The sequence below is a fragment of the Carcharodon carcharias genome, chromosome 17 (genome assembly GCF_017639515.1).
Source record: "Carcharodon carcharias isolate sCarCar2 chromosome 17, sCarCar2.pri, whole genome shotgun sequence".
Taxonomy (NCBI): domain Eukaryota; kingdom Metazoa; phylum Chordata; class Chondrichthyes; order Lamniformes; family Lamnidae; genus Carcharodon; species Carcharodon carcharias.
In genome coordinates, this window is record NC_054483.1 from 16,668,131 (window position 1) to 16,740,219 (window position 72,089).

The following is a 72,089-nucleotide window of genomic DNA, read 5'->3' on the forward strand; positions in this document are numbered from 1 at the left end:
CCTTCAGCTGTTTCTTGAAATATGAACATACAAAATAGGAGCAGGAGTATGCCACTTAATTCTCTCACAAGAGGAAACAACTTCTCCACATCCAACCTGTCAAGACCCCTCAGGATTTAATGGTTTCAATTAAGTCACCTCTTCACAGAATACAGAACCACACATTGCAGAGGAGGCCCTTCAGCCTATCGAGTCTGCACCGACACATGAGAAACACCTGACCTACCTACCTAATCCCATTTACCAGCCAGCACTTGGCCCATAGCCTTGAATGTTATGATGTGCCAAATTCTCATCCAGGTACTTTTTAAAGGATGTGAGGCAACCCGCCTCCACCACCCTCCTAGGCAGTGCATTCCAGACCATAACCACTTTCTGGGTAAAAAAGTTTTTCCTCACATCCCCCTAAACTTCCTTGAACTTATGTCCTCTCGTGGCTGACTCTTCAACTAAGGGGAACAGCTGCTTCCTACCACCATGTCCATGCCCCTCATAATCTTGTACACCTCGATCAGGTCGCCCCTCAGTCTTCTCTGCTCCAAGGAAAACAACCCAAGTCTATCCAACCTCTCTTCATAACTTAAATGTTTCATCCCAGGCAACATCCTAGTGAATCTCCTCTGTGCCCCTCCAGTGCAATCACATCCTTCCTATAATGTGGTGACCAGAACTGTACACAGTACTCCTGTGGCCTCCCCAAGGTTCTATACAACTCCCCTTCAGTATGTGTGTGGGGGGGTAATAGTTTCCCTACCACTGATGTGAGACTCACTGGCCTGTAGTTCCCTGGCTTATCTCTACAACACTTCTTAAATAGCGGAACGACATTAGCTGTTCTCCAGTCCTCTGGCACCTCCCCTGTGGCCAGAGAGGAATTAAAAATTTGGGTCAGCGCCCCTGCAATCCCCTCCCTTGCCTCCCTCAGCAGTAATACCTTGTCACTCCCTATATCAATTTGCTTAAGAACCTCGCAGTCTCTGTCCCCGAGTTCGATACCTTCATCCTCATTCTCTTGGGTGAAGATGGATGTGAAGCATTCATTCAATACTCTAGTGATGTTCTCTGGCTCCACCCATAGATTGCCCCCTTGGTCCCTTATGGGCCTTACTCTTTCCCTGGTTATCCTCTTCCCATTGATATACATATAGAATATATTGGGATTTTCCCTACTTTTACCAGCCAGAGCTTTCTCATATCCCCTCTTTGCTCTCCTAATTGCTTTCTTAAGCTCCACCCTGCACTTTCTGTACCCACTAATGCCTCCACTGATATGCTTCCTTTGTACCTGCTAAAAGCCTCGCTTTTCTTTCTCATTGTAACCTGAATATCTCTGGTCATCCATGGTTTTCTGGGATTGTTACTCCTTCCTGTCACCCTAGAGGGAACATGTTGAGCCTGTACCCTCGCCATTTCCTTTTTGAACACTCCCCACTGCTCCTCTGTAGATTTCCCCACAAGTAGCTGTTCCCAGTCTACCTTGACCATATCCTGCCTTATTTTACTAAAATCCACACTCCCCCAATCCAAAACATTTTATTGCAACATGTCTATTTCTTTGTCCATAACAAACTTAAACTGTACCATGAGAAGAAAAGAGTTGACGTTTCAAGTCCTCATGACCCTTCCACAGAACTGAGGACTCGAAACGTCAACTCTTTTCTTCTCTGCTGATGCTGCCAGACCTGCTGAGTTTTTCCAGGTAATTCTGTTTTTGATTTGAATTTCCAGCATCCGCAGTTTTTTGTTTTTAAACTGTACCATGTTGTGGTCGCTATCACTAAAATGCTCCCCCACCACCACCTCAGCCACCTGTCCGGCTTCATTCCCCAGAATTAGGTACAGCACTGCGCCGTCTCTTGTTGGACCCTCTACATACTGATCTAAAAAGTTCTCCTGTACACATTTCAAGAAATCCACTCCATCTAAGCCCTTAAACTACGTCTATCCCAATTAATGTTGCGAAAGTTGAAATCACTTAATATAATTACACCATTGTTATTGTTTTTACACACCTCCCCAAATTGTGCACATATTTGCTCTTCAATTTCCCCCTGACTATCTAGGGGTCTGTAATAAACACCTAACAATGTGGCTTCCCCTTTTTTATTCCTAAGCTCTACCCACAAAGCTTCATTCGATGACCCCCCCAACAAGATATCATCTCTCCTTACTGCAGTAACTGACTCCTTAACTAATAATGCAATGCCTCCTCCTCTTTTACCCCCTCCCCTGTCTTGTCTGAAGATTCTATATCCCAGAATGTTGAGCTGCCAATCCTGCCCTTCCCTCAACCACATCTCAGTGATGGCTACTATATCACAATTCGACATGTCAATCCTCACCCTTAACTCATCCGTTTTACCTGTAATACTCCTGGCATTAGAGGCCATCCAGCCTTGCCTTACTCCCTTGAAACTTAATGCAGCTGTACTCCCTCTGACTTGATTGTTTTACCGTGTTATGATGTGTCCCTATTCTGCTAACATTCTGTGTCCCCTCCCCTTGCCGAATTAGTTTAAACTCCTCCCTCTTACTCTTCTAAATTCCAGTGAATACAAGCCTAATCTGTCCAGCCTTTCCACATAAGACAGCCCACCCCATTCCTAGTATTAGTCTAGTAAATCTTCTCTGAATTGCTTCTAACGCATTTATATCATTCTTTAAATAAGGAGACCAGTACTGTACGCAATAATCCAGATGTGGTTTCACCAGTGTCCTGTATAACTGAAGCATAACCTCCCTACTTTTGTAATCAATTCCCCTCACAATTAATGATAACATTCTATTAACTTTCCTAATTACCTGCTGTACCTGCATACTAACCTTTTGTGATTTATGCACTAGGACACCCAGATCCCTTTGAATGTCAGAGCTCTGCAGTCTCTCACCATTTAAATAATAAGCTTCTTTTTTATTCTTCCTGCCAAAATGAATGATTTCACATTTGCCCACATTATACTTCATTTGCCATATCTTTGCCCACTCACCTAATCTATCTCACTTTGTAGCCTCCTTATGTCCTCTTCACAATTTCCTTTCCTACCCAACTTTGTGTCGTCAGCAAATTTAGCAACCATTCCTTCGGACCCTTCATCTAAGTCATTTATATAAATTGTAAAAAGTTGAGGCCCCGGCAATGATACCTGTAGCACATCACTCATCACATTCTGTCAACCAGAAAAAGACCCATTTATGCCAACTGTCTTCCTGTTAGCCAGCCAGTCTTCTATCCATGCCAATATGTTACCTCCTACAGCATGAGCATTCATTTTCTGCAACAACCTTTGGTGTAGTTAAACATGATTTCCCTTTAACAAAATCACATTGACTCTGCCTGATTGCCTTGAATTTTTCTAAGTGCCCTCTATAACATCTTTAATAATAGCTTCTAACATTTTCCCTGTGACAGATGTTAGGCTAACTGGCCTGCAGTTTCCTGCTTTCTCTCTCCCTCCCTTTTTGAATAAACATTTTAAACATTTGCTATTTTCCAATCTAATGGAACCTTCCTCAAATCTAGAGAATTTTGGAAAATTAAAACCAATGGATCAACTATCTCAACAGCCACTCCTTTCAAGACCTGAAGGTGAAGTCCATCCAGGCCTGGAGATTTGTCAGCCCGCAGCCCCAACAAATTGCTTAATACCACTTCCCTGGTTATGTAATTTTCCCTAGTTCCTCCCTCTCTTCCATTTCCTGGTTTACAGCTATTGTTGCAAATGCTTCAGCCTTGTCTTTTGCACTGATATGCTGGGCTCCCCCATCATTGAGGATGGGGATATTCATGGAGCCTCCTCCTCCAGTTAGTTGTTTAATTGTCCACCACCATTCACAACTGGATGCGGCAGGACTGCAGAGCTTAGATCTTATCCGTTGGTTGTGGGATCTCTTAGTTCTGTCTCTCGAATGCTACTTTTGCTATTTGGCATACAAGTAATCCTGTGTTGTAGGTTCACTGGGTTGACATCTCATTTTTAGGTATGCCTGGCGCTGCTCATGGCATGTCCTCCTGCACTCTTCATTGATCCCCTGGCTTGATAGTAGTGGTAGAGCGGGGTATATCCTGAGCCATGAGGTTACAGGTTGTGGCTGTATACAATTCTGCTGCTGCTGATGGCCCATAGTGCCTCACAGTTGCCCAGTTTTGAGTTGCTAAATCTGTTCAAAATCACATTTAGTTAGCATGGTGGTAGTGCCACACAGCGCGATGGAAGGTATCCTCAAAGTGAAGACGAGACTTTGTCTCCACAAGGACTGTGCAGTGGTCACTCATACCAACACGGTCATGGACAGATGTATCTGTGACAGATGGGCTGATGAGCACGAGGTCAAGAGGGTTTTTTCCTCTTGGTGCTTTTCTCACCATCTGCCGCAGAACCAGTCTAGCAGCTATGTCCTTTACCACTCAGCAGCTACTGAGCCACTCTTGGTGAGAGACAATGAAGTCCCCCCTAGCCATCCTCAGTGCTTCCTCCAAGTGGTGTTCAACATGAAAGAGTACTGATTCATCAGCTGAGGCGAGGGAGGGCAGGTGGTAGATGGCAACCAGCAGGAAGTTTCCTTGTCCATGTTTGACCTAATGCCGTGAGACTTCATCTGGTCCACACTTGATGTTGCAAATTCCCAGGCCAACTCCATCCAGATTGTTTACCACTGTGCTGCCGCCCTTGGTGGTTCTGTTGGTAGGATAGTGATGGTGGTGTCTGGGACATTGTCTGTAAGGTATGATTCCATTCAGTATGACTATGTCAGGCTGTTGCTTCACTTGTCTGTGGGACAGCTCTCCCAGTTTTAACACAAGCCCCCAGATGTTATTGGTTATGGAATATACAGGAATTTAAAGTGGACTGAGCAATAACTGAGTGAAAATAATACCACTCATCCAAATGCTGAGGCAACCAGATATCCTTAAGGAATCATTCTGGTGCAAGAAAGCAGAAAATCACTGTTTCTAATCAAAGACTAAGTGTTGCTGGTCTAAAAAAAGATAAGTAACATCCATAGTGTAATCCGGGTGTAATCTGCCAAACAATGTAAAATAATCAGGGCATTTTTAGATGTGAGTCAGGCCCAAAACAATTTATGTGTTTTCTGTGAGCTTTTGTACTGGTTCAATATTCAATTCACTTCATTCAAGGCCTGTTCAAAAAGTAGGCCCAGCCCACTCAAAACTGGCAGATTCAGCCAATTGTACGGGTTAGGGATGGCTCTTCTTTGTTGCGCAGGCATATTTTAAAAGTTTTTCATGCCAAAAAATATTTCATTTACTAAGAAATTGATAGAACTATACTGTACACCAATGAAACTTTTAAATGGTTCTGTATATTTTTAAGTCATTTTCAATAAATCTAAATCAAGTTACTTACAGGTGGAAGACTGAACACCCTTATTAAAATGCTTATTTTTGGTGACAGTCATTTTCAACTGTATTAATTCCTTAGTCACCAGGTTACCGTTCTTAAATACATCAAGGAATAATTCGAGGAAAGAAAAATAAACAATTACATTCTATTATGTTGCCCAATCGAACTAGTTCACAGAAAGTCTTAGGTTTGTGATTATGCAAATAAATTTTAGCAGAAACTTGAACTATAACCTAACTGGTGTATTTTGAGTGTAATTTTCCAATTGCGCCCAAAGCGGAAACTCTATTCCCCTATCTTAATGGTTATTTAAGTCTCAACCACAACTAGAGTCCCTAATTTATAGAAAAACAGATAGACTGGTGAGCACTAGGTCAAGTATGTTTTTCCCTCTTGGTGGTTTCCTCACCACCTGTCCTTTCAGTTTCAGCTGCAGTCATAGATAGTAACAATGTGTTGCCAATATAATAGGCACAGAGTTAGCTCCATGTCAACACCGTCAAATAGCCCAATACAAAAATTCCAATATTTTGAAATATATTTGTCCTTAAGACGTGAACGACACTGGCAGGGCACTGCTTTTTTTCCCATTCCTAGTTGCCATCAGGGAATTAGGAGTCAACCCTGTCATGTGGACCTGAAGCCACATGTAGCCAGACTGGGTAGGACAGTGAACGAGTTAGATATCATGTTGGGATCTGAACTCATGTAACATCATCACAGTGCTCAATAGTAGTGTACTGGTCATGGTGTCTGCCCTAAGAGGTCATTCACTTAGAAATATGGCTAAATCAACAGCTAGGACACCAGTTGGAAGCTCTCGCTGTGGGCTGCCAGAGCTACCACTAAACCAGGGATTCTCCCTCCTGTGAAATGGTTGTGTTATCTTGGTTATGCAGAATTAAAATTCATCCAAAAGCATAGCTTCCTCAGCCAAAAATATGGCAATAGTTTGACAAGACTTGCTGTCTTCATTTGTGCTTTCTGAAAGAGACTCAGGATGAATTGTAATGCACAGAAAAAGTAGCCAGTCCTTCAGATGAGCATCCAGAAAGTGAGTCATAGAAACTGCTCTGGGAACAAACAGAAAAGATTTGGATAGGTTTCAGGGAACTTAATTTGGTTAATCTCAGTGTCGGAAAAAATGTTACATATGTGTGTAGAATTTGTTCATGCGATGCACTCATGCAATTGTGCTGTCACCTTCAATTGTTGATTTGCAGGCAGCGACATAGTGGTACGAGCATCAATTTGCAGAAGGCACAATGAAGGAGCCATGAAACAAAAGCAAATGATGCGGATACTGGAAATCTGAAATCAGTAGGTCAGACAGCTGCTGTGGAGAGGGAAACAGAGTTAACGTTTCAGATCAATGATCCTTCATCACAATGGGAAGATGCTGGAAACAAAGAGCAGTACAGGGCCAGCAAAAAGGAGGTGTCGGGCATGACTGGCATCGGGGGGAGGGGAGGTAAAGGCAGGGGAATCACAAAAGGGAATGGTCTGCGATAGGACAGGAGTCAGGAGTGATTAAATAACAAAAGTGTTGATGGTGCAAGGCAAAGAGAATGAAACAAACTTGGTCGGGCCAAGGAGAAGCGTAAATAGTTACAGAACGAGAAGAATGGAATAGTTCTAAAGATCTAAAAACATTAAAAACTCAAGGTCAGGCTGTAAAGGATTATCAATCTGTTCTTCTCAGCACAATGAAGCCAAGGTCAAACTGTCCATCCTTAGATAGCCAGTAAAGTGTTTTCCCAAAATGTTGCCAATCTCACGAATTTTCTACACTAATAATTTCTGCAATTTTATTGACTGACACAAATTATCATAGATATTATGTTCTTGCTCAACAAATGTAAAAAAGACAACTTCAGTTCAAAATCTTTAGCAATAAGTACTTAGTGGTGTTGCAAATATCTAGTTCATGTGTTTTAGAATATATATTTAATATTTTAGAATATAACTTGTAGTTTAAGAGTGAAAGTTTTAAATGTAGAAAATGGTGAGTGCAACATAAACAAGCTGGGAGTTTATTACAATATTAAAATAGAAGGGATAGAGCTATAAAACAGCAGGTAGGGAATGCATGGCCTAATGGAAAACAGAAACTAAAAATGCAAGAAGGAAAGGGGAACTAGAAAGGAAACTGCCCCTCCTGTTTCTAAGGAAACAAAAGCTGAACCTTGGAAACGAAAACTTCTGGGCAATCTAAAACTGGTGTGAGACTATATAAAGGGATGCAGAGCCATCAAAGTAGTAGTTGCAGCTTGGAACTGGTGTGTGCAGTTTGCAGCTCACTGAGAGAAGATAGCCAAAGTAAATAACAGTCAGGTAGACCTGCACTGTAAGCAGAGTTAAAAAACTAACATTATAATTAACCATTTTGAATGTGGGTGAGGCTTAATCTCAGTTTGAACTTTATGAGGGAACAGTAGCTGGATTATTGTATAGTGTGAAATTCATGGAAGAACCTATAATGGTCCCCATAGAGTTTTGTGCCAAAGGAAGCAACAGGCAGATTAGTTTCGAAGTATAGGAAAAGAAACCAGAACAAGGTATGAGGCATCCATAGTCAACAGATGGTAAATTAAAGTTTTATCTACGAGAATAGCTGGAGCTGAGGAGAATTAAACTAGTCCCCGAGGACTCTAGCATACTTATGGGTCATCTCTGCAAAAATATATAACTTTAAGATTGATGTGTTTTGCAAGAGAGTCCTTGGGAGAAGTAAGAAGTAATCCTGAGTGCATTATAAACCATATTGTTTTGTTAATAATGCTTGTTGTGCTTAAGTCTATACAATAAAGTTTGTCTTTTTGTTTAAAAATGAGAAACCTTGCAGCATAGTTCTATTGGTTAAAACACAGTGTTTGGATTTCTCTTTAAATGTTAACAGTCCCTAACTGGATTGTAACATAGGTACTCGACTTGTTAAGTTGGATAAAAGTTGCACAAGTTAACCTTTGGTCGTGTTTTTGTAGTGTTGCATTTAAGATACTAAGTTTTTGTATTTTTTCCCCCAAGTGGAATATAACATCAAATTACACAGGGTACAACCAGAGGACAATCTTTTCAACCTCATCCTTTATTTTGCTGCAATAATGCTACTGAAACAGTTAATAGCTGCAGATTAATTTTTATTTTAAAAACATAAAATTTAATGAATGCAAAAATAAAGATGTTTAGTGCTTTTATTACCATGACATCCAAATACAGTGTTAATATTACATCTTGAATACAGCCACAGTGCTCGTTAGTGAAATCCTGAATACGATAAACATCAATTAACCCGTCACTTTGTGCAAAGGAATATTACAGGATGACTGAGACTTGTCAATAAAAAGTCAAACTTTTGAAACAATGTCACATTACCTGCAATATTCTCAATAGCCCAAAGATCAGTTAAAAGGATTTCAGAGATTTTCACAGGTTCCCAGTACACACCTCATTTCCGCACAATTTTTAGAGCACATTTAGTCTACACAAGGGTCTTTGGATTCATGTGCAAACTCGTTCAAATACAAAATTTATTTTAATCACTGAACTGGCTAAGTGCTCAACTCCCAAACAATGACTAAAGTTCTGGGCCAGTCTAGAGATAGGTGCAGTGAGTAAACAGATTAGATGTACAATTAAATCTCTCACTCTCAAACAGTGCTGTCCCAACTATCCTTCACCAAACTTGATTAGTTTATATTGGTACAACAGCCCTATATAAAATTCCACGCAGCCTTTATACACTTTAATTGTGACAAGCTTGTTGTGTGCTGCTGTTAAGTCCTTGCTTCAATCCACTGGTGACAGTTCTGTACCCAACAGTTCTTCAATTTCATATTACAGAGCTCAAAATCCTCTTAGCAGATACAGCTGAAATTTGGAAGAACAAAATCTGAAACTGCTGAGTGCCTCTGAACATGTCACGCACCTACTATCACGCTGAATAAATTCTTAAAAGTGTTGCTTTTGGTCAGATGGATGTCGCCATATACTAAAATCTCCCAACCACTGAAAAATCCACATGGTCGAGTTTTTCTTAGCCCGCCATGGAGTGCACACTGTCCCTGCAGGGACACATCCTGTTTAAATAAATGCAGAGAGCTTAAGCGCAGCTTGACCAAAGACTAAGCTTGGGAACCTCTAACCGTGCACAGGCATATTGCTGGAATTTAACCAACTAAAAGTTGCTGATTGTCTAGCCAGCATGAATCTACCTGTTAGGATGCTGACTTAAAGGGTTATTTAAAGCAGTTTTACTGTCTATTGGGAAGTGGGGGCTTGGGGAGTAAGGAGGAAGGGCCAATGGTTGTACATGTACCATAAATGCCTCTGGACGTTTCAAAAGAAAACAGTTAATAAAGCATATAGAATATTGAGCTTTATTAATCAGGGAATGAAGTACAAAAGCAAGGAACTTATGACAACCCTGTAAAAAAAAAATTATTTCATCCTCAATTGGAGTAATGTGTCAAATTTTGAACATCACACTTTAGAAAAAAGGTGACGATATTAGATAGGGTGCAGAAAAGATTTGCGAGAACAGCTCCAGGGATGAGGAACTTCAGTTACATGGGTCAATTAGAGAAGTTCAGGCTGTTCTACTTGGAGGGGAGAACATTAAGAGGAGATTCAGCAGAAGTGTTCAAAATCATGAGGTCTAGACAAAGCAGTTAGGGAGAAACTGTTACCCTAGGCGGAAGGATTGAGAACCAGAGGATAGTGAATTAATATGTCACAAAAAAAGCAACAGTGACATGAGAAGAAACGTTTTTATGCAGCTAGTGTTAGGATCTGAATGGAATTCCTGAGAGTGTAATGGAGGCAGATACAAGCTTCAGAAGAAAATTGGATAATTATCATAGGTGAGATGATTTACAGGGTTACGGGAAAAAAAATGGGTAAGTGGGGATGGTGGTGGTGTGGTGGTGGTGGTGGGGGTGCGGTTGCTCTGGCAGAGGGCTGGCATGGATAGAATGGGCCAAATGCATCCTCCGTGCTGTGCTATGGTTCTATGAAAAGAGAATAAAATAATAGCTCTATAGTTAACAAGAAGGATCATTCAAGTCCCCAAACAATAAAGTATTTTTTTTACAATCCACGAGATATTGCATATATTCCTGTTAGAGACTATTTTCTTTTCAGGGACACAGACAATACAAGTCACAGGTTATCTCCTCAACAGTCATCTCTGACAGAGTAGTACATGTCCACATTTAACAGCAATTTCCAGCTTCTTAAAAAAAATCTTCACAAGCGGGAGTTAGTCAAACAAGTCCTATCTGTGTCCCAGTTGGTAATGCATGAGTACTCATGAACCTGTTCTCCCCTGCCTATTTTGTTTGGTCAGTCCTGTATAAGAACTTTCTGCCTGACCAATCCTATCTGGCCTGACAAAGCCTATTTCCCAAAAACATGAGCTTTTCTTTTTTTTAAATACTAACAGGACCATGGTGTATTTCTAACTTTATTTTACATTTTCAAAATCCTCAATTTTTGTTTAATCTCTGGTCAAATAAAAGAAAGATGATATGCAGCAGCACATTCATGGTGGAAATGCCAAATACGACCTGATCCACCAGGGGATTATTTTCAGTTTGACAGGATACTGTGACATCATAACATACCACATCACATCAACACTTATGAGCTCCACAAGAAAATCGAAAACATGTACAATACAACATACCATTTCAAAAGGAACCTGAAAGAGCACATTGCTGCTAGTGTCAGAGGGTAAGCTTTTGCTAAACTGACCTAGAATTATGTCATTATGAAGCAGCAGTCTAAACTCTCCTTCTCAAAGGTTTGAGGGCTGTAAAATACTTTCAGTATGGCTGGCTTGAAGTGACTATTCTTTTTATCAAGGTTTGGTCTCAAATCAAAGTGGTGCATTTAGCCATCACATCTAAGATATAGATATTTCTTTGTCACAACATTCAACTTCCACAGAGTCTAGCCATCTTCATTCTGTGGAATTTCCATTAAGCTGAATGTTAGTAACTAATAGGGATAACAGTCCTAGATAACTGCAACTGAGGAAGGCCAATTATTCACCGTAGGTCATTCATCCGGAATAACCTCAAGTGTCCCATCTCACTGCAACATACACATGTTCTTTTAAATAATTCAAGTGCCTCCATCTCCATTACTATATCGGTTCCACGTGTTGGTCACACTTTGTGCGAAAAAGCATTTCCTTTGCTTATTACTGGTCTGAAGTTGTGTTCCCTTCTTCTATGTTCACAATTAAAAGTAATTTCCAGGATCTACCATTTCCATACTATTTACCACCTTCAACATCCTCAAAATCACCTTTCAAGTTCCTTTGTTCAAGGCTAAAAGGCCCAAATTTCTCCAGCGTTTCCTCATTTCTCAGATCTTCAACACCAAAGTTCAGCCCTGTGATTCTTCTCTGCCGTGACTCCAGCACTATAATGATTTAGCAGCTAGAGGTGGACAAATGACTCAAGGCACAGGTTGACCAGAGTCATCTGATCCCTAATTCTTCTGATTTAATTCAGCTTTTTATAGTCTTTATTTTTTGCTGCTTTACATTGATTGGGCATGTTCAATGTCTACCGACGTTTCTAAATTTCAATCAACTTTAGGACACATCTCTCTTGAATGGATTTTTTTGAATGGAAATGAAGGTATGTAATGTATTCTGGATTTAATCATATTTTAAAAGTCCTAACAACTCACCTAGGAGTCAATCATGAGGCCATTACGATCACACATTAGTTAAATGCATCTCATGCACCCGGTATTTCAGCATTAAGCTGTAAGAACAGTGTACAGCATTAATAATTGCCACATACTGAAATTCCATTACTGACCTCAACAAAAAGAGATAAGTACAGTTGATTTGGGATTAGGTAACTGGAACACCACCATACACTTTGTACAGCCTGTCAAAGGGCAGCCAATTTTTGCGCTCTTGCCCAAGGAATGACATGTGGCATACAGATATCCCAAAGTAACAAAATAGAAACTGTTTACTCAACCATCTCACTCTCTCATGAGCCCTGTACTGCTTACTTCTACATTAGGTATATTCGACAGTGCAATGTATCCACGAGCTCCCAGCAAAGCTGTACCATGCTGCTGATAACTAACATGCAGAATTTGTAACAGTCTTTGTCCCAGCTATGAATACCACAGCCAATCTCTGTTGCTCAACTCAACTATGAGCATTATCAGTGCACCCTGGGAGGGTCAACGTTACTGCTGAGAACTGATCAGTAACTACACAGACCAGTAGGCTTACCACTTGCCTGATCGAACATGAGGTTATCCAAAGTCATTTATTTTGCAATCAATAAGGAATGTTGAAAGAGGGGAACGACAAGACCAATAGTTAAAAATACAAGGCACTGTGAAGGCCCAACAATTTGCTCAGCTAGATACCTTGGGAGTGTGTTTTTAAAAGCAATGTGAAGGGATAAATGCAATAATACAAAATTCTCAAAGATTGGACTGCACACAGGACTACTTCTTTGAAGGTAATGAGCCTGTCATCAGCAGTTAATGATTGGATATTAACTTTATTAAAAGCTTAAAAATTTCCATAGGTTTGAACAAGTTTTCTGATCGCTCAGATTCCTCTTCTCTGGCTGACGCTCTGAAGGTACTGCAGAGTGGTAAATGGTGACAAAGCCCATGAACAGAGACAGGGAATGTATCAGGTACTGTCGAATCATGTCAAGCCATCAGATATCATGTGCCTCCTGCTTATATCATATATCGCATGCAAAAGAGTCAACTAACTTGTGTGGTTAAGCTAAAATCAGGCGGGGAGGGAAACATCTGAAAAGGAAAATCTTTTCATTCAGCAGAATGACAGCAGCCCAAGCCTTTTATCCCCACTCTCCTTAACAAAAATAAGGGCAGAGTGAGAATGAATCTTCAAGCTTCCTCTGTATTGTTACTCACAACACTGATTCAGAAATAAAGCTAATTAGCATCACTTAAAATGTATAGTACAAACTATGTCTAGTACAGGCTGCACTACTATTAAAGGAAACAAATACATTCTCCTCTCCTGAGTAGGGGACTGAATTCCTCCTGAGAGTCTGGCACTACTGTTTTTAAAAGGTAGCAGAAAGTATCTGTATGCTAGCATTATCTGAAGACAGCACTCAAACTACAGTAGCACTGAATATCTTGAGCTAGTAAAACATGCCTACAACATTGACACATTTGCAAGCCACTGTTATTTGGGAAAGCTGAAGATCTACTGATGTTGTAGTGTATGGTTTTATGCCAACATATAATGTCCAGTACTTGTGTAGTGCATGCCATAATAGCGAAACATTGGGTATCACATCCCTGCTACATGGTGATGTTGATTATCTCTCTTTCTTACTTTCCATCACTCACACCAGTTTCAGATTAGCCGCACCTCACCCTCAGGTTCTAGCTCAAGCTCACAGACGCCCATAAAGTTCATCTCTTTGGTGTTTGTGGCAGATGTTTGTTTTGGTGTCATTCCAGCCATAGTGTGATTTGAAGGTGGGGACAGCTTGTCTGCCGGCAAGACTGTTCCATTCTGACGCTCCAACAAGTACGTTTCCAACCTTTTCAGGAGTTGTTTTGGATTCTTTTTGGCAAACATTTCAACCCCTACAAACAGGAAAAATATTTGAAACAGTCAGGTAATAACGGAAGTTGAAATGGAATTTCAGACAGATTTTTGTGTTATATCTAATCTCTCAGGATCCATTTCAATCTTGTTGCATTTTAATTGGGCTTAGCTTGGTACCACCTGTCTGAGGTAACCAGCTTCAATGATTCTCATATTACGTCCCTAGCTTGAGTTCTCACTCGTTTGTTACAAACAGTTCAATGTTTTATAGTCTATGCTTCAGATATCATGTGCAATAATCCATGGGAGCTTGTATGAACACATCAACCGTTAGATGTAAGTATCGCTTTCAGTATTTTAGGTGTTTAACATCGAATCAAGCAACTCTGAGGATTCCCTTAACCCAATAACAATGCAGTGTTCAGTACAAGTTAAAGGGATTTCACAGAAGATTACTTCACTTTCAGTTTCTCACCTTTAAGAACAAATCCTGAATCAGAGATGGTTTTGTGCTGTGTTTTCCAAATCTGATAAAGATGCAGGAATGCTGCCACATAGAAATCATTCAGGACTCCAATCACCTGCTGCCTTCGATTACATTCTCTGCCACAAAATAGACATCACTTACAACACAGCCAGAACTTAACAGGGTTACACTATGTTTTGGAGCACATATTTCCAAAACTTTCATTTTCTCTCATCTCAACTTTGCCTTTGTCTCCACTTCTTCCCCAGTGTACCACTCAAGCAGGCAAACATCCCGTCAACCTATGTAAATGGGGCAGAGACTGCTGCCTGTGTCTCTGGGAGTTGTCTGCCTTGCCACATAGTTTAAGGATGGCCTGGAGGACAGATACCACATGAAATACTTCCATGAGAGTATTCCTCATTCTGTGAGCACAACTATCCATGTACAAATGAACAGTCAATGGGAGATCTCATGAAATGTAATTCAACTGAAACAAAGCTTGAAACATAGTGGGTATCAATCTTTTAAAAAATATTCATTCATGGGACCTGGGCTGTGCTGGTTGGACCAGCATTTATTGCCCATCCCGAGTTGCCCTCAAGAAGATGGTGGTGAGCTGCCTTCTTGAACTGCTGCAGTCCATTTGGTGTAGGTACACCCACAGTGCTGTTAGGAAGGGGGTTCCAGGATTTCGACCCAGCAACAGTGAAGGAACGGCGATATATTTCCAAGTCAGAATGATGAATGACTTAGAGGGGAACTTCCAGGTGGTGATGTTCCCATCTACCTGCTGTCCTTGTCCTTCTAGATGGTAGTGGTCATGGGTTTGGAAGGTGCTGTCCAAGGAGCCTTGCTGAATTCCTGCAGTGCATCTTGTAGATGGCACTACTTTTGCCACTGTGCGTGGAGGGAGTGAATGTTTGTAGATGGGGTGCCAATCAAGCGGGCTACTTTGTCCTGGATGGTGTCAAGCTTCTTGAGTGTTCTGGGAGCTGCACTCATTCAGGCAAGTGGGGAGTACTCCATCACACTCCTGACTTGTGCCTTGTAGATAGTGGACAGGCTTTGGAGAGTCAGGAGGTGAGTTACTTGTCACAGGATTCCTAGCCTCTGACTTGTTCTTGTAGCCACAGTATTTATATGGCTAGTCCAGTTCAGTTTCTGGTCAATGGTAACCCCCAGGATGTTGATGGTGGGGGATTCTGTGATGGTAATGCCATTGAAGGTCAGGGGGGCCGATGGTTAGATTCTCTCTTGATAGAGATGGTCATTGCCTGGCACTTGTGTGGCATGAATGTTACTCGCCACTCGTAGGCCAAGCCTGGATATTGTCCAGGTCTTGCTGCATTTGCATATGGGCTGCTTCAGTATCTGAGGAGTCACAAATAATGCTGAACATAGTGCAATCATCAGCGAACATCCCCACTTCTGACCTTATGATGGAAGGAAGGTCATTGATAAAGCAGCTGAGGATGGTTGGGCCGAGGACACTATCCTGAGGAACTCCTGCAGCGATGTCCCGGAACTGAAATGATTGATTTCCAACAACCACAACCATCTTCCTTTGTGCTAGGTATGAATCCAACCAGTGGAGGGTTTCCCCTTGATTCCCATTGACTCCAGTTTTGCTAGGGCCCCATGATGCTACATTCAGATGTGGCCTTGAAGTCAAGGGCAATCGCTCTCACCTCACCTAGGGAGTTCAGCTCTTTTGTCCATGTTTGAACCAAGGCTGTAATGAGGTCAGGAGCTGAGTGGCCCTGGTGGAACCCAAACTGGGCGTTAGTGAGCAGGTTATTGCTAAGCAAATGCTGCTCAATAGCAATGTTGATGACACCTTCCATTACTTTACTGATGATCGAGAATAGACTGATGGGTGGTAATTGGCTGGGTTAGATTTGTCCTGTTTTTTGTGTACAGGACATTCCTGGCTTTTCCACTGGTAATGCCAGTATTGTAGCTGTACTGGAACAGCTTGGCTAGGGGTGTTGCAAGTTCTGGAGCACAAGTCTTCAGTGCTATTGCTGGAATATTGTCAGGGCCCATAGCCTTAGCACTATCCAGTGCTTTCAATCGTTTCTTGATATCACGTGGAGTGAATCGAATTGGTTGAAGCCTGGCATCTGTGGTGCTTGGGACCTCTGGAAGAGGCTGAGATGGATCATCCACTCAACACTTCTGGTTGAAAATTGTAGCAAATGCATCAGTCTTGTCTTTTGCAATGACGTGCTGGGTCCCCCATCATTGAGAATGGGGATACTTATGAAGCCTCCTCCTCCAGTGAGTTGTTTAATTGTCCACCACCATTCACAACTAGATGTGGCAGGACTGCAGAGCTTCGATCTGATCCGTTGGTTGTGGGATCGCTTTGCTCAGTCTATCACTTGCTGCTTATGCTACTTGGCATGCAAGTAGTCCTGTGTTATAGCTTCACTGGATTGACACCTCATTTTTAAGTATGCTGTTCCTGGCATGCCCTCCTGCACGCCACTGAACCAAAGTTGGTCCCCTGGCTTGATAGTAATGATACAGTGGAGGGTATGACGGGCCATGAGGTTGCAGATTGTGTTCGAGTATAATTCTGCTGCTGCTGATGGCCCACAGCACTTCATGGATGCCCAGTCTTGAGTTGCTATATTTGTTCGAAATCTATCCCATTTAGCATGGTGGTAGTGCCACACAACACAATGGAGTGTATCCTCAATGTTAAGGTGTGACTGCGTCTCTACAACGACTGCGTGGTCACGCCTACCAATACTGTCATGGACAGACGCAACTGCGGCACACAGGTTGGTGAGGATGAGGTCAAGTATGCTTTTTCCTCTTGTTAATTCACAGACCCATTCTTGCAGCTATGTCCTTTAGGACTCGGCCAGCTCGGTCAGTAGTGGTGCTACCTAGCCAATCTTGGTGATGGACATTGAAGTCCTCCGCTCAAAGTACATTCTATGCCCTTGCCACCCTCAGTGCTTCCTCCAAAAGGTGTTCAACATGGAAGAGCACTGATTCATAAGCTAAAGGAGGGTGGTACGTGGTAATCAGCAGGTGGTTTTCTTGCCCATGATTGACCTGATGGCATGAGACTTCATGGGGTCTAGAGTCGATGCTGAGGGCTCCCACGGCCACTCCCTGCGGACCGTATACCACTGTGCCACCACATCTGCTGGGTTTGTCCTGCCGGTGCGACAGGGCATACCCAAGGATGGTGATGGTAGAGTCTGGGATATTATCTGTAAGATATGATTCCATAAGGATGACTATGTCAGGCTGTTGACTAGTCTGTGAGACAGCTCTCCCAATTTTGGCACAAGCCCCCAGATGTTAGTAAGGAGGACTTTGCAGGGTCGACAGGGCTGAGTTTGCCATTGCCTATGTCAATGCGGGATGGTCCATCCGGTTTCATTCCTTTTTTGAGACTTTGTAGCGGTTTAATACAACTAAGTGGCTTGCTAGGCCATTTCAGAGGGCATTTAAGAGCCATATGTAATCCAGACCAGGGAAGGATGGCAGATTTCCTTTCTAAAAAGGCATGGGTAAACCAGATGGGTTTTTACAACAATCGACAATGGTTTCAGATTTTTATTGAATTCATTTTTATTGAATGGCAAGATTCAAAGCCGGATTCCAGAGTATTACCCTGGATCTCTGGATTACTAGTCCAGCCACAATGCCACTACGGCATCACTTCCCCTTTGACTAATAGGAAGATGTGCTCCCATTGGTATATTTTTCAGGAAGATGAGGAAGCATTTCATCTTACTCCCAAAATGATTAATTTTCTTCTGTTCTAAATGCATCTCATTTGACAGGAATAAATTGACATCAGTCACTCATATTCTATGTCACCTACTTGGATAAACATTCTTCCCTCAATGCCTGGATTGTGATTCTGGTGATGTTAATGGACATAAGACAGAAAGGAAAATTCTGCAACAAAAGAAGAAAATATGGTCAAAGGGAAAGCAAACACCATGCAGAGGAGACTGTCTCAGCAAACAGCAAAATCAGTTTAACACTCACACCAAAATAATGTTCAATTTGGGATTAAATGTCAGTGCTTCAGAAGGTTAGTAAATATATTTTAATCTTAGAGGGATGTGTAATTTTAAAAAAGATGTTGGAAATACATAACAAGTTCATCAGCACTTGAAAGAAATCTAAGAAGTGCATGCAGGCTACTTGTCAAAAAAAGCATGTTTGTTTCTTTTCCAAATGCTGATAGAAACATTGCATTTTTCAAGAATGTTCTACTATTCATACAGTTTTCCAGCATTACATTTGCCTTAATTGTATATCACATATGTGTGTGTGCATGCGTATTGCTATAAGATTGAATGTAGTTTATTTATTCACTTAAATGCACAACCTAAACTCGTCGAAAATATTTACATTTAGGATTTTTACATTTTTTGTTCACATCAGTCCTGTGTATGATCAACGAATCATGACATCAAAACAACATCACTTTTCAAAATGGGAAAATTGCTATGTAATATTGTCTTTTAGAAACTGGAATTAAAACTATCTTTTTCTGTTCCTGAAAATGCACCTCCTTCTGGGGTTCAGCTCCACAAACAGACAGCATCCTCCAGGTACCTTATCCATGTGATCATTCTTCATGTCAGCCCAGGTACTGAATGTGTGCAGCACATATGAGCAGAGCGGAGAGTCACAGCTAAGCTCAGTTGTCTCTTCACCCCTATGGTCATAAATACACATCGCAGCATGGATAATGAACAGAAATGGGAGTTCTGGCTCAATTTCCTCCTCCCCAGTCTGGGTCACTGAGACCTTCTGCCCAGACTGATATCAGCTAATTCTCCACAGAGCAGGAAGAGAATCTTGGGTCTATTGCTAAGTACAGCTCAGTATCAAAATGGGAAGCAAAAATACTTTGCAGGAGTTCTTAAAAATCAGAGTACCTGACACATTAAAAATTTAATGCTGATGTAAATGATTGCTAAGGATATATAGAATAACATACAATATCCACTGAAGGTAAAGATTATAATCAACAATTCCAATTGGTACAGTTTTTGCACATTGAATATAAAACACATCTGGTACAAGTTTACATATGAAACTAAACTACTTATGTGCAAAAGCAGTTTCCATTCTCTAAATATACCACAGTCTACCCACGAGTCATCATGCTGTACCAAACGAATAATACAACCAAGTAAACCAATCAACCTGGGAGGCAGGCGAGAGATACATTCAATGTTGTTACCCCACAATATTGCAGTTTGGGATGAACAACCCTTGATTCCTCTCCCTCCCGAGCACAACGGCATAAAGAAAGATTATAAACTTAAGTGTGGAAACCCACAGTCACTAATCCTGGTGCAGCATTCCAAAGCTCCATTGCATCAAACATAACATGAAATGGTTTAACTTAATTTACTTGCAAATTGAAACAACTTTTTTCAACTCTGTTCACATAGTTTCGCTAATAAATTCCATTTATTCAGCTTATCTCAAAATACAGAAGCAAGTTCTTGCAGGCCTTACTCACAATAGACTGTCATGCCTAGTATGTTATGGACTTTCAATCAATTCTTATATTTCAAAACTGAACACAAAAAGGCTGAAAAAGATAGCCACCTGAGGGCCACCTTACTTCTTTTGTGAAATGAAACCACTCCTTTGTCTCAAGATGGGTCAAAAGGAATATTCCAGATTGATGCTGAATCAATGCCCTTTCCCAAAAATAATCCAAAAGGGCATTATCAAATTGAATGTGCCATTCAAACACAAAGACCCTGGCTGTCTCAAACTCTCAAGTTGTTAAACCCTAAACACAGGGTGTGTAATGGATATAACCACCCACCTTATTTGGTTAAGGGCTTGAACTTGTAAAAATTCATATGATAGGACAGTCATGTTTTCTGTCTGCTTTTAAAAGCAGCAACCTCTTTGCAGACAGAGTTCCACCAAAAGCCTTTAGCTGTAAGTCATCAAGTAGCAAAGGTAATGAACAGCAAAATAGCTTGAAGGCAAGAGATCTCAACAGAGAGTAGGATTCCCTCAACTCATTCCAGTTAAAATTCACTGAGAACCAACCTCCTAGAAATGTGACTACAAGAAACTTCAAACCTTACTAAGAATCCTTCACTTTACAAGACTTCATTTCTTTAAAGCATCAACTTCATCGAAGAAACTACAGGCCTGCCATGAAAGAGAATGAGATTATTGTAAGCTGTAATAGTACATTATCTTCATCTGTATCTAATCTTTGTGTGAGACGAAAGAGTGAAATGTTGCATTATTTTCGAGGTAAGCGAGTAACAATAAATAACCTTTTTCATTTTTAAACTCACAAAAGCTTGCTGTTGAAATTATTTAATTTGAGATCCACACTCTGAGGGTAAGAAAACACAGACCTCTTACATACAAACATACAAACACAGGCAGCAATGGGAACACAAAATTCTGTCTGTGACAAGATTCTATCTTTTGAATTTAAAACCAAATTAAGAAGTGGTAGTGTTGACTAACTTGTATTGGATGCTGTGACAATTTGTAAATATCACGAGCCAATGGTAAAGTTTGCAGGTCCATCACCATATACAATGTGTGCATCAGCCCGAGGAATCCTGTCCCTCGTAGGTCAGTCCCTGGATCCGTACCTAGTAACAAACAAAATTCATAGGCAAAAATAGAAGTCAAACTTGTTCATCATTTTGCTCTGCTAGTTCACAAACATATTCTGAGGAAAGCATATTCCTTAGGTTTGTTGTTTGTCAGGCATAATTTGATGAAATCACAGTAGTTTTGTAGAAGCAGTACACATACCAGAATGTGTACTGGTTGTGTAAAACAGTCAGTTTAACACAACCAACTTAACTGCTATAGCACTGTTACACATCCAGACTTAATGCTGCCAGTTCTCACATTCAGCCTCAGTGTGAACACGCTGTTATAACACACTCTTTGCTACATTGTACACATTTAATGCTGCCAACAGAATACATTCACTCTTGGATGAAATTCCCTGTTGAACCTCAGTCTGATAACGCACTGGGAACATCGCAACATGAGTCACCTGTAAAGCAGAATGTTTCTTTGCTCTTACCTTGAAATCCTAATTGTTCCCAATGTGACCCATATCGTGCACAGTCAAACTTTGCCCCAGTCAGTTTCTTGTAAATTGTCTGCAAAACTCGAATGTGAACTTTCTGATCGTTGTCCAAGGAGCCTGCGCCAAAAAAAGTACCAGCATCTTGTACAATTTAAGCTAGTGATTTTTGTTCATTAGAAGTCTGTTTTACAAACCTATCAGTAATGGTTTCAAACCCACAATACTTTGTGTGACAAATGATCCTGTGAACAAAAATACTTTTTTTTATTGGAGTCTGAGATTCTTAAACTTTCTTGTAATATCAGCCACCCTGTCAATTCACCCTGCATACCTAGTTATATCTACTAATTCTATGCTGGATGCCCACAGAGCTAGCTCACTGAAGTGTCTCAGAAGATGTTCATACAGCTCATTACTATGAAGCACAAACTAAACTTAAAGACTTGCATTTAAATTGTGTTTTTTATGAACACCAGACATCTCAAAATGCATTACAGTCATTGAAGTACTTTTTGAAGTATTGTCACTTTTGTAATGTAGGATGTTTCAGCCACTGTGCACATAGCAAACTCTCACAAACAGCAATGTGATAATGATCAGATAATCTGATTTTATGATGTTGATTATGGGGTACACATTGGCCAGGACACCAGGAGTAACTCCCCTGCTCTTTAAAATAGTGCCATGGGATCTTTTACATGTACCCAAGCATCCAGATGGAGCTTTGGTTTAACAACTCATCTGAAAGGTGGCACGCCCAACAGTGGAGTACTCCCTCAGTACTGTACTGGAGGGTCAGCCTTGGCTTTGGTGCCCAAGTTCTGGAGTGGGACTTGAACCCGGAACCTTGTAACTCAGAGTGTTATCCACTGAGCCATGACTGACACTGAAAAGTAACTGCTTCCAACCTTGCATGGGAAAACATGATAGAAATGGCTTCCAGGTAGAAAAAAAAACATGCTGAGTGCTAGACCGTGAATAAACTGCAAAACACTCAGTGTCTCCCATATGCTTCACAATAAAATGGACAATGTATTAAAGCAAGATGCAGTCTTGCTTCAGCTTAAGTGAACTGCTTGCCATACTCACACTGGCCAATCGCAAATACCAAGTCCCGCTCCTCCTGCAACTCCTTGTGCAACCGCGGAGGGCCGAAGAGAAAATGAGTGATGGCAGAAAACCCTGTCCTCCGCACAGTTGGCTGTATGTTCTTCTGTCAGTGTAAAGAAAAAAGCCAGACCTGGTCAGCTCTGGAATGCTATCGACCAAATCTAGGTCATGTCACATTGGAACATCCTGCCCTTCAGCCCACACACTCTGCTGCCATGAAACATCTGACTTTCAAATCCCAGATGCCTTCACATATGAACGACCTGCCCTTGTGCTTTTAGAAAGCTCTGGTCTTGAGCATCCTCCTGCAAGACTCAGACCTCCTCACATATGAAGCATTCCACCCAAAGACCTCTGAATCTGTCACACATTTGAGCATTCTCCCCAAGAGAAGCGGGAAAATGTCTGGGACTTCAGTCTTACATTTAACGATATAGCATTAGCCAAAACCTTTTGCATGACATGAGGTTTGAGGTTAAAATCTGCAAGGAACATTTCAAAATAATTTTCTTAAACGAATCATCAAAACAAACAACTGAGTGTTCTGATCTCAGTTTCCTTCTCTCACACTGTCTTACCCTGTATTCACAGAGATCAGCTGTTTGAAAATGCTGAAGTGCTTCATTAAAGGAGATGACTTGGGTGCATCCAGTTACATCATTTGGACCTAGAAGGAAGCAACACATATGAATAAGTGGCACTAATGTACAGATGATCTTTCACATAAGACATTTCAAACTCTCCACCAGGTTGTGTAACTTCAAGGTTTCAAAATATATTCACACAGCTGTGATTGCAGCATGTTCAGTTCACTGCAGAACATTTTGTGGGACTGACAAGGTAACCAGGGTAACTTACTCAAGCAGCATTGAGCCATTCATTTCTCAGACCAGTCTTCTGATGATGAATTTTGGTAGGTTCCAGCACTGAGTTGATAGGATGTAGGGGCATGTTGCCAACTGTACTGGGACATTCTTCTGAGTTCTCCATGTCATTTTAACTGGGGTTTACTGCTGAGCACCCATGGTGTATTTCCAAATGTGCTTGGCATGTTGCTATGGTATTTTGCTTTGGCGATCTAAGCAATTGTGGAGTCAGAATGTTGAATGTTATTAACATACAACATAAGAAAGCCATAAGGCTATGCAGAGAAATCCTTACCTTCCTGTTCTTCCAATGGAAAATCTGAAAGAGAAGAAAATCACTCAGCCAGTCAGAGTAGAAGCGAATACACAGAACTTTGCTCATTCAATTAGCATATTGAATTTTCCCATTTATTAACTTTTGTTCGTTCACACCATCTCCCATTCATTATGTGAGAGCAAGGGAACCTAAGAGTATAAGAAATAGGAGCATGAAGATACCATTTGACACCTCAAGCTTGCTCTGCCATTCAGTGCGATCATGGCTAATCTTCTGCCTCAACTCCACTTTCCCTCCCATTCCCCATATCCCTTGATTCTCTGAGACACCAAAAATCTGTTTACCTCAGTCTTAAGTATATTCAACTATGAAGCCCAACCCTCTGGATAACGAATTCTATAAATTTGCAACTCTTTGGGTAAATAGGTTTCTTCTCATCTCAGTCCTAAATTATTGATTTTTTTTTTTGAAAATATACTTTATTCATAAAATATCTGAAAGAACGTTACAAAACATTTCAAAATGACCATCACAAAAAGTGCAATCAGATTCAACTTTTCCACATAGATCATGAGGTGCTTCGATACAATCAATAAATAATAGACATTTCAACATGATCATTACAGACAGACAGTGCAATGGTATTCAAATTATCTACATAGATATATCGAATTATCTGCACAGATCATGTTGCACTCTGAGGTGCTTCAATACAATTGTGACACATGTAGTTTTTACTGTATACTGAGAGGTCTATATAGTTCCCAGCCCCTAAGTGCACTGTGGCAGAAAGGTCTTACACAGTGACCTTTCCCCATTGCACCTTTGCGGCGGCTGCCCCAAGCTTTAGTGCATCCCTCAGCATGTAGTCCTGGACCTTGGAATGTGCCAGTCTGCAACACTCAGTCGGGGACAACTCTTTGCACTGGAAGACCAACAAGTTTCAGGCAGACCAAAGAGCGTCTTTCACCGAGTTGATGATCCTCCAGCTGCAGTTGATGTTTGTCTCAGTGATGTTTGTCCCAGTCCCTGGGAACAACCCGTAGAGCACAGAGTCCTGTGTCAGAGAACTGCTTGGATGAACCTCAACAAAAACGACTGCATCTCTCTGCAGACTTTCTTTACGAAGGCACATTCCACAAGGAGGTGAACAACGGTCTCTTTCCCACCACAGCCCCCTCGAGGGCAGCGTGTGGAGGGGGTGAGACTCCTAGCATGTTAGAAGGATCTGACAGGGTGGGCCTTTCTCACCACTAGCCAAGCTATGTCTTGGTGCTTGTTGGAAAGTTCTGGCAATGAGGCATTCTGCCAAATGACTTTGACAGTCTGCCATGGGAGCCATCTGACAGGACCCACCATCTCATTTTCCCGCTGGGCCTCAAGAACATTATGTGCCGGCCACTGCCTGATTGACTTGTAATTATAAAAGTGTTTCTCTGCATAAATTCTTCCACGAGGGATAGGTGGTACAGCACGGTCCAACTACTTGGAGCATTCCGCGGCAGCACGGCCAGACCCATCCTTCAAAACAGCGGGGAACCTCAGCACGTAGTGACACTTGGTGTTTGCGTACCAAGGGTCTTTGCACAGCTTGATGCAGCCACACACAAGGGTGGCCATCAGGATAAGGGTAATGTTGGGCATGTTTTTTCCCCGCTTTATCCAGAGGCTTGTACATCGTGTCCCTACGAACACGACCCATTTTCGAGCTCCAGATAAAGCGAAAGATAGCTTGGGTGATCGCCACCATGCAGGAGTGAGGAATAAGCCAGACCTGCACCAAGTACGGCAACACAGAAAGTGCCTCAAACCTGATGACCAAATTCTTACCCGCAATGGACAGAGAGCGTTGCTCCCACTTGCCCAGTTTTGTTTCCACCATAGCCACTCGCTCCTTCCAGTTTCTAACGCATGCCCTGGTCCCTCCAAACCATATCCCCAGCACCTTCAAGCAGTCTGACCTGACAGTGAAGGGGACAAAGGATTGCTCAGCCCAGTTCCCAAAGAACTTGAGCCCTTATTCTGAGCTGTATCCCCATGTTCGAGATTCCCCAGTGGGGAACAAACCCCTTTCAATGATTGCCCTATCATGCCCCTTCAGAGTCTCCTATGTTTGAATGAGATCAACTCTTCTTCTTCTAAACTGCAGAGAGCACAGGTCCAATTTACTCAGTCTCTCATCATAGGAGAACACTCTCAGCCCAAGAACCAATCAAGTGAAGCTTCACTGTACTACTTCCAATGCAAGTAAATGAATTAAAGATGGAGACCAAAGCTGCACACTGTACTGCAGGTGTGGTCTCACCAAAGCCCTGTACAATTATAGCATGACTTCCCTAATCTTGTACTCCAATCCTCATGCTATAAAGGCCAACATGCCATTTGCTTTCCTAATTGATTGCAGTACCTGCATGCTGACTTTGTGTTAATTGTATGAGTACACCCAAGTCTCGCTGAACAGCAACATTTAGAAGTTTGCATCTTGTCAAAAAATGTTCTGCTTTTCTGTTCTGACTATCAAAGTGAATAACCTCACATTTCCCCACATTTTACTTCATCTGCCACTTTGTTATCCATTCACTTAACCTGTCTGTATCTCTTGCAGAATCTGCAAATTAATAGTAAGGTCACACAATTAAGAGCATTTTCTCTACCTTTCCAGAGACAGCCAGAACAGAAAAATGGCACAGCTCATCAGGCCAGCAATGCAACAGGGCCTTGATCTCCACTCCACTGAGGTTCTCAGCCCCATTGTTCCCATTTAAAGAGAAAAACGGGATAGGAAGTTTCCATCAGGCCAGCCACATAAGCATCTTGGTAGCCTGCTATTAACAGTGTTATTAGTCACCTTTACTACCTGCCCTCTCCATTAAAGGTGTCGTACATGCAACAATCAATGAGGGACAAGAAATCTGTGGAACTGAAAAAAGAGGCAACATCCATTTTCCCATGTCACTGATGGGGAACTTCCTCCTGGAGGGGTGGGTGGGGAATGACGAGGTTCAGCAAACGACAGCAAATTCTCACTACCCAGATAAGATAGGGCTTGACAGGGCAGATACTGAAAAGTTGTTTCCCCTGGTTGAAGAATGTAGAATATGGGGACACAGTCTCAGGATAAAGGTTTGATCATTTTGGACTGTGATGAAGAGGAACCACTTAACCACTTCATTCAAAGGGTTGTGAAACCAGGATATCTGTAACCATAGTCAACACTATGATCTTTTGTGTGGACATAACTGGAGAGCCAGTGAATCACTTGTAATTCCAAATCTTTCAATGAAGTCCAATATTTTCTTTGTTTGTATATCTGCCTGAATGCATTCTGCAAAGTTCCCATCTTTTCTGGGCTGGCTGTTTGTTTTTCTGTGAAATTACTTCCATCCTGTAGACCATATGTGAGCTTTCTCTATTATGAACATTTGCAAAGCAGAGAACTGAAATATTAACTCCAGTGGTACTAAAAGATCATCAGGTTGGTTAAGCAGAAACAACCTGCATATAGACATACAAAAAAAGAGGCAAGTTTCATTGAAACAAATGTTGGGCAGTTCTTAAAAGTGGAATAAGGCCACTGTAATACTGGACTGATGAGGTGACAACTTCACTGGCTCTGCAACCATGTGTAAATATGATACCACTGCAAAGCTGACTTAATTAAGTAGTTAGTAAAGTGAACAGAAAAATATTTTGTTAATGACTTGGGTTTATAGTCAATAAAAAGAGCAGCCCTACCAAGAATTTCCTGTTCGTTGAAGAATAATTCAGAGAGTGACCCTACCCTAATTTTTCCACAGCACACTGTACTGTGTAGAATGACCTCATTTAGAAAAAGACGGGAAATGAACTGGAGTTATTCATGCCTAACTCCCACAATCCTAAAGCTGAGCTGAAACGTAGAATGCTGATGGCTGTGGCTTCACCCCTCCCCAGTGAATTCTCTCAGGTTTATAAATAACTAAACATTTTTTTCTGCTGAACTGTAATTAGGAGCATGATTGAATCTGAATTTTTCAGTTCATCTATACTCACTGCAAGTTACATAAGATCATGCGAAATAGGAGCAGAAGGCCACTGGCCCCTCCAGCCTGCTCCGCCATTCGACAAGATCAATGTTGTTCTGATTGTGATTTTAATTCCACTTTCATGCCTGCCCACACAGACCACCACTCCCCCACCCCCATAACCCTTGACTTGTCAATCACAAATCTATCTAACTTAGCCTTGAACATATTAAATGACACAGCCTCAACTGCTAGTTGGAAAAGAGAATTCCAAAGACTATTCTCTGAGAGAATAAAATTCCTTCTTAATTGGGAGATGCCTTATTTTTAAACTATGCCCACCAGTTCTCAATTCCACCATGATGGAAAACATCCTCCTAGCATTTACCTTGTCAAGCCCCCTCAGAATTATTTATTTCAATAAGATCACTTCTCATTCTTCTAAATTCTAATGAGTATAGGTTGAACCTGCTCAACCTTTCCTCCTAAGACTACTGCTTCATCCCAGGAATCAGCCTAGTGAACCTTCTCTGAACTGTTTCCAATGGAGTTATATCCCTCTTAAGTAAGGAGACTAAAACTGTACAGAGTACTCCAAGTGTGGTCTCACCAATGCCCTCTACTTTTAAGCTCCATGCCATAAGACCATAAGGCCATTCAGCCCATCGAGTCTGCTCTGCCATTCAATGAGATCATGGCTGATCTGATAATCCTCAACTTTACTTTCCTGCCTTTTCCCTATATCCCTATATTCCCTTACTGATTAAAAATATGTTTATCTCAGCCTTCAATGTTCTTAATGACCCAGCCTCTACAGCCCTATGCGGTAAAGAATTCCACAGGTTGACTACGCTCTGAGAGAAGAAATTCCTCCTCATCTCTAAATGGGCGTCCCTTACTCTGAGATTATGCCCTCTGGGCCTAGACTCTCCCACAAGGGGAAACAATCTAACAGCAGCTACCCTGTCAAGCCCCTTAAGAATCTTATATATTTCAATCAGGTCACTTCTCGTTCTTCTAAACTTCAATGAATAAAGGCCCAACCTACTCAACCTCTCCTCATTAGAAAATCCCTCCATACCCAGGATCAAACTAGTGAGCCTTCTCTGGACTGCCTCCAATGCCAGTGTATTTTTCCTTAGATAAGGGGGCCAAAAGTGTTTACAGTATTCTAGATGTGGTCTAAGTAGTGCCTTGTATAGTTTAGCAAGGATTCCCTATTTTTATACTCCATTCACTTTGAAATAAAGACAAACATTCCATTTGCCTTCCCGATTGCCTGCTGAACTTGTATGCTAGCTTTTTGGGATTCATGCACCGAGGACCCCCAAATCCCTCTGTGCTGCAACTTTCTGCAGTCTTTCTCCATTTAAATAATAATCAGCTCCTCTATTCTTCCTGCCAAAGTGCATAACCTCACATTATATTCCATCTGCCAAGTTTTTGCCCACTCGTTTAACCTGTCTATATCCATCTGTAGACTCTTTGTGTCATCCTCATCCCTTGCCTTCCCAACTATTTTTGTGTCATGTGCAAACTTGGCAATAGTACATTCACTTCTCTCATCCAAGTCATTAATATATATTGTAAATAACTGTGGTCCCAGCACTGATTCCTGTGGCACTTCACTAGTTACAGGTTGCCATCCTGAAAATGCCCCCACTTATCCCAACTCTCTTGTCTTCTATTAGTTAGCCAATCCTATACCCATGCTAATATACTACTCCAAACACCATGGGCTCTTAGCTTTTTAAGTAGTCTTTTTTACAGTACTTTATTGAACGCCTTTTGGAAATCCAAATATATTACATCTACTGGATCCCCCTTTATCTATTCTGCTTGCTACCTCCTTAAAAGAATTCTAATAAGTTTGTTAGGCATGATTTCCCCTTCATGAAGCCATGTTGATTCTGCTTGATTATATTATGCATTTCTAAATACTCTGATATTATATCCTTTATAATAGACTCCAACATTTTCCCAATGACAGATGTTAGGCTAACTGGCCTGTAGTTACCTGTTTTTTGTTGCCCTCCTTGTTCGAATAAGGGTGTTACATTGGCAGTTTTCCAATCCCTGGGACTTTTCCAGAATCTGAGGATTCTTGGAAGATTACTACCAGTGCATCCACTATCTGTGTAGCTACTTCTTTTAATATCCTAGGATGCAACCCATCAGGTCCAGGGGACTTACTGGTCTTTAGCCCCATTCGTTCCCCTAGTACCTTTTCTCTAGTGATAGAGATTGTATTTATTTCTTCCCTCCCCCTTTTGCCCCTTGATTATTTAGCATTTTTGGAATGCTGTTGGTGTCTTCTACTGTGAAGGCTGATGCAAAGCATTTAATCAATTCCTCTTCCATTTCCTGGTTCCCATTCTTATTTCCCCAGCCTCATTCTCTAAGGGGGCTATGTTCACTTTGGCCTCTCTCTTCCTTTTCATATATCTAAAGAAGCTCTTACTGTCTGTTTTTATACTACTTGCTAGTTTACCCTCAAAGTTTATTTTCTCCCTCTTTATTACATTTTTTTAGTCATCATTTGTTGGTTTTTAAAACTTTCCCAATCCTCTGGCTTACCACTGATCTTTGCCACATTGTTTGTTTTTCCTTTCAACTTGATACTTTCCTTAACTTACTTGGTTAACCATGGTTGGTTTATCCCCTTCCTAGAATCCTTCTTCCTCACTGGGATATATCTTTGTTATGAGTCATGAACTACTTTCTTAAACATCTTTGGCAGATAATGTGAAGGTAAACCTAAAGGGTTTCTACAAGTAAATTAAGAGTAAAAGGATAGTAAGGGACACAATTGGTCCCCTTGAAGATCAGAATGGTCATCTATGTGTGGAGCCTCACGAGATGGGGGAGATCTTAAACAGTTTTTTTTGCATCAAATTTACTCAGGAAACTGGCAAAGTGTATAAGGAAGGAAGGGAAACAAGCAGTAGTTTCATGGAACATATAGAGATTAAAGAGGAGGTGCTTGCTGCCTTATAGTGAATAAAGGTAGATAAATCCCTCTGGCCTGACATGATATTCCCTCGGACCTTGAGGGAGACTAGTGTAGAAATTGCAGGGACCCTGGCAGAAATATTTAAAATGTCCTTAGCCACGGGTGAGGTGCCGGAGGATTGGCGGGTAGCTCATGTTGTTCCGTTGTTTAAAAAAGGCTCCAAAAGTAAACCAGGTAATTACAGGCCAGTGAGCCTGATGTCAGGAGTAGGTAAGTTATTGGAAGGTGCTCTGAGAGATCGAATATATAATTATTTGGATAGCCAAGGGCTGATTAAGGATAGTCAGCATGGCTTTGTGCGTGGTAGGTCTGTTTAACGAACCTTGTAGAGTTTTTCAAGGAGGTTACCAAGAAAGTAGATGAAGGAAAGGCTGTGGATGTTGTCTACATAGACTTTAGTAAGGCCTTTGACAAGATCCCACATGGGAGGTTAGTTCAGAAGGTTCAGACACTTGGTATCCATGGAGAGGTTGTAAACTGGATTCGAAATTGGCTGTGTGGGAGAAGACAGAGAGTGGTAGTGTATGATTGTTTCTCAGACTGGAGGTCTGTGACTAGTGGTGTGCCTCAGGGATCTGTGCTGGGACCATTGTTGTTTGTTGTCTATACCAATGATTTGGATGATAATGTGGTGAATTGGATCAGCAAGTTTGCTGATGACACTAAGATTGGAGGCTTTGTGGACAGCGAGGAAGGCTTTCAAAGCTTGCAGAGAGATCTGGACCAACTGGAGAAATGGGCCAGAAAATGGCAGATGGAATTTAATGCGGAAAAGTGTGAGGTGTTACATTTTGGAAGGTCAGACCAAGGTAGGACATACACAGTAAATGGTAGGGCACTGAGGAGTGCCGAGGAACAAAGGGATCTGGGAGTTCAGATACATAGTTCCCTGAAAGTGGCATCACAGGCAGACAAGGTTGTAAAGAAATCTTTTGGCATACTGGCCTTCATAAATCAAAGTATTGAGTATAGGAGTTGGGATGTTGTGGTGAGGTTGTATAAGACATTGGTGAGGCCAACTTTGGAGTATTGTGTGCAGTTCTGGTCGCCTAACTACAGGAAGGATATCAGTAAGATTGAGAGATTGCAGGGAAGATTTACTAGGATGTTGCCGGGTCTTAAGGAGTTGAGTTACAGGGAAAGATTAAACAGGTTAGGACTTTATTCCTTGAAGCGTAGAAGAATGAGGGGAGATATGATCGAAGTTTACAAAATTATGAGGGGTATAGACAGAGTAAATGCGAGTAGGCTCTTTCCACTTAGATTAGGAGAAATAAACATGAGAGGACATGGCTTTAGGGTGAAAGGGGAAAGGTTTAGGGGGAACATTAGGGGGAACTTCTTCACTCAGAGAGTGGTGAGAGTGTGGAATGAGCTACCATCTGACATGGTAAATGCGGGCTCACTCTTAAGTTTTAAGAATAAATTAGAGACATGAATGGGAGAGATCTGGAGGGTTATGGACTGGATACAGGTCAATGGGACTAGCGGAATAATATTTTGGCACTGACTAGAAGGGCCGAATAGCCTGTTTTCTGTGCTGTAGTGTTCTATGGTTCTATCTGCCATTATTTATCAACTGGCTTTTCTGCTAAACTCCTTTCCCAGCCCACTCCAGCCAACTCTGCCTTCATTCCTTTGTAATTACCCTTAATTAAGTTTAGCATAGTTGTTTCTGACCCATGCTTCTCATTCTCTAATTGAATGCTAAATTCTACCATGCTATGGTCACTATTTCCTAGGGATCTTTTATTAAACCTGCCCCTTGTAATAAAGACCAACATTCCATTTGCCTTCCTAATTACTTGCTGTGCTGCATGCTAACATTTTGTGATTCACGTACAGATCCCTCTGTACTGAAGCACTCTGCAGTTTCTCTCCAGGTAAATAATATTCTGCTTTTCCATTTCTCCCGCCAAAATTCACAACCTCACATCTTACCACATTATACTCCATTTGTCAATATTTTCAACCACTCACTTAACTTATCTGTATCCCTCTGCAGACCACCTTTGTATCCTCCCCACAACTTGCTTTCCTATCTATCTTTGTATCATCAGCAAATCTGGTTGCAATACAATTTGTCTCTTCATTCAAGTCATTAATATAGATCGTAAGTATTCAAAGCCTCTGCATTGATTCCTGTGGCACTCCACTAGGCATAGTTTACCAAAGTGAAAATTACGCATTTATTCTGACTCCCCCTCATTGTTAATTAACCAATCTTCTGTCCATGATCATATGTCTTCCCCAACAACATTATCTCTTATCTTTTGTAGTAATCTTTTACATGGCGCCTTATCGAATGCCTTTCCTACTGGCTCCCCTTTAACCACCCTAGTTGTTACAGCCTCAAAGAACTCTAATAAATTTGTCAAAAAATGATATCCCATTGACAAAACCGCGTTGGCTCTGCCTTATTGTGTTGTGGCACAGAAGGAGGCCATTAAGCCCATTGTGTCTGCAATGGATCTCCAAATGAGCATTATGACCTGGTGCAATTTCCCTGCCTTTTCCCTGTACCTCTGCATATTATTTCTATTCAAATAATTATCTAATGCCCTTATGAATGTCTTGATTGAACCTGCCTTATGGTTTTCTAGATGTCCTCCACCACTTCCTTAATAATGAATTCTAGCATTTTTCCCATGGCAGATGTTAGACTAACCAGCCTATAGTTTCCTGCTTTTTGTCTCCCTCCTTTCTTAAATAGTGGTGTTACATTCGCAGTTTTCCAATTGCCGGAACCATTCCAGAATATAGGGAATTTTGGAAGATTACAACCAATGCATCCACTATCTCTGCAGTCACTTCCTTTAAGACCCCAGAATGTAAGCCATCAGCTCCAGGGCACTTGTCAGCCTTTAGCTCATTAGTTTTTCTAGTGCTTTTTCTCTAGTGATTAAGATTGTTTTAAGTATCTCTCTTTCCTTTGTCTCTTTGATTTTCTACTATTCTGGAGATGCTTTTTGTGTCTTCTACTGTGAATACAGATACAAAATACATGTTCAAAGTCTCTGCCATTTCCTTGTTTCTCATTATTAATTCCCCAGTCTCATCCTCTAAGGTACCAATGCTTACTTTTGCCACTCGCTTCCTTTTTATATCCGTCTAAAAGCTTTTACTGTTTTTTTTTTAATATTACTTGCTAGTTTTCCTCTCATACTCCATTTTCTCTCCCTCTATTTCTTTTAGCCATCCTTTGCTGGTTTCTAAAATTTTCCCAATCTTCCACTACTAATCTTTGCAGGATTGTACATATGTTCTTTCAATTTGATACCATCCTTAACTTCCTTAGAAGGATGGTGCATCCTTCTCATAGTGTCTTTCTCTCTCAATGGAATCTATCTTGAGAGTTTTGAAATATCTCCTTAAATGTCTGCCACAGCTTCTCTAATGTCTTAGCTTTTAACTCATTTTCCTATTCCACTCTAGCTAACTGTCATCATACCTTTGTGAAACAAGAACAGAAAATGCTGGAAAAACTCAGCGGGTCTAACAGCATCTGTGGAGAGAAAAACAGAGTTAATGTTTCGAGTCCGTATGACTCTTCTTCAGGGCTAAAGAGAAGTAAAAACGTGATGAAATTTACACTGTTTAAGAGGGGTGGAGCAGGTGAAGCTGGATAGAAGACCAGTGATACGTTGTCAATCTCTCTTTTGCCTTCTATCCAGCTTCGCCTGCTCCACCCCCTGTAAATGGTATAAATTTCATCACGTTTTTACTTCTCTTTAGCTCTGAAAAAGAGTCATATGGACTCGAAACATTAACTTTATTTTTCTTTCCACAGATGCTGTTAGATCTGCTGAGATTTTCCAGCCTTTTCTCTTTTTGTTTCAGATTTCTAGCATCCGCAGTATTTTGCTTTTATTATACTTGTAGATTGCCTTTAAGTTTAAGACACTAGCTTCAGACCCATATTTCTCACCCTCAAACTGAATGAGAAATTCCATCATGTTATGATCACTCTTATCGAAAGGATCCTTTACTATGAGATCATTAATTAATTTTGTATCATTACAAACTACCAGGTCTACAATAGCCTATTCCCTGGATCATTACACATTGTCAGGTCAAGGTTGCTGTTATGACCTGTTCTTTAACATCACACTATTTGAGGGGAGACACCTGTGGCTGTCTGCCAAATCGTCATCTGGTGACATCTGAGATTACAAGTATATGTTGCCTTTATAATGAATCTGTTTCTCTTTAATTTAAATCATAGTTAAACTAATTTATTACAGGATGTCAGATCCAACAGAATCAGGTATTTTTGATCAAACATGATAAGGAGGTAAGCTTTATTGAATGGCCAGTGATGCGGACTGACAGACACAGTGACTATCTACTGTCAAGTTAAAAACAGCGGAAACCCAGAGTATTAATATCTCACCTCTGTGAACTGCTTCCAAAGCCTCCCACTCAGCCTCTGCCTGCAACACCTCCAAAGTCACCTCCACTGAAAAACAAAAAAACATTTTCAGTATGGTTTATTGTGTACAAACTCCTTCCTTTCACAGCCCAAAGTCTTCCCTTTGGATTACATAGATGCAGTTATCTTCCCAATTCAGATTTTACGCATGACCTAACACCAACAGCTTAACTTCAGCAGATTATCTAAAAAAAATTAACTTCTTTGTCTCCTGTTCCCATCTAATAGAACATAATAACCGCACATTAGGTACTTCATACTGCCTTTACCAGGACAAATAATTCTTACCAGTCCACCTACAACCATAATTTCAGATTATCTAAAAATATTAACTTCTTTGTCTCCTGTTACCATCTAATAGAAAAAAATAACTGCACATTATGGTATTTTAAACTGCCTTTGCCCAGATGAATAATTTTTACCAGTCCACCTACAATCATAATTTTTGCTTACCTCAAATTCTTTGATATTCAAAATTTAATTCAGTAATTACAATGAAGATATACAATCATAAGAAAATGGAAGACAGGAAAAGAACAATGGTCCATTCAGCCTAACCCACACAATTCCAATGCCTTATGCATCATAATATATACATCCTGCCCACAATCCATATATGGATCTGGAGTGGTGATAAACCAGATGAAAATCCTTGCCAATTAGGAGGAAACATCTGGAAAATTCCTTTTTGACTCCTTTAGACAATCAAAACTCATCCAGGAGACCCTCTGCTCTCATTAATGCTATACAGTACTTGTCTTTTATTTGAGTTGATTCCACCTCTGCCAGAAACAGGTCCAGCACTCACTTGAAGGAATTAAGTGTATAGCACACAAACCAGCAGCCTGTTCCACAGGTCCAGTCTTTCCTTAGATGTTCCGACATCTAAGCTAGTTCTGGACTTACATAATTTGAGTTCATGACCACTGGTCGTTGCTAACTTATTTACTTGAAACAAACTATCTACACAAACCCAATCTGTTCTCTTTATCTTACAAGCCTTGAAAAAATACCAATAATACTTCTTATCTCTAAAGTGTCAAGTCCCAGTTGTTTTGTAGGGGTATGTTGGCTAGATGGCTAAAGTGTGGTGCAGAATAATGGTGCCAATGGTGCAGGTTCAATCCCTGTACCAGCTGTGGTAGTTCATGCCTCTGTCTTAACCATACTTGACGCAGAGTGGTGTCCCTCAAGTTAGATAACTGCTTGTCTCTCTCTCTCTCTAACAGGCAGAGATGCCCATGGTCCCTCGTGGGTTATGGCAATTATTTTACCCAGTTCTTTTAAGCTATCTTTGCAAGTAAAATACTTTAACTGAGTATTAATCTTATGGCCTTCCTCTTTCCCCCTTACAACATCACCCATCATTTGAGGAGACTAATAACTAGATGTTGTATTTTAAAGGAGACCCAACCAAAGTCTTGTACAAGGACAAGTTAAGATGCTTTGCCTTATAATCAATTATCCTATAAATACACCCTAGTTCCCTATTCTCTCCAACAATCACTTCATGGCAATGGCCACAAACGTTTTGTGATCTTTACTGGAGAACACCCAAATCTCCTTTCTTTCTCTTGAAGGGTGTACATATGTTTCATATTCGCCTTGCCAACTTGCAAACACTGCACTTTTTAAGTTAAACAACATGTCTCAAATTTTGCCATCAATTCACTATCTGCACAACAACTAGCCCATCTCCAATTTGATCATTCCAGCATAGACTCAAGCTTTCACCCCTGCAAAGTGCTGAAAAGATGTAACTTGAGTTGGCACTTGGCTGGAGTGCAGTTTCTGCAGAAATCAATCTTTATAGAAACTAAAACCCATGCCCTGTCCAGGCCCTGGAAACAGAGACTCACCGTCATGTTTATTTTCATCCGCTCCAGCCGTAAGCGATTGTAAAAGGCCATTTTGCTTCAATGTAGAAATCTGTAAAGAAGCCAACATCCATGATAAAACCAAAGCTTTGTAGAGCTCCTAAGGCAAGCGTTTATGGTTGAAATACATACGAATCAAGTATCCAATAAACTCTAATAGTTTCAGTCTTAATCTGCAAGGTTCTTACTACTCACAGGTATAGTTTTCAGCACCGCATTCCCATTGTGAGCATCATCAGTCACATGTGGACGCAGACACATACCCAGCAAACCCTGAAAAGCAGCACAAGAGAGAACTTCATGTGATTGCAGAAACGCTCCACCGCAGGAAGGTGAGGAAGCTGCCGTACCAAACAGCAATATTTCATTCATTCACACTTTTCTCCTATTACTTTCCATTTGACACAAGTGAGCTTGAGAAAGACCTCCCTTATGTCAGGACCACATTTTACAAAGGGTGATGTGGAAACTAATTCACATGGAATTCATGCAGCACAACTCTCATCTTCCATCACAAGCTCAGGGTCAAAGCTCTCTTGTTAAACCTGACAGATAGTCCAGATAAAGAATAAATGTCCTTTTCTTAAATTAAGAAATGTGTTTATCTTTTACAGGAGTACATAAATACAAGGGGGGCAGAAGCTGATAATAAATCCATGCCAATGACTTTTTATCAAGCAGGAAACAGTGAAAATGCTACATCATCTTACACAGAATTTACAGCACATAAGCAAGCCATTCACCATGACTAGTCTATGCAAATATTTATAGGCCACATGAGCCTCCTCCCAACATCCTATTTAACCTAACTCAGTCGGCATAAACTTCTATTCCTTTCTCCCGCGTGCTTGTCTGGCTTCCCCTTAAATGCGTCCATGCTATATGCATTGAATGTGCCATGTGGCAGCAAGTTCTACATTCTCATCAGTCTCTGGGTGAAAGAGTTTCTTCTGGATTCCCTATGGATTTTTGAGTGATTATCATATTTAAGACACCTAGTTTTGGAGTTCTTCGGAATCATATATGCCCACCTAATCAAACCTGTTCAAAATTTTAAAGACCTCTATTTGGTTACTCCCCTCCCTTCTCTTTTCTTGGGAAAATAACTCCAGATTCTTTAGTCTTTCCTGATAGTTAGACCCTCTCAATTCTGGTTTCAAACTTCTACATCTTTTCCACTTCCTTCTTCAGTGCCTCTGTATACATTTTGTAATGTTTTTGTCATTTGCTGGTGTTTAGTTTAAGTATTGACTAATATTTCTGTTCTGAATTTCAAAGGGTTTTAGTCAGTTCAGTTGCTGAATGCCTAACTTACTATGACAGCTGTACCTTCACGATCAGAGAGAAAAGCCAATGTCCATAGCATTCTAATATATTCCTGTTTCTTTCTCTCTTTTGTAGCCTATTCGCAGTCCCAGTTGAAAGTATTTTCACTAAAACAATCATCTCCCCCACTACCAGCTGTGTTAAAGGGCCAACAACGTAAAAGCTTACATTTTTATAACTGTGCTGTTCTTGAAGGGTCCCAGGAGCACAATTTCCAATGCCAGGAAAGTTCAACACCTGCACAGAAAACACGTACAGTTACGACAATAGGGCTCAGTAATTTATTTAACTGAGTAATGGCAACATTGTAAAGCCACAAAGTTGGTGGTGAGGATCTCAGGAAAGATAAAGTTATCTTCCACTGACAAGTTAGATTGCAGCAATAGTGACAGATGGCTGGACTCTCAAGGTTCACCAGCTCGAGCAGCTAACACGGCAAATATCTCCCCTTTGTTGGCTTGTTTTGTTAAATTTCATTTATCTTGCTCTACAACAGTATCAGATACCATAGCAGTGTGAATACACCATTATACTAAAATGTGGGATGCACCAACAACACATTATATTGGTGCAGGATAAACCAACAATGGAACTAAGTGGGGTAGATCATCAATGCAAATCACTGAAGTACAGAATGTCGCACTGGATATACCCGCAGCATGGGACATGCTCACAGCATGAGGTACACTAGCACCAATGATATGCCAACAGTATGGTACACTGTGCCAGTACTAGCTCACACAACAGTCTCACTGTAGGACGGTATACCCTTAAAGTTTAAGTTTATATCTAATCCTGCAATAAAATACTGACAGATTTTTTTCATGAAATATTTATACACAAAGCTGAACTGAAACCAGGCATTTTCTCAGTCCAATTCACTCATTTGTTTCACGTACCTTCTCTTTAGCCTCAATTCTACAGTGCTGGTCCCCATCCATTGTTTTTCACAGGTTCCTATGGCAATGGGTGTTGCTTCTTCTCGGGGATTCTGGGTAGGTTTTCAAACCATATCCTCCACACTTACGGGCAGGCTGAAAACGGGAGTCTCTTAAGTCTTCAAATCCCTGAAGTCAACAGAGTGCTATGGGTTCAGGGTGGCAGTTGAGCAGTACTGAACAAAACCAAAACTCCACAATAACCAAGATCTGGATTTGTGCCCAGATAGATTTGCACAACATCTTCAAGCCAAACAGTCCCGAGTCTCATACAAGAAAGCAGTGTGATGCTTATGTACAATGTTGTCGACTGTATTAAGTGACGTTCTCCTGTTCAGTGGTTATATAGTTAAGGAAGGTGCAGCTGGAGTTCCTGTTGCATGTGCAGTGATGATAAGCACTGGCCAGCTCAAATACAGCACAGGAAGCTGACAATGAATTTATTACAAAATGCAGCCATTTAATTTGATGTGTACGGCACAAAGGGAAATCTCTGTTGCAGTTGTGTGAGAAATACTATCCTTTGTATGCCAGCCCTCGAGCCACAAAATCTGTCACAAACATTTTTTCGATGATGTTCAAAGCTACACTGCTTGGGGTCTTACATTTACTGCTTTGTGCCAGAAGATTGAAGGATTCCTTAGTACACAGAGATTTTCAAGGATCTGCTCATGCTTTCAAAGATCTAGATGAAATTTGATGGAAGCAGAATCTTCTAGGGAAGAAAATGACACAAAAACATAAAAAATAGACTGAACAACAAACCTTTTGCCCTGTCTTGACTTCTCCTGTTCATTGCACTTCAGGAAAAAAGGATTAACCCACAAAATAATTTCTGCTCCTCACCTATTTTTCTCCGTTTTGCTCCAGTGGACTCGGACACACTGGTGGGGTAGAGTTGCATGGGTGCTATTCACACTCTGGTATTTCACCCAAATGGTTATTCAACATGTGAGCATAGCTACTAAGTGTTAGCAGACTATTGGACCTCCTAGATATTGCAGACAATTCAGATCTTGTCCTCATGCAATAGCCACACAAACTTCTCAGCAAGGGTCAATGGATTGTAATCAGGAACAGAAAACATGGCTTAGGTATTTTGGTTACCTTTTCATTGACAATGGCCCTAGGAACTGGGTCTTGTTTATTTAAGGACAACAGTGTTGCATGTCATCACTTGACGGGAAATGGATGTTTTATAGTTTTTGAATAAAAGAGCTCAGTGATGGGACCAAGTAACAAGTAAGATTTAATGGGAAAGCACAGTCTGTGCTGAAGAATTTCAGTATTCCCAACAGCTTGTGGGGAGGTGAGGCAGTGGGGGACTGCGGAATCAGCATTTTTGTCTAATTAAATGATGGGGATACTTTTGGATTTTTCCTACAACCACCAGCTGCAATTCACTTCCCATCCATTCCTCCATTGCTTTTATAAAACTGGATCTGTCACAAAATAGAGGTACACAACAGGTCAATCGCTACCTGAAAGAGAAAAGTCAGGTAAGTGATTCAGGTCAACTCTTCCTCACAACACTCTTAAAGGGTGCACACTCATAAAACCATATTTTTATCTAGATGTTGTAAAACCAGAACTTTCTGTTCTTATTTCTCGTGTTTACACTAATGTTGAATTCAGAACGCAATTAGCAGATAGCAACTGGATCCGGCCCTCAGTGAGAGCAGACCTCATATATTCATTGCCCAACACCTCATGAAACATGCAGGTCTCATACTCAGAACAAGAAGCTCTCATTAAAATTTCACCTTCACAAGACTAACCTCAATGGAGAAGGAAATAAAATCTGAAGTATCCATCTGAAACAAAGCTTTCAGAAATAAAACAAAAGTGATTCTCACACAGTCTGTTTGACTGATTAACGGAGTCTAGGATGTCTCCAGGACTGGAGTCTATCCTTTTAAATTCTTGGCCAAGGTGGCAGAGCACTTCATTCTCAGCCAGCCACAGAACAGTATTGGGAGGGCGCCTCAGCCTACCTTCTCAACTGGTTCAAAGTTCACAACACAACAGGTTGTAATAGGTTAAATTATCTTGCTTTTATGAATATCATATGATAGTTTTACAGACCATTCCTATTGCAGGATAGATTTCTGCCCCAAAAACAGTGCTCCATGGAGTTTTAGGTTGGAAATTTACAATTCCACAAGCTGCAGAATTCAAGATCTAAGCCTAGCAATATGACACGTGAAGCCATGATTGGTAAAGACAGAAACACAGCGACTGAGGAAGTAACTGCTCCTACCAACCTCCCACCAACAGATGGGCACAAACTCTCATACAAAAGCAAAATACTGCAGATGCTGGAAATCTGAAATAAAAACAGAAAATGCTGGAAATTCTCAGCAGCACAGTCAATGCCTGTGGAGAGAGAAACAGAATTAACCTGTCTGGTCTATGACCTTTCATCAGCAGTTAAAGAAATGAGATTTTTTTTATTTGTTCAGGGGTGTGGCCAGCATTTACTGCCCATCCCTAACTGCCCCTGCTGTGAGGCACAGGTAGGCCAGACCAGGTGAGGACAGCAGATTTCCTTCCCTAACGGACAATAGTGAACCAGATGGGTTTCATGGTCATCATTAGACTTTTAATTCCAGATACTTATTAAATTCAAATTCCACCATCTGCCATGGTGGGATTCAAACCCCAGTCCCCAGAGTATTACTCAGGGTCTCTAGATTACCAGCGCAGTGATAATACGACGCCACCGCCTCCCCACCTAACAAGCTTAAATCAAGTACAGAAGCAGGAAAAAGAGGAAGCAGAGAAGAACAAAAGGGAAGGTCTTGTGATAGTGGGGATATAGTGGGAGATTAAATGACAGAAGGAATGATGGTGCAAAGCAAAATAAGATGGAAATGGTACAAGTAAAAATGTGCCTAGAGGAGCTGTAAATGAGAATTGCAGAATCATTACCAACAGCTGCTGTCTGTAAAAACAGGCAATTGTTATGATCTGAAATTGTTGATTAAATTCAAAGTTGAATCCAGATGACTATAAAGTGCCTAATCAAAAGATGGTGGCGTTGTTCCTTGAACTTACGTTGAGCTTCACTGAAAGTGTTGGAGGTCGAGTCAGTGTGGGAGTGGGGAGGAAAATTAAAATGACAGAAAACCAGAAAATCTGGGTCATGTCTGTGAACAAAGTGGAGGTGTTCCACAAAATGGTCACCCAATTTGCAGATGGTTTCCCCAATATGGAGAAGAGCACATTATAAGCAGCAAACACAGTATACTACCTTGAAATAAATACAGCATATCGCTGCTTCAACTGGAAGGAGTGTTTGGGGCACTGGAGGATAGCAATGGAGGAGATAAAAGGGCAGGTGTCGCATTCCCTGCACTTAAAGGCAAAGGTGAAATTAAAGAGCAAGGGGATGTGGGAGATTAAGGAGTGGACTAAGATGTGTGGAGGGAACAGTACCATGCTGAAAGGGAAGGGGAAGGTGTGTTGGGTGGTGACATCAAGCTAGTTGGTGGAAATAGTGGAGGATGATCCAATGAATGCAGAGACTGTTGGAGTGGAAGATGAGGACTAGGGGAACCCTCTTAAACTTCTGGGAGGTAGGGGAGGGGTAAGGAGAAGGTACAAGGGCAGAGGTGTGGGTAATGGAACTGCCATGGTTTAGGGCCATGTGAACCATGATGGAAGGAATCCTCGTTTGAGGAAAAAGGAAGACAAATCCAAAGCACTAGTATGAACAGTAGCATCATCAGAATACAATCAACAGAGAGGAAAAAACTGGAAAAATGGAAGAAAGTTCTTACAGGAAGTGGGGTAGGAGGAAGTTTAGTCAAGGGAGCTGTGGGAGCCAGTGGGTTTCTCGAGGATATGGGTCAATAGCCTATCCCTAGAAATGAAGATAGAGAAGTTGAGGGAAGGAAAGCAAGAGTCAGAGTTGCATCATATGAAGTGGAGGGAAGGATTGAAATTTGGAACAAAATTGATGAAATTTTCCAGCTCGGGGCAAGGGGAGGAAATGGCAGTGATAGAGTCATCTCTGAGCCGGAAAAAGAGATGAGGGAAGGGACCCGAGTAAGACCGGAACAATGAATGTTCCACATATCCCACAAAAAGGCAGGCATAGCTCGGACGCCTCCAGTTTCCCAAACAACACCTTTTATTAAGATAAATTGAATGAAGTCAGACTGAAATGAACTGAAGTCAGGCCAAGGAGGGTAGTGGTGGATGATGCTGTGCTGGGTCTCCGTTTAAGTACAAGTGAAGGGCCCTTAGACTGTCCCTGGTGGTGGATGAAGGTGAAAAGGGTTTGGACATCCATGGTGAAAAGGGGGTGGTTAGGGCAAGGTAACCGAAGTGGCAGGGGACATTGAAAGAGTTGAGAATGTGGATGAGAAAAGACTGGTTACAGGGAGAAAAATAGAATCGAGATAGGAAAAAAATCAGTTCCATTGGGAAGAACAGGCTAAAATGATGGGTCTACCAAGGCAGTCTTGTTTGTGGATTTTAGGAAGGAGGCCAAAGCAGGCTATTCAAGTTGAAGGACTCTGAGGTTGGAGGCAACAGAAAGGAAAATCAATGACAGTCTTTGGAATGATAGCTTCATGGCTGGTGATGGGGTTATCATGAGATATCTGTGCTCCTCTAATTCTGGCCTCTTGTGCATCTCCGATTTCATTCATTCCACATTTGGTGGCCGCAGCTTCAGTTGCCTAGGCCCTAAGCTCTGGAATACCCTCCAAGCACCACTTCACCTCTCTACCTCACCTTCCTTCTTTAAGGCACTCCTGAAAACTTACTTCTTTGACCAAGCTTTTGATCATCTGACTTAACATCTCATGTGGCTCAGTGTCATACTTTGTTTTATTCTGTGAAGCGCTTTCGGATGTCTTATTATGTTCAAGGCGCGATGAGCTGTTGTTGTGGTTGTCCAGAGGATGATAAGTCGAACTATAAGAGAGTTGGCCTCCGTGAGTTGGAGATTGGGCTCACTAGAGAACAACAGCGCCCTTGTCAGCAAGTTTAATAAAAATGTGAGGGTTGGATCTGGGAAAATGAAGTTCAACAAGTTCAGAGGGAGGTAGATTAGAGAGAGTGAGGCACAGATTTGTATCTTGGGAATGACGCCGGCATTGAGAAACTGAAAACTGTAACTAAAAACAGAGAGTCAGAACAAGATTTCCTTTTGGAAATATGAGAGGCATAATCAATATCAGTATGTCTAAGCTTGATATTTGGTGCATCTCTTTTTTCCTGCAACAAACGTTCATGGATTTTCTCAATTGTCTGCCTCCCTGCCATTCTATTAAGATATCCCTTTCAGCTTGTTACACTAATTCAGCCCATGTTATTGTGACATTGTCACTCTGCTATCTCCGTTGTGCTGTTCATCTTCCACTTTCATTGTTGTGAGTTCAATATCACTGTTAACATGCAATTATGCTATGGTCACCATGTTAGCATTATTACACTATCATACATTTACTCCTTACAACAATAGCCACTGTCACAGACACTCAGTCCCTTGATCCAGTGTACTTCCATAGGATATGTCTGTGATGATAAAACATGGGATCATCATCAGCCGATCACAAGACAAAAGAACAAGTGAGGTTACAGATGTGAGCATGATAATGAACTGCTTTCTACCCAACAAACATATTCTAATAACTTCCTGCTAATTAGGATTAATGTTATGTTTAATCCCTGTGTGGTGCGTGTGGGAAAAGTCCAACATATTACATCAGCAACAAAATAAGTCAAGCAACAACAGGTCTTGGAAAATAAACTGAGGTGAAACTCCTCTTTTCATATACTGACACAGGGAAGAAATTATTTGCCTAAGCCAGCCCTGTTGACTATCCATAAAGGAGAGGGTGCAGGAGAGACAATAAAAACAATAAAAAGGAGAGATATATACCTGGAGCTCTTCCAGAACACAAGATTACAGGGCAGTGTGATATCACTGCCTCCAGTTTACCTCAAACCTAGTTGCTACAACCTTTCTCAATGACACTTTAAATAACCTGATAGCACTCCTTCCAGCCACTCAGCTAATACCATATCCCTCCTTGTGCATTTCTAACCCATCTTGTCCCATTACCTCCAATGTAACTAACCTAGCTGCAGCCATCTTTCTCCAGTGTCTCCCCTGTTAAGGTCTGACTCTTGGCTGAAGCATGGGTGCCACGAGCAGTGGGCACTCACCATTAGCCTGCACAGATGGCTACTCTCCAGGGTGAGAGTCACTGTCATCGAGGCCGAGTTCAACAAATTTGGAGCAACAGCGCTTATAAAAAGCCTTCAGTTGTCCTGCAGGAATGGGGCATTGCATTATTTTGTACCTGGGTCAATGATAATGGAAATGCAAGAAATGGCGAAATAAAGCTGAGTCAATGCAACATCAGTAAGGCCCTCAGTAAACTGGTCAATAATTTATATTTCACCCTAAATAATTTCCATGTACAATGTCAGATTTAACCCCGATATGTCGAGATTTGTGAACTCCTTGTGACAAACTATTGCTTGAAAGGGCTGTGTTGTTCTTCGCATCTTATAAAACGGGCAGAGGTTATATTTTGAATACTTTTTCCGTCAAATTATTTTTACAATGTTTCCTTTACCTCCACTTTAGTTCTTGCTTCAATCTCAGCCGCTAACAGTCGCACGGCATCTGCGCATGCGCTGGGCTCGCAGGGCAGGCCGGAAATTGTAGTTTTTCTGCAGGCGTCTCACATGGAGCCTCCAGCTGAAAGGAACTTCATTTCCCAGCATGCATAGCGTTCCGCCCCGTCTCCACGGCGCCCAGCCACGCAGAAGTGCTGACAGAGGCTGGCCGACAGGAAGACGCAGGGGACAGGAACTACGACAACGCGAAACTCAAAAGGATCTAGCACCACGTATGAAATATGACTCATGGACATGAATGCAAACAATCATATTTCATTTTTTCCGCCAAAGTTGGGCAACAATCAAATATATATTTCTGTCAGTTATAATCATTCTCATGTACAATTAAATGAAAACCAGACTTGGCATTTTTGAACAAGTTCAAATGACTCACTGTGAAATGTAAAAATGGCCTGCAGTTTTGATTCTGCCTGTTTCCCTCCCTCACTCTCCTTTCCAACCTCAAACAATACTTGTCCTGCAGGAGTGGGGCATTGCATTATTTTGTACCTGGGTCAATGATAATGGAAATGCAAGAAATGGCGAAATAAAGCTGAGTCAATGCAACATAAGGCCCTCAGTAAACTGATCAATAATTTATATTTCACCCTAAATAATTTCCATGTACAATGTCAGATTTAACCCCGATATGTCGAGATTTGTGAACTCCTTGTGACAAACTATTGTTTGAAAGGGCCTGCGAGCCCAGCGCATGCGCAGATGCCGTGCGATTGTTCTGACGACCTTAAACGTTAACTTTTGTTCACGTCCCCACAGATGCTGCCTGGCCAGTATTTCCAGCATTTTCTGCTTTTATTATTGTTGACTTTTATGTAAGGTTACCAACTCTGACTTATTCCTGGAGGGATAACCACAAGACCTTCAGCATTACCCCAACCAGACAATCTGTTTTTTGTGATGTTAAGGGATAAATATTGGCTAGGGCAACGGGGAGAGGGGTGGGGGGGTGAGTGGAATAACTCCCCTGCTCTTCTTATAGTGCCAAGGGATCATTTATAATTACATCCACCAAAGCAGACACACGATTTAACGCTTCATCCCACGTCTCCCTCAGTACTGCACTGGAGTGTCAGCCTTGGTTTTTGGACTGAAGTACTGAAGTTAACCTGAAACCTTGTGAGATTAAAGGCAAATATGTTACAAACTGAGCCACAGCTGACAACACAAAATAAGAATAAATTCAGCTCTGCGAGTTCACAGTCCAAAATTACCCTACCATTATGGTCATTTTGGGGGGTGAAGCACACACAATGTTCAAAATAGGAGGAGGATTTTATTAATATCACCATCCTTTCTCATAGGGTTGATCTTGTTAAGTCAGATGATATTTAACAAGGACTTGGTAGTGCACAATGTATTCTTCTGCTGAAAGTGTGTTGTTTGAAACTTGCCCGTCCCTTTAAGGTCATAAAAAGCACAGAGCCTAAAGTAATTCAGAATTGTACTTGGTGAAGGAACTTTGCAGCTTGGATTGTGCTTGTCAGGCTGCAATTCTGAAACATACATCATTTTAAAACTGTTCTGCATCTGTAACAAAATACCACATGTGGATTTTGATATGTATGTGTGCACCAGGCATAATGTTTTTAATATATTAATCTTCTTAGGTGGTCCCTCGGGATCAAGGAAGACTTGCTTCCACTCTGGCTTGTTGGGTTCTCAGATGGCTGGGAAGTCTAATGTGCAATCTGCAGACTCATGCAGGGCAAGTGGTGCTTGAAGGGTCAGGTCAATTAGAGTACATACACTCTCTCAAATGCCTCAACTTTGCCTCTGTGTGTTCCTGCCAAAGCCAGTCAAAATGTTCGGTGCTTTCCTCAATGAGCCTTCTTCATTTTGGTCAGTCACAAGCAAGGGACTCCCTTGAGTCAGCAGGAATGTTTGATTCCTTCAGGGATTCATTGAGGACACCTTCAAAGTGTTTTTGCTGACCTCTTTGGAGTCTCCTGCTGCGACCAAGTTTTGAGAAAAACATTTGCTTCCAGAGTCTGGTGTCAGGCATATGAATGACATGTTCCGCACAGCAGAGCTGGCATTGAGTGATTAGTGCCTCAATGCTGGGCATGTTGGCTTGGAAGAGGACAGTTTTTTTGGCCTTTCTTGCCACCAGATTTGGAGAATGTTGTGAAGGCACCACTGCTCAAGTGGCTTTCAGCTGCCTGCTGTAGGTTGTCCAAGTCTCCAGAACATATAGGAGAGCAGGGTTCATGACTGCTTGGGAAACCATGACCTTGGTCTCGGTTTTGAGATTCTGGTCCTCATGCTCTTTTCCTCAGTCACTTAAAGTTTGAGCTGGCACATTGGGTGTGATGATGAATTTCAGCATCCATGTCTGCCTTCATTGTGAGGAGGTCCCCAAGATAGGCAAGTGGCCTACATTTTCCAGGATCTTGCCATTGATCTTAACTACCAGTAGTAGGTGTTGTGCTGTTGGAGCTGATTGGAAGAGGATCTTATTTATGCAGTGGAAAAATACAATATATGGTACTGAAAACTGCTTTTAAACACAAGGGGCCCAGGAAAGGAATGAGCTGGTGGGAAGAACTATGGATCACACTAAGACAAGTACCAGATGTTTCTGGTTAAGATACAGCAAGTCAATTTGGGTCAGGAATGGAGTGTTTCATGTGGTGGACAAAAATGATTTCTGCCTCAATCCCTTACTCACAAAGAAATGGCTTCAAAAGTCACATAACTCAGGTTGCAAGACTGTGACAAGTCACAGTGCACTACCGGCAACCATTCAGAAAGGCATTCCTCCAAACACAAAGCCAGGAAAAACTGGTGGATGCCAGTTAGGGTTTGGGCCAAATTCAAGATCGAAGGCCTATGACAGATTATAGGTCTTAAGAGTAATAATTTAAAAGGTGCATTTCTAACAGAAGGGCAATCTTATAAATTCATTGTAATTTTTTTTAATATTTTTAACCCAAAATTTTACTTAAATTAATGTGTAGTTGGCAGGCCAAGAGGAAAAATAGTAGATCAAAACATTTTCAAAAATTATTTTGAATAATTTGATAGTTTCACCCCTCCTTGCTGAGAAATTTATAAGTGAGCAAATTATAATTAATACATTTACATATCAGACAACTAATTAGACGAATTCTGAACATAAGCCAATCAGCTTTGTAAGTTCAACAGACATCTGTAAGGCACAGGCAAGAGTTTGTGTGAGACAGATGGAGACGAAGTGTAATACACTTCTTTAAAATTACAACTGGAGAAGATCTGTGGTATTGCTTATAAAGAATATACTGTTTATAGCAAGAAGAAGTGTTTTACCATGTAATGTACAATGTCTTATCAGGTTTGTTCATTTACAATAGCTAATTGAATTATTGTATTTTTAATACAAGGTTTTCTGGGAATTGCGTGTCATTTTTCTGTGAAAAGTATATCAATGGGCACTATTTTATATTATTTTACCTATTTATGTCTTACCTGTTTTGGAGCACAGTGGAAGAGTTCCTAGGTCTGGCATCATGATGCTGATGGTAGACTTTAGAGTTGTTTCTGCAGAAACTGGTGGAATAGGAGAAGCCCCTTGGATTCAACAGGGTTATGTTGGGGTTATTGGAGGTTACCAACATTGAGAGAAGTTAAGCAAGAGTTCAGTGTGGGTGTTGAATCACAGGTTGAGGTCTTAGGCTGTAGTAACAAGGTGGGAGAAACTCATGGACTTTGATAGTGGGGTTTGATAGAAATGGGTTGTCATCAATAAGATAAAAATATAAACATATAAGATCCTGAAGGGATTTGATAAGTTAGATATCAGGAAGATGTTTCCATTTGTGGGAGAGAAAAGAACTAGGGGACACAGTTAAAGAATAAAAGGTGTACTGTTTAAGACAGAGGTGCGAAATATTTTCTCTCAAGGGCTCAATGGTATGTGGAATTCTCTTCCCCAGAAAGCAGTGGAGGCTGGGTCATTGAATTTATTCAAGGCAGAGTTAGACAGAGTTTTGATAGTCAAGGGATTCAAGGGATATGGAGGGCTGACGGCAAAGTGGAGTTGAGACACAGCCAGATCAGCCATGATCTTATTGAATGGCGGATCAGGCTCGAGGGGCTGAATGCTTATCCCTGCTCCTAAGTCCTATATTCCAATATCAATTGTGCAGAGGTGGGGGTTGAATTTCAGCAGCAATGAAGAGGCATGTCTGGAACATAGTGGTGCTGTTGAGTGGAGCACTGGCATCTGATCATCTGGGATGGGCCCTGGGTTCTGACAGAATAAAATCAAATGCAAGTCCGTCAGCACTAGAGGGAGAATCCAGGATCTGTGAGCGTGGGTCAAGACAAGCTGGACAGAAGATCAGAATTCCCTCCACTGGGACTCAGATAACTCCTTCCTTACAGTTGTCCCTCATAATCTCATATTGTCAGATCCATGATTTACTCTGGTCTTTATTGTCAAATACAGTGGTTGTTTTTGCATCTATAAGAATTGTAATGCTTTCAATGTGTAATCTAAGTGGTAAATGACCCTCTTAACATGACTAGTAGGTCTCCAGGAGTATTGTTCACAGTATGTTAGGGGATAGGCTCTTCAACAACAAAACAGTTATTCTGTCATATAATGCCCAGTAATTTAGTCACTGAATAAGTCAAATTATATCTTTGTTACATGGTATTCATAATTTTTATGACCATCTTGGAGATGGTGTTCACTGATTCTATCCAATTTGATCTCTGTCTGCCTGTTCTTTGGCCTGTCTCACATTTGAGAACCCTTTCTGAAGTAGAAATATAAGAAGTTACTGACATGTGACACATAAATTCAGAAAAGCTTCTTAAATTCATCTTGTGGAGGACTCATTGTTGAATTGCACGAAAGTAAGATCTCTCTGAGTAACATCTGACAATTATAAGTTATGGAGTGATGATGAACTTTCCTGGGGATCATTATATAGATATGGTAACATCACTACAAATGAATGGCTGAACAGTGGCTAGCATGTTAAGCTGGTGTGTAACTGAGCTTTACAGAAGGGAAGGTACTGGGTTAAATGCCCATCTTTGTTAGTCTCAGCTGGATGAAAAGTGGGGCTGGATTTGGGAAGACAAAATCTTCCAGTGTTCCCATTCCTTATCACAATGTAGTAACCCCGAAGAATATAAGAAATGGTAATAGGTGTAGGTCATGTGGCCCCTTCAGCCTGTTCCATTATTTAATAATACCATCAACTACACTTTTCTGCTCAATCCCAATATCCCTTGATCTCTTAAAATTCAAAAATCTGTTGATCCTAGCCTTGAATACACTGAACATCAGAGTATCACATCCCTCTGGAGTACAGAATTCCAAAGATTCAAAACCCTGTAAGTGAAGAAATGTCTTTTCCTATCGGTCCAAAATGGCTAACTCGTTATCCTGAGACAGGGAAAACAGCCTCTCAGCATCTACCCCTTCAAGCCCTCTCAGAATCTTGTGTCTTTTAAAGAGATCACCTCTCATTCTTCTAAACTCCAGAGAACAGAGGCCCATTCTACTTAGTTAACCCTTGTTGGAAAGTATATGAGTGTTATTGCCAGGTGAGGACAGTTTGAGGTTCATCTGTGATCTTCTCCATGATCAAATGTTATGCAAACAATTGCTGCATATATTTGCATGTAAATGACGAGCAACATGGACAAGCAGCTAGAAAGTGCGCTGGGCTGGTGGAACCTTATTCCAGCAAGATATCTTGCTGAGGCACCTGTGAGTAGGTTGTTCCAAAGGAGGAGGCTTGTACAGAAGATATAGTTGGTTTGAGCCACTGAATTCTGTTGCAAAGGGCTGATATAGTGTAATATGGGGCACTGAATCCTGCGCAAGATTCTCGAGGTGTAACAGATTGTTCAAACCAATGTACCAAGCAATTCCAATCCTGAAATTGCCAATTGGTGACAGTGGGAACAGAATAGCCCTGAATTTTCTCCTAAAATTTGCTATGTATTGTTCCATTTAAATTACAGGAATTGCAACAACATTGAATGATTCCCCTTGCAATTCTTCCATCATCCAAGCTCTGTTCTTAACTAGAATCAAATCCGGTTGTTTTATTCATTTGAAAGAAAACACAAGTTACAAATTAAAAACTTTTGATGCAAGGCCTTGCATCAGTGATATCCACTGCAGCCAAAACCTTACAAAATGCAGGGAAGTTCCAGAAGACATATGTTTCCAGATATGGTGTGAGCTAACATACAGGAAGACAAAACAATTACAAAAGGAGTTTCATGCGGTTTTCATTCAAGTTCAGAACTATGTTAATTAAAAACAGAAAATGTTTCAATGTGAAACAAGATATTAGCTTAACTTAAGATTGGCAGTAAATTAGCCTTAGGAGAACGTGGGAAATGGTATTCTCACAGATTGCTGATAAATAGGTTAAATAATGCTTGTACATATCACGCACTCTCAGCAAAACCTTCAGACCTGCATTCCAAAAAATAAGCTCCCAGTTGTTAAATGGCCACACACTCTACTATGTTTTTAGCCAGAAGTAAATCAAATCTGTGGGCAGAATTTTTTGCTCTTGTTTGCAGCGGGCATCATGGCTGTTAGGAGTGGAAAATCTCGCAAGATTGCAAAAATCTTTTCTATATCGTCGTAAATACAGTTTGCGACTGTCCACTTCTCCTGCCGATGGCAGGTCGTGTTTCCCACTCCTGAACGTCAGGATCGTCATTTCCATTCATTTGCATCTAATTATAATTGCTGCTTTCCAGAATCAACCCCAGTGTTGCCAACGCCTCCACATGTCCAGGGATCTGGTAACTCACATTTGCCACATCCTTCACAAATTGGCACCACGAATTGGACTTGGAGGACATCCTTTACCAATGGCTGTGAAAGTGACTGCTGCACTCAACTTCTACACCACTGACTCCTTCCAGGGCTCGACTGGTACCTCTGCGGGATCTCTCAGGCATCCATACACAAATGCATACAAGGTCACAGGAGCGCTTTTTGCCAAAGCCCACAATTACATCAACTTCAGCAAAGGTCAATCAAGCTAGGATGCCAGAGCACTGGCCTTTGCTCAGATTTCCAGGTTCCCACTGGTGCAGGGTGCCATTGACTGCACTCATGTGACTGCCAAAGCTCCCTGGCAGCAGGCACTACAATACATAAACAGGAAAAGCTTCCACTCCTTCAATGTGCATGTGTGACCATAACAAGCAAATCCTGCAGGTTTGTGCCAAATATCCAGGAAGCATCCATGACTCATAATTCTTGGGTAGTTCGCAGATCCTAGCAATCATTGAGGGACCACACAGGATCCAGAGCTGGCTTCTTGGGGACAAAGTGTACTGGCAAAGGACGTGGTTGATGATGCCTGTGCAGCGGCCTCAAATTCCTACAGAGAGAAGGTACAACAAGGCTCGTGTCACTACCCAGACATTGGTGGAGCACACACATAGGGATGCTGAAGATGCAATTCTGATACCTGGACAGATCTGGTGGAGCACTCTGGCACACTCCCCAAGGTGCATCATAGATAATCGTGGCTTGATGCGTGCTACACAACCTGGCACTGCAAAGGAGGGATGACTTACCTGATGACGAGATGGTGTCACGAAAGTATCATAATTTGGATAATTTGTGTGTGTGTGTGTCTGTGTATGACTTAACTGAATTGGAGAAAGCTGGTCTGGAGGCTTTGACTTATTAAAAGAAGCTAGGTTTGAAATGCTAAATACGTAAACATGGCTGAAGTCTTAGAGTGTAATGTGAGGAGAATTTGCATTTTTAGATAAATCAGACCAGTTTGAATTTCAAAGAGATGGTAAGATGTTTACACTTAGCCAGAGAAACTAGGCCAAGCAGTGTGTTTATTTTTCCCAAAGGTAACTGACAATATTATCACCATGAAAAGATTTATATTATGAGAAAGGCTTAAGTTCCAGTGGGAACAATGAAATTTACATTAAAAGGGAGAAACATGTATAAAGGAGACTGAGGCTATGTGTTAGGGAAGGCATTGTAAGATCTACCAGAAGTATGTGAAGCCTCCAGTATTTGTGCATTAAGTCTGCTGTCTACAGAATCCAAAGCTGGGAAAAGTCACTTTGAATTCTACTGTCCAGGGTTTGTGTTGACTTGCCTGGATTTGCTTAAAATCTATTTTTTTTATTATTGCCTTAAAGGCTGTGTAACTGGATGCCAGATTAATTAGGGGCTTTAGGAGGTGTTATAGTAGTAATTTGTGGACCTATGTATGTGCTTGAAATCTTTTATTTTATTAAATGTTTAATTTAGTTTTCTAAAAAAATCTGAAGTCTTGGACTTATTGCTTCTGAATTCAGGGCCCGCATCTTGAAATAAATTCAAATTGCAAAACTGTGGTGATAGCGGGATCAAGTTTCCCTCGTGGATTTGATCTGCCTGGCACACATTATCTGCTGTGTCATAACAATGGAGAAGCTGCACATCTCCTCTGATGAAGATGACCTTGAATAGGATGACAGCAATAAGTTTGAGGAAGCAATGCTGCAAATTAAGAGGCTATAGTACAGACCAGACAAGGAAGGCGTGAACAGGAGGTCCTCATAGCTGCAAGATTCCAGGAGGAGGATGATGCGATGGAGTGAGCACCCTGTTGGAAAAATGACCTGCACTAGGAGCCAACGTGAAGTGAAGCATTGCGATTCCTATCGTTTCAACTCTGTACTTCAAAATAAGAGACTGTAGTTCCCCAACTGGCTCCCTTTGGCATTATCCTCTAAACGTTGATGGAGCCTTGGGAGCATGCTTCATCGCTGAGATGAAGCACTGTCTGAAGGAGGGTGTCTTGCCAGCAAAGTTCTGAAGGTGCTCAATCATCAAGCATCTCTGCAACATTCCATTTGCGATGGCAGCCTACATGATGCAGGAGCTGATACACTATCATGAGTGGCCCTCGTAGGTGGCAGCCTTCAATTGAACAACACTCCTCGAGGCGATCCATGTCTAGCAACGCGACTATGCATTCAGTTACATAGATGGTACAACTGATGGGTGAAACTGGGGCCAAGGCAGCTGAGAAGGTTCAGAAGATCTCAAATCATGTACATATGAGTCAAACCTCCGTGTCACCTTCTTCTCAATCACATTGACATCCGTCCCTCTTACTCAGGGATGGTGGCCTTTAGGTCTTGTCAGCTTACTATGGATGTGGACCACCTGATGCTGATGATATTCAATCTATTGCCTGCTAGCCATTAACATGCCTCCTCTTTCACACACACATTGTGTCCTCATGGGTATCTCATTTGAAGGATCTCTGACACCATGAAGCCCTCAGGATGACACGTAGTTTCCAATATGGAGCACACAGAAGCTTCAGTTTTATATTCATTCTGCCCCATTTTTCCCCTCAACATTGTCTGGAGGCATGGCTGCTGGCTAGCGATCATGCTTAACAGATCCATGGCCCACTACATATGACCATTTCCATGCAGCATGAGTGACCGCAGCCAATGGTCAGGTGAGGGGATGCACGGTGTTGCATCCATACATTGAAATTTAGCTGTGGACGCAACACCCACATGCACCACCATGGTTACAGACGCTCAGGCCTGTACTTTCGAGCGCAAGAACACTAGTTTGGCTGAGAGGGCCAGAGTCTCGTACACTTAAATTGGAAAGGTGCTCGCAGTTATTGCACATTAGATGTAGTCAGGAAGTTGAAAGTGTAGCTGGACAGGATCGTTTGGTCCAGCATTGAAACCCTGGCAGATGACAGAGTGCATGGAGTTCCAGCACATCTAATCCTTCTCCATATGTTAAGACTTCTGTCTTTCCACACTACACCTTCACATTTCAAGCATGCATATGACATGGGAGAACATCTCCACCTCTATGCCACATAGACAACACTGAGAAGGAGGTGACCCTGAAAAGCATTTCAATAATGTGCCTTCCACAAGAACAGATAACATGATGGGCACTGCATCACTGCTGTTGGAAATGATATGAAAATGGCCAAATACTGTGGTGACACGCAACCAGACTACACAAACAAATACCCCTGATCACGACATATGCAATAAGTGGGGAGAGGGACCATGGTGTGTCACCTGAGTGACTGTAACACAACGCTTAATAAAAAGGAGGCAAACACAGGAGGAGATATGGAATAGGCAATATTCTATTTACAGTTGTGCACATTACATAAATCTTGTGAACACCCATGCCACTGTTGTGCTCCTAATATTCACTAGCTTTCTTAACCCGGGTGCTACATCTTGTGCATCACTGACATCCACAGCAGTGGTGGAGGCAGCCTGCTGGCTGCTATGCCCTCTTATCTGTGATAAGCTTTGCGGGTGTCCTTTAGGGACCCGAGACCTGGAGAGCCCCGGCCTGCTCAGGTTGTCTGCTGTGGGCCAGGTGCGGCATCCTCAACCTGTGGAGCTGAAGTTGATGGGGTCACAGGAAGAGGGGATTTGGATTGGCCGGACATTCTCAGTGTCATCTGGGTGGATGGCCCCAGGTGTCCAACTGCTGAACCTCCTCCCTATGGATGCTAAGGGCCCATGGCTAACTCCTTGAGGAGAACGGGAAGCTGAAGTGAGATCGAGCTGCCCCTCACCCCTCTCACATTCACACTTTTGGAGGCCAGCTATGGCTTCAGCGATGGAACTTAGCCCACGCAGCATTGCAAGACCGATGTCCAGGGCCAACTTCTCCATGGCGTCTGCCATCTTGCAGTGTTGACCTTGGTGCATTGGCATGATGGCGTGATCTTCTCGGACTGAAGGAGGATGGACTCCTCCATCGTCCCTCGTAAACTGAGGAGTGCGGCTGACATCCCTTCCTTTTGTTGCCATGACTGTCTTTGCAGCTCCAGCAACTGATTGAGGACTGAGCCTGGAGGCTCATCATCTGACTCGTACTTAGCAGATTCCTTGCCTCCAGCAGTCCTCCGAGTGCCGGCAACGTTGGATGTCCCTGCCTCCATCTGCTGTGGACCAGATTGTGTGCTGTGATCACCAGATTGTGATCCTGAGCCTGCTTTACATCTAGGTCCCACTGAGGTGTGAGTCGCTGCACTGGTGGAGGGTGTGGCTGAGCACTGTGATGGGTCTTCTACAGTGCTGTCCTCAGGGTCCTCATCCAAGGCACTGGAGCCAGGGTCCGGCTTGCCTGAGGGCATCAGGCACATGGCAGATGGGCCTAGGAGAGAAAGTGGAGATTATTTGTGCATGGCAGATGCGTAACACACAGAACAGTGGACTCAGAGTCACGTTGACAGAGGGATGATCTGCTGCAGGATCCTCACATGGGTGCTTGCTGCCGGCCTCACCGTTGCCACAGGAACAGTCAACATCATCTACGACCAGCGCAATGGCTCTGTTTTCAAAGTTGCTCAGGTCCTTGACATCCGCCACATCACACCCCGTCTGGGGCCTCCCTTTTATTGTGCGTGAACTTGTCCATAAAGACAAATGGAGAGGGTGTAAGGAAGATGCATGGCAGGGCAGTTGAGAAGGATGGCTGACACCTGTGGATAATCAGTGGAGCCATGGACGGAATAAGGACAAGATGAGCAGAGGAGACGGGGCCATATGGAGATATGTGTGAGAGAGTGAGTGGTGATGTCCATTGAGCTGGAAGTGAGTGAGATCCCTGTGGATGCGTGATGGGCTTGTGAATTTGTGAGTTAAGAGTGATAAGATGGTTAACTTACCCTGGCAGAATGGACAAAACCATTTATGCTCTTTTGGTCCTGGGCCTGAAATCGTCACGTTGCTGCTCTTCCCGCAGCTAGAGCTGGGGCAAAGGACATCACACCAGTCCTCCATGGCGTCCAGCAGGCACTCAAGTGAGGCATCGCTAAATTTGGAGGTAGCACTCTTCTTTGTCTTTGGAGCCATCTCTTCAGTGGATCGCTCCTGCGCTGTAAGCATTGTGAAGTGTGCGCTGTGCTTGTTTAAATATGGCACCCACACTGAGGAAGTGGTGAAGTCACATTGGGGCCAGTGAACTGGAGGCCGCCCACCAGCGATCCACCGGGTTTCACAGGAATGCATTATTAATGAAGTGGACAGAGACAATACAATGTGAAAACCCGCCATTGCGGCCAGCAGGATCAGCGCGGATTTCCCCACCTGCTCCCGCACTTGGTGCAATTCTGGGACAATTCTTCCCTGAGTCTCTGAAAGGAGCTGACCTGATCTGATATTATTTATAGGAAGTCACATAACCTTCCAGTTACACATTTATTTTGAGGAGCAAGGTGGTTAAATGTGACTGAGTTCCCATGATAGCTTGGATATGAAGGCAATCAATATGTAATGAGTCATTAAGAGTAGATAATCTCAGGTTGAGTTCTTGATTTCTGCTATCAACTGTCAGTTGGTGCCTGTCCCTGGGCTAAAGAAAGGAAATTCAGACAGGGTTCCTGCTTCTGATTGACAAACAGTGACTCCTGTTGGTGTGGAAATCCTGACCTGAGGATAAGAGTGGACTCAATTGTGCTGCCTCGTCTGCTCTTGAATCACTATGAGAGCTGGACTGTCACACATGAAAAAGGCAATTTATGGTTCTCAAGGCTACCTCCACTGCCATGGAAAAATTCAGCAGCAAGAGTCAGTGCCTTCAGAAATAATGCAGGAAAAGGTGGGGGACAAAAATTGAGTCTGAAGTTAAAAATGCAACCCATTGTTATTGTTCATCCTTCGATGTGAAGGTAACCATGTTTATCATCTGGGTTGTTTTCAAGGGTTCTGATTGGTATGTAAGTGACTGCTCAGGCCGATCTGTGCCCAGAAGGTTCGACTGCAAAGAAAGGAGGATTCAACAGATGATTGAGTTTTGGAAGAGTTGCTAGCGTGGGATTTCCTCTCTTTGCATTTTCTCTCTGCCTCCAATATGTGCATTCTTTCGAAGGAGGCCACATCCTTTTCTATTTGGTTGAGCCAGGTGCAATGATCCTGGGTGAGCTCCCAGGAATCAGGTTCGATAGCAAAACTCCTAAGCAAAGCCTTCAGAGTGTCCTTGTAACATTTCCTTTGACCGCCTTGGGGCTGCATTCCAGACTCAAGCTCTCCTTGGAAGATTCACCTTGGTAAGTGAGCTTCAGGTATTTTAGCTACATGACCAGCCCAACTCAGTTGCGACTGTCTCAGTATGGTGTGGATGCTTGGCATGTCAGCTCAGGTGAGCACCTCAGTATCTGGCATTTTGTCATGCCAGCTGATCTTCAGGAGCTTTCAAAGGCAGCTTAAATGAAAGTGGTTGAGTTTCTTGCCATGATGCTGGTACACAGTCCAAATCTTATATTTGTAAAACAGAGTGGGCAGGACTACTGCTCTCTGGAATTACAGTTTGGTAGACTTACTGCTCTTCATTTCCAGACTGATGTTCAACTCTGCCGAAGGCTACACTTGTTTTGACAATTTTGCATGCACTGCGTCATCGATATAGACAAATCGAGAGAGTGTGCTGCCAAGATAAGTGAACTTATCAGCTGCTGACAAGTTCCGGTCATGGTCTAAAACCTTGGGCAAAAAATGGGAATTCTTGAAGCAGGCTGGTGCATTACTTCAGTTTTCTTCATGCTGATCATAAGGCCAAAGTTGTGGGATGAATTAGAGAACAAGTCCATGAACCAGCTCTGAACCAGCAGCTAGTGCAGTCATCAGCAAACAGGAAATTGTGAAGCCTGTCCTTTGGAGGCTGGCAGTCAATGCCTGGTCAAGAAGCTTACTGACCTCTTTCAGTCTATGTGGGAGCAAGGAACCGCCCCATGAGAATACAAAGATGTCTCCAATGTCCACCTGTACAAACAGAAAGGAAATTGCTAATCTTGCAACAATCAGAGAGGACTCTCACTCAACTCTTTGCTAGAGTCCTTCTGAACCACCCAGTGCAACATCTCAACCAAGATCTACTGCCAGGAAGTCAATGTGGTTTCAGAAAAGGTCAAGGAATCAGACAGCTCCAGGTTTGCAATTAGACACTTGCAGGAGAAATGCCAAGAACAGAACATGAACCTCCACATTTATTGATCTGACAGTCTTTAACACAGGCAGCCATGAGGACCTTAAGGTAATGGAACAATTCAGCTGCCCTGAGAAATTCATCATAATGGTTTGAAGGATCCATGACAACATGTTCACATGTCTCCTGGATGATGATGAGTCTCCTGGCCCATTCCCAGCCACAATTGTTTGAAGCAGGGCTACATGCTAGCTCCAAAACTTCAGCAAGTTTTTTTCTGCCATGCTCTCCGGTGCTTTCATGATGTTGATCCTAACATCGAATTCAGATATCGCATAGACAAGAAGCTGTTCAATTTGAGACAGCTCGGGCAAAGACCAAGGTCTCTAAGGACATAAAAACAAAAAACTGCAGATGCTGGAAATCCAAAATAAAAACAGAAACAGAAATACATGGAAAAACTCAGCAGGTCTGGCAGCAGTTCTGTTGAAGGGTCATGAGGACTCGAAATGTCAACTATACTCTTCTCTGCCGATGCTGCCAGACCTGCCAAGTTTTTCCAGGTATTTCTGTTTATGTTTTTGTTCTCTGAGGACATACTTCACCACCCACTGATTGCTCTATGATCAGCCTTATGTTTGACCTAATCAAGATTTCCAGCTCATGTCTTTCTGATTTAAGGCAGGAGTATGATGTTTTCCATTTTCAGTGCAGTTATTTCAGCACTTAGAGCATCATTTTTCTTTAAATGCATCACACTCTGGCCATTTTAGAAATGAGGATTAGACAAGTTGCATATTTCTTAGCAAAGTTTGCTGTAAAGAATGAAAATTCCGGAGAAACAAAGAAATGATATGACTGAAAGAGAAGAGAATTACACTTCCAGGGCACTCTATGCATCAGGGACAATGAGGAAAACTAACCCAGCAGCTAGAGACTCACCTCATTCTGTATCCAGAAGGGTCAAGGTCCTGTGAGGGACAACTCTTCAAAGCAAAATTAATTTTCTTTGGGAGTCACAAGGACATTCATAAAACAAATTCTGAGTAGCAGAGAAGAAGGTGAGACAGTGGTGTAGTGATAATGTCACTGAACAATAATCCAAAGGCCCAGGCTCATGACCTGGGGCCACAAGTTCCCACTCTGGCAGCTGGTGGAGTTTAAAGTCAATTAATAAATCTGGAACTGAAAGTCTCATAAATGGTGACCAGGAAACTATCATCAATTGTAAAACCTCATCTCGTTCACTTAAGTCTTTTAAAGAGGGAAATCTGCTGTCCTTATCCAGTCTGACCTGATTGAAGAACTACAGCAATGTGGTTGATTCTAAACTGCCCTCTGAAAACAGGTGAGCAAGCCACTCATTTCAAAGGCAATTAGGGATGGCCAACAAATGCTGTCCTTGCCAGGGCTTCCACATCCCATGAAAGAATAAAGAGACAATCAAAAGGTCTGAAGGATCACCTCCAACCCTGTTGCATTCCTTACTATAAACATAGCTGAACATGACTAACTGTCTCTTCCTTCCTAGATTCTGATCTGGCATTAGAGTATAGTATAGAGGAGATTGCAACATCTCTTGCAAATTTAAGCGAGACAGAGATGGTCCAAGAATCTTCAGTTCAAAATTTCTTCTCAACAGCAATTTTCTCTCTTTCAAAATAAATGTTTGATTGCTCATCCTATGTTAAAACAGCAAAATTAAAGATTTTGCTCCTGATATTTCTAAAAATACCAGTAATTAATTATCTCAACATGAGTTCCTCCTAATCTCTTGCACATCCCTAATTTTAATCAGTGCATCACTGGCAGCCATAGCCTCTGGACTTCCCTCCCTAAACCTCTCCACCTGTTGCCTCCCATCCTCTCTCTCCTCCTCCTCCAAGATTCTCCTTTAAACCTAGCTCTTTGACCAAACCTTTGGTCACCTTATATGGTCTGAATATCACCTTATGCGTCTAGTGTCAATTGCTCCTGTGAAGTACCCATTCTGGACACTTTACTACACTATATATGTGGAAGTTCTTGTTGAGAGACAAGGGGACCTAACATTAAAATCCAGAGCCAGGCCACTCAGGAGAGGAAACAAAAAACTTCATCATGCAAATGGTGATAGAAGTGTAGAACTGTCTTCCACAAAAGGCAGTTGATGCTAACTCATTTCATAATCAATCTGAAATTGATAGATTTTTGCTAGCCAAGAGCATTAAGAGATATGGAGCCAATACAGGTATATTGAATTAGTTACAGAGTAGCTCTGATGACATAGTGATTACAATGGCTTGCTAGGGCATTTTAGGGAATAGTTAAGAGTCAACCATTGCTGTGGGTCTGGAGTCAAGTATAGGCCAAGCCAAGTAAGGGTGTCAGGATTTCATTCCCTAAAGGACATTAGTGAACCAGATTTTTTTTTACATGGTCACTAATTCTAGCTTTTTTCCCCAGATTATTTTATTAATTTAATTTAAATTCCTCAGTTCATACAGTGGGATTTGAACTCATGACTGCAACTTATTTGTCTTGGACTCCAGTAGCATAACCTTTATGCCACAATTTCTCATTGCTGTTGGTAAGCTAGATTTAGAGTTTCAAGGATCAGAAAATACATAATTGTACATTAATGAGACAAAACTTCCCTAAAAGTCTCAAAACTCAGCAACAATTACTGCTATGTAGAAGTCTTGAGCAATAATATACTGGGAGCCAATTAGCAACACAGCAGACTTTGTCTCGCAACATGTTTAACATCTAAGTGTTACACATGCCAGACATTGAACAATGTGCCTCTTGCAGCAATGTCATGATTTCACTGTACCCTACTCTACATTAGACTGTGAGAACAATCAAGTCCACAAAAACCTTGGCTGAAAACTCTAAAAGGCAACATGTCTACAGATGGGTCAATTTACTGATCTGTGCACTGTTACTCATTGCTGTACTCAACTCAAGAGACAGTAACATGGAAAATATGAAACAGCTTCTTATAGAGCTGGATCCCCAAACCTTACTTCAATCACAGGCCGGGGATTATCCTTGAAAACTGTAAATATTGCAGGATTTCCTCCCATGACACTATGGTAAGCACACCGCCAGACTGATCTTCAGTTTCACCTTTCTCAAGAAGATACGAAAATTTATCTTCTCAGCATCTCTAACTCCTGACATTTCTTTTGGACTTATGGTGAGGGAAACTGCATTGACTCCAGTCAGTACAGTATGGTTGTCCAGTTTATTAGAACTGGGTGCTTTTCAACTTCCAGCTCTGCCTTCAAGTTGGATCCACTCTCCCATAATGGCAACTAAATCGACATGGCTACGTTCTAGGATGAACATACTGTCGAAGAATCTCTTTCACCTTTACCAATAGACACATGCCTAATATCCAGAAAATCTCCCAAGCTGAGATTCATTTCATAGTAAATGACAAAATACTGCAGATGATGGAAATCTGACCTATAAACAGAAACTGTTGGAAACTCTTAGCAGGTCAAACAGCATCTCTGGAGGCAGTGGTGTACAGTAATGCTTCAGGGGTTTGTTGAAATTGTCATCAACCTGAAAGATTAACTTGCCTTCCCTGTCTCCCAAGATGCTGTCAGACATGCCAATTTTTTTTTATTCATTCATGGGATGTGGGCTTCGCTGGCTGGGCCAGCATTTATTGCCCATCCCTAGTGGCCCTTGAGAAGGTGGTGGTGAGCTGCCTTCTTGAACTGCTGCAGTCCATATGGTGTGGGTACACCCACAGTGCTTTTAGGAAAGGATTTCCAGGATTTTGACCCAGCGACAGTGAAGGGACAGTGAGATGTTTACAAGTCAGGATGCTGAGTGACTTCGAGGGGAACTTCCAGGTATTCCCAAGTATTTGCTGCCCTTGTCCTTCTAGATGGTAGTGGTCATGGGTTTGGAAGGTGCTGTTGAAGGAGCATTGGTGAATTCCTGCAGTGCATCATTGTTTTGAATGTTTTAGTTTTTAATTTATTTTATGGTGCAAAGACAACAACTTTACGGTATGAGGGGCTATAAATATAAGATAGTCACTAAAAAAATCCAAGGGGAATTTCAGAAGAAACAGCTTTACTTAGAGAGTGGTTAAAATGTGGAACTCACTTCGACAGAGATGGTTAAGGTCAACAGCAGAGATGCATTTAAGAGGAAGCTAGATAGGTACATGAATGAGAAAGAATGTTGATGGAGTTAGATGAAGAAGGCTGAGAGGAGGCTTGTGTTGAACATGTACAGGCACGGACCTGTTGGAGTGAATGGTCTGTTTCTGTGCTGTAACTACACTACTATGTAACTGTCACAGTCTGACAGTTTTGCTTAATGTTATGGAAAATACATAGTAGATTGTTCTGTACAACCACTTCAGAAGTGCCAGGTAAAATGTCAAAAAAATTAAACATATTTATAAATTAATTTCATTTAATGGTAAAATCAAGGTTACCTCCAATGTTTTATTTTAAACTTTATTAAGGAACCCAGACAACCAACATTGAAAGACGGCATATAACCATGGTTGTAAAGTGAACAACATAGGAACATAGATACAGGAGTAGGCTATTCAGCCCATCAAGCCTGCTCCGCTATTCAATTGGATCATGGCTGATCATCAATGCTGCTTTCCTATGCTATAAGAAGAGAGGATGATGTATATCAGGAAGTGATGATTAGGTGAAAACATATTGTAGGTGTAGTAACTAGATGTATTATCCTTCCCTCCTGTCAATCACTCATAAGGTGATGTGATTACAGGGGCTTTGACCAATAAGCTTATTGTGCAGGTAATCCTGTGGGCAGGGCTTCCGACAGAGAAATTGTATCTAGTGTGCAAGCACCTCTACATGTCTCCTAAATAATGTTTAGCCTTTTCTTCACCAAACCTGCTGCTCAATCAAGTTATTACATTTGACGACAAGGATAAAACCGACTGCTAATGCATACTTCGCCCTGGTTCATGTGAGTAAAACAAAGTTGAACAATACTTCTCAGTCGTGCCACTGTTTTGAAGAATCGATTCATAGGATGCTAACATTGAAGATTGGAGTCAGTGTGTCACGCAACTCAGGTTCTATTTCATTGCGAATGAGATTAATGCTGAAGAAAAATGTAAAGTTATTCTGCTGAGTGCATGTGGAAGCAAAACTTATAAACTGATTTGAAACTGGACTGCCCTGAATAAGCCCGGTTCTAAATTGTACAGTGTTAGTGGAACTTGTGAAATCGCACTTTCAGCCCAAACCGTCTGTGAAACCATGCAGCGCTTCAAGTTTAATTTCAGCATTTGTGCCCTGAGTCCATTGCTACCTTTGTGGTGAATCTGAAACAGGTAACCCAATACTGTGAGTCTGGGGAAGCCTTAAGTGATGTGCTGCGGACAGATGCGTGCGAAGTCAAGGACGATGCCACACAACACCACTTGCGAGCCGAATCCAAGCGCGCCCTGGAATTTTCTCTCTCTATGGAAAGTGCCATGAAAGACTTGCAGGCTTTGCAGCTTGTGGATAATGGCGCATTTGGCAGGAACCTGCTGCTGAGCATGGCACGAAAAATAGAACAGCAGGTTTTAAGTGCGATTCTATGCCCACTACATGAAGACTTAGGAAGCATAATAGTAACACATCAGCAAATAAATATGCATTTGCTACAGATGAGGAGGAAATCATGGAGCAGTGTTTGTAGATTTAAAGATACAGAGTGCAATTATTACCACAGAAAAGGACACCTGGTTAGGCAGTGCAGAACAAAGGATAGGCAAACAGCAAAACAACAAATAAATCTAATTGAGATAACTGATACGGCAAAGGCTGAGGCTGCTACTAATGATGTATACTCTCTGTAACATGTGACTGCTGTTAAATCTGAGCCCATTATAGTGATGGTGGAAGTGAATGGCAAGCAACTGCAGATGGAGGTGGATACCGGTGCTTCAACTACTGTTTTTGGGGAGTACAAGTTCAAATACCTCAGTGAAGGGAGTCAACCACTGACACTGGAGCAGACGTCCGCCAAGCTGAGAACTTACACTGGAGAATCCATTCAGCTCAAAGGCATTGCTGCTGTCCCAGTCTGATACAAACAACAGACAGCCCAACTGCCTGCAATAATCATAAAGAGGGAGGGACCAAGTCTTTTGGGTCGAGATTGGCTGCAGAAAATAAAACTTGACTGATCAGAAATATTCCACTTGAAGAAATTGAAGAAATTGAAAAAATATGACACTGCTTTTCAAGACGAATTGGGAAAACTGAAGGGCATGCAAGTTAAAATGCACATCGGTCCCCAGGCAACACGACATTTTTTCAAGGGTAGACCAGTGCCTTACTCACTAAAAGAAAAAGTGGAAGCAGAGTTGTGCAGGTTGGAAAACCTGGGAATAATTCAGACTGTCCAGTTTTCTGAGTGGCAGTCCCAGTTGTCAAGCCAGACCAGACCATAGGTATATGCGATGACTACGAACTGGCAGTCAACAAATTTAGACAAATATCCCATTCCTAGAATCAATGACTTGTATGCCAATTAGCAGGAGGCAAGTCATGTATAAAACTAGACATGAGTCATGCCTATCAACAATTGGAATTGGGTAAGACGTCAAGACAATATGTGACAATTAATATTCATAAAGGCCTCTACTCGTACACCTGATCACCTTTTGGTGTTTCATCAGCATGCACTATTTTTCAGTGAACCGTGGAGAATCTCCTGCAAGGACTTCCACGTGTGTTGTGTACTTAGATGATGTTCTCATTACTGTACTGACCGAAGCTGAACATTTAGCCAAACTTAAGGAAGCGCTGAGTAGATTTATGGAAGCAGGTGTGCATTTGAAGCGAGAAAAATGCACATTTCAAGCATCGGAGGTAACCTACCCAGGTCACAGAGTGGGTGCTATGGAGTTGCATCCTGTTGAAGATGAAGTCCAAGCAATTAAAGGTGCACCAACACCCTCTCATGTGATAGAGTTTAAATCTTTCCAAGGTATGATTAATTACTATAGCTGTCTTTTACCCAATCTACCCACTGTACTGGCACCACTACATTTGTTGCTGAGCTTAAATCTTTCCAAGGTATGATTAATTACTATATCTGTCTTTTATCCAATCTACCCACTGTACTGGCACCACTAAATTTGTTGCTGGGGAAGAATCACCGCTGGTCATGGGGCTCACAGCAAGAAGAAGCTTTTGTAGCAGCAAAGAAACTGCTTTATTCATCATCATGCTTATCGGTATATTATGATCCAGCAAAAGAGCTGGTGTTGATGTGTGATGCTTCTCTTTATGGTGTAGGAGCAGTTCTATCACATCAAATGAAGGATGTATCAGAAAGACCAATTGCTATGTTTCAAGAACACTTTCCCAAGCTGAAAACAGCTACTCTCAGTTGGACAAAGAAGGATTGTCAGTTGTATTTGGTGTCAAAAAGTTTCACCATTACCTACATAGGTGACATTTTACAATTGTGCCTGACCAGAAGCCACTAACAGGGCTGTTCAGCAAAGACAAAGCTACTCTGCCTAAAGCTTCAGTGAGAATCCAACACTGGGCTTTGATGCTATCACCTTATGAGTACACATTCACGTACCGCCCTGGCTCGCATAAAGCCAATGCGGATGCACTTAGTTGTCTTCCATTATTGGGTAGTCTTGACGATACACCTGTTGCACAAGAGTTAGTGTTATTGTTAAATTTCTTGGATTCATCACCAAAGACATTAAGAATTGGATGGACAGAGACCCAGTACTGTCAAAAGTCGAAGACTTTGTTTTACAAGGATGGCCAAGAACACTTGTATCTGATGACTTATGACCATTTTATTTCAGAAAACACTGAACTGAATTTTGCTGTGGGGCTCAAGAGTTGTGATCCCATCGCAGGGTAGAGAGTCATTCTTGGCAGAGCTTTACAATGCACACCCAGGTATATGAAGATGAAGGCACGTAGCTACGTCTGACGGCCAGGAATAGACAGTGACATCAAGAGCATGGTTAAACATGTTCCATTTGCCAGCAACACCAGAAGCTACCTGTTGCTTCTCCTCATCACCCTGGTCGGCCTTGGGTTAGATTGCATGTTGACTATGTGGGACCGTTTCTAGGCACCATGGTCATTGATGCACAATCAAAATGGCTTGATGTCTGTGAAGTTAAAATGCCAACTTCAGCCACAACTATTTGAAAAGCTGTGTCATTCTTTCAGTATACATAGTTTACCTAAGATTATTGTTTCTGATAATGGAACAGCTTTCACCAGCGTGGAATTTCAGAGATTCATGGACTTGAACAGGATCCGGCACATAAAAACCGCTCCCTTCCTTCATCCAGTGGTCTCGCCGAAAGAACTGCCCAGAACTGTAAAACTGGAATGAAGAAGTTATCTGGAGGTACTCTGGAGTCTTGCCTTTCCAGGTTTCTCCTAAGTTACCGTACGACACCACATACTACTACAGGCTCAACACCATCAGAGTTACTAATGAAACACCGTTTGTGTTTATACTTGGTGTTTCCAAATCTAGAGGGGAAGGTGACACAGAGCCAGAATAATCAAAAATTGAACCATAACCTACACAGCAAGGCTCATACGTTCCATGTAGGTAACCCTGTGTACATGCATAATTTTGGAAGTGGACCCTGTCCAGGAGCCTTCATTTCAGAGACTGGTCCACTATCTTTTCAAGTGCCAAGTTGAAGATAGAATTGTCTGTAAACACATAGATCATATTAGAATTAGAGAAATATCCCAATGAATGCAAAATCAACCTGGGATTAATGTTTCGCCACTGACTTCTGAGGTGTGTGATTGTCCTACAGCTGATATTCCAGACAAATCCAACGAGTTGCCAAATACAGAACTACCCAATTCCAACGATGTATCTCCTAGTGCAGCTCCAGATCTCATCAATCCTGTTCAGCAACCTCCTCCTATGCCACCTTCAATGTCTCCGCTGAGGTCCTCAGGGACTTGATTTGTAATTACCAGAGACTGTACAAATATTTGTTGGTTTTTCTGACATGTTATTTTATGTAAGAAACTTCAAGGGGGAGGAAATGTAGGAACGAGATGTATTGTCCCTCCCTCCTGTCAATCACTCATCATATGATGCGATTATTGGGGGTCTTCGACCAATAAGCTTATTGTTTGGGTAATCCTGTGGGCAGGGCTTCTGATGGAGAGATCGCATCTAGTGTGCAAGCGCCTCTACATGTCTCCTAAATAAAGTTTAGTCTTTTCTTCATCAAGTTATTACAGTAAGTTTTAAAATCTCATAGGTCTGCAGGAGGAAACCAGGATTAAGAGAGGTGATGAGTGCCAGAGATTTGGTACCTTGGGAAAAGATGAACTCCTGCAAATTATAGTGAAGATATTTTAACAGAGTGATTTTTGTAGGGAGCAGGAAGAGTGTGTGAGGTGGAGTATTTGCAAAATTAGAAAGAATGGGGGAGTTTAGTGTTCTGCTTTAACAAAATAGAAAGAAGCAAAAAATTGCAATTCAGAAAAACAAGTCACAAAATTGGATTCTGCAGCACCGCTGTAAGAGGATTCCTTTGTTCCAGATGGGCTGTCTGTTAATGGATACAGAGACTTTGGTTCCCCTGAGATGTCATCTTCACACTACAATTGCTCCACAGTTCACCACATTTCAATCCATTTGCTACATACCATCATAGCATCCTCTTGGCAAAACCATGAAATGAAAGTGACCAACAAAAAAAAAATCCATAACGTTATTCAACAAGCATGGCTGTCATGACTTCAGTTTGCGCTTCCACTGAAGCATTGAGGTGTTGGGTAGCTTCTGTGTGTGCTGCAATAGAAGCTGAGACATCAGCTGCATCATGGGTGGGTCTGCAAGTGCTGTCATTGAGTTGGTCACCAAGTCCATGCTGGAAAGGATGGGTTCCAAGCTCTCTGTAAAGCCATGTGCTAAATTGGAGCTGTTCTCCTCCATTCTCCTTGTGAATGGCAACGGGCTGTATGGCTGGCCAACCAATGTACCAAACAACTTGATGACCATGCCCATCAGTTTTCTCCAGCACCCCACCCATTCAAAGTCCTCATCTATGTCCTCTGCAGCAGAACTCGTCTGCGACCTCACCCTACAGTCAGCTGGCACATGAACTCACCTTTCCCTCTGGCCCAGCTGCAATTAATTCATGGCCAGTTGCTCAATACATGATGATCCCAACTCTATAGTACCCTCTAAAGTTCACAGTGTCAGTACCTGAGCTTGTGGCTGCAGGTGTCAGATCAAGTGACTTACTTCTTCATTAGAGGTCAGGTGTTGCTTTTTCCCATCATAATGAAGATGCACTGCATGATTCTTGGGTATCTGAGCAGAAATGCAGAAGGCGAGGCTTGGGGTGAGGGAAGAGGATGGGGTAGAAATCAAGAGGTCCATTGTCATCTAAAATTTGCACTTCATTCCAGTGATCAGGATGGGGTGAGATTTGAGAAGGGGCATAAGGCAGAAACATAGCATCATCCTGAATGTTTTCAGCAACACCAAATGCAGCCTCGGTCACAGCTGGCCCCATAATGTAGAACACTCAGATGCTTTAGGAAATGTAGGTTGCTTACGAACATATGAATTAGGAGCATGAGTAGGCCACTTGGCTCCTCGAGCTTGCTCTGCCATTCAATAAGATCATGGCTGATCTAAATGTAACCCAACCCCACATTCCTGCCTACCCCTGACAACCTTTCACCCCCTTGTTAATCAAGAATTTACATAGCTCTGCCTTAAAAATATTCAAAGGCTCAGTTTCCACTGCCTTTTGAAAAAGAGAATTCTAAAGACTCATAACCCTCAGAGAAAAAAATTCTTCTCATCTCTGTCTTAAATGAGTGATCCATTTTTTTTTAAACACTGAACCGTAATTCTAGATTCTCCCACAAGAGGAAACAGCTTCTCTACATCCACCCTGTCAAAATCCCTCAGGATTTCAATTAAGTCGCTTCTTACTCTTCTAAGTTCCAGTGGAGACAAGCCTAATCTGCCCAGCCTTTCCTCATAAGACAACCCACCCATTCCTGGTATTCGTCGAGTAAACCTTCTCTGAACTGCTTCTAACGCATTTATATCTTTCTTTAAATAAGGAGACCAGTACTGTACACAGTACTCCAGAAGAGGTATCACCAATGCCATGTATAACTGAAGCATAACCTCCCTACTTTTGTAATCAATTCCCTTTGCAAGAAATGATAACATTCTATTAGGTTTCCTAATTACCTGCTGTACCTGCATACTAACATTTTGTGATTCATGCACTAGGACACCCAGATCCCTTTGAATCTCAGAGCTCTGCAATCTCCCACCATTTAGATAATAAGCTTCCTTTTTATTCATCCTGCCAAAATGAACGATTTCACATTTGCCCACGTTATACTCCATTTGCCTGATCTTTGCCCACTCATTTAACCTACCTATGTCACTTCGTAGCTTCCTTACATCCTCTTCACAATTTACTTTCTATCTTTGTTACTACCTATCTCTGTTTCATCAGCAAATTTAACCACCATTCCTTCAGTCCCTTCACCCAAGTCATTTATATAAATTGTAAAAAGTTGAGGCCCCAGCACTGATCCCTGTGGCACACCACTTGTCACATCCTACCAACCAGAAAAAGACCTATTTATGCCAACTCACTGCTTTCTGTTAGCTAACCAATCTCCTATCCATGTCAATATGTTACCCCCTACACCATGAACTTTTATTTTCTGCAACAAACTTTGATGTGGCACTTTATCAAATGCCTTCTGGAAGTCTAAGTATAGTACATCCACTGGTTCCCCTTTATCCACAGCACATGTGACTTCTTCAAAGAACTCTAATAAATTTGTTAAATATGATTTCCCTTTTACAAAACCATGTTGAATCTACCTTATTGCCTAGAATTTTTCTAAGTGCCCTGCTATAACATCTCTAATAATAGCTTCTAACATTTTCCCTGTGACAGCATATTGCTGAGTTTATGAGTCATCTTGTCCAATAGAGAGGTAAGAATGTCAGTGAATATGTTGCACTGTGTTGAGTTAATGTGCCTGCCATAGCTGAATAGCTGGAGGTATGTGGAAGCAGCAAGAGGTGGGTGTGAGGCTGGAAGATTGGTATGTGAGTGAGGGTGAGGTAGAATATCTGAATGTTAGGCATGAGTCTTGATTTCTA

The 72,089-nt window shown here is 41.8% G+C and overlaps 1 protein-coding gene across 2 annotated transcripts; it reads right to left on the reverse strand.

Annotated features, from left to right (window-relative positions):
* Positions 1–8,486: 8,486 nt before the first annotated feature.
* On the reverse strand, positions 8,487–45,999 carry elmod3 (ELMO/CED-12 domain containing 3). 2 transcript variants are annotated; one of them, XM_041209789.1, is made up of 14 exons: positions 45,940–45,999; positions 39,302–40,055; positions 38,571–38,639; positions 37,272–37,349; positions 37,059–37,128; positions 35,161–35,226; positions 23,769–23,792; positions 23,186–23,274; positions 22,587–22,707; positions 21,492–21,614; positions 20,915–21,045; positions 18,267–18,343; positions 14,423–14,550; positions 8,487–13,985 (listed from the first exon to the last, which is right to left on the reverse strand). In XM_041209789.1, exons 2-14 carry the CDS (start codon positions 39,341–39,343, stop codon positions 13,750–13,752), a joined length of 1,254 nt encoding a protein of 417 aa, XP_041065723.1. In that variant the 5' UTR covers positions 39,344–40,055; positions 45,940–45,999; the 3' UTR covers positions 8,487–13,749. The 2 variants fall into 2 exon arrangements, with proteins under 2 accessions (XP_041065723.1, XP_041065722.1); XM_041209788.1 differs by having other exon boundaries at positions 22,587–22,710.
* Between the last annotated feature and the right edge of the window lie 26,090 nt (positions 46,000–72,089).

Bases quoted from the DNA above. Each gene is read 5' to 3' on its own strand.
- elmod3 (XM_041209788.1), bottom strand. From the start codon at position 39,343: ATGGATGGGGACCAGCACTGTAGAATTGAGGCTAAAGAGAAG. The intron at 37,129-37,271 runs GTGAGTAGTAAG...GCTTCTTTACAG, and splicing joins CGGTGCTGAAAACTATACCT to ATTTCTACATTGAAGCAAAA. The intron at 21,615-22,586 runs GTGAGTATGGCA...TTTTTGGCGCAG, and splicing joins GGTATTTGCGATTGGCCAGT to GCTCCTTGGACAACGATCAG.